Source organism: Microcebus murinus, chromosome 12 (genome assembly GCF_040939455.1).
Source record: "Microcebus murinus isolate Inina chromosome 12, M.murinus_Inina_mat1.0, whole genome shotgun sequence".
NCBI lineage: Eukaryota > Metazoa > Chordata > Mammalia > Primates > Cheirogaleidae > Microcebus > Microcebus murinus.
Window position 1 is genome coordinate 8,905,763 of NC_134115.1, and position 72,089 is coordinate 8,977,851.

General features: G+C 44.4%; 1 protein-coding gene, 1 long non-coding RNA gene and 1 other non-coding gene across 3 annotated transcripts; all 3 read right to left on the bottom strand.

Moving 5' to 3' along the window:
* Nucleotides 1-3,102: 3,102 nt before the first annotated feature.
* On the bottom strand, nucleotides 3,103-3,293 carry LOC142874604 (U2 spliceosomal RNA). The gene has a single exon (XR_012922279.1). It is a non-coding gene; the product is annotated as a U2 spliceosomal RNA (small nuclear RNA).
* A 6,065-nt stretch (nucleotides 3,294-9,358) lies between these two features.
* On the bottom strand, nucleotides 9,359-34,369 carry LOC105861583 (uncharacterized). Its single transcript, XM_012747172.3, has 11 exons — nucleotides 34,299-34,369; nucleotides 33,463-33,533; nucleotides 30,701-30,757; nucleotides 27,613-27,849; nucleotides 27,322-27,441; nucleotides 27,001-27,094; nucleotides 26,560-26,672; nucleotides 25,649-25,692; nucleotides 16,758-17,003; nucleotides 13,451-13,669; nucleotides 9,359-9,697 (listed from the first exon to the last, which is right to left on the bottom strand). The coding sequence occupies exons 1-11, from the start codon at nucleotides 34,321-34,323 to the stop codon at nucleotides 9,421-9,423; spliced, it is 1,503 nt and encodes a 500-aa protein (XP_012602626.3). The 5' UTR covers nucleotides 34,324-34,369; the 3' UTR covers nucleotides 9,359-9,420.
* A 2,025-nt stretch (nucleotides 34,370-36,394) lies between these two features.
* On the bottom strand, nucleotides 36,395-48,251 carry LOC105861580 (uncharacterized). Its single transcript, XR_012922171.1, has 3 exons — nucleotides 47,226-48,251; nucleotides 46,472-46,525; nucleotides 36,395-36,443 (listed from the first exon to the last, which is right to left on the bottom strand). It is a non-coding gene; the product is annotated as an uncharacterized LOC105861580 (long non-coding RNA).
* Between the last annotated feature and the right edge of the window lie 23,838 nt (nucleotides 48,252-72,089).

Sequence of the window (72,089 nt, forward strand, 5' to 3'; positions counted from 1 at the left end):
TTTTTTTGAGACAAAGTCTCACTTTGTTGCCCCAGCTAGAATGCTGTGGCATCAGCCTAGCTCACAGCAACCTCAAACTCCTGGGCTCAAGTGATCTTCCTGCCTCAGCCTCCCCAGTAGCTGGGACTACAAGCATGCACCACTATGCCCGGCTAATTTTTTCTATATGTTTTTAGTTGGCCAATTAATTTCTTTCTATTTATATTACAGACAGGGTCTCGCTCTTGCTCAGGCTGGTTTCGAACTCCTGACCTTGAGTAATCCTCCCGCCTCGACCTTCCAGAGTGCTAGGATTACAAGCCCCAAATTGCTTCTTACTTCAATCAGTATCTATAACTGGCTATGTGAACACTTGTACTTAATTATTTTAAAGTAAGTACTCTTGAATTCATTATTTTAATTAATATTTTACTAACTACTAGAATATATTAATGTTTATTAACATAAATAAAATGAAAACAATGTGACTTCACCTACTGACCTTGAGCGATCCACCCGCATCAACCTCCCAGAGTGCTAGGATTACAGGCATGAGCCACCAGGCGCCCAGCCCATTATTTCCTTAAATAAACTTTATGACTCTTTATTCTTCCCTTTGTCTTCTGCAAATGTCATAATATGTATTGGTTTCATGTGGTTTCACTTGATGGTGTCCACTTTTATTCTTTAATTCTCTATCCTTGATTGGATAATTTCAAATGACTTGTGTTTAAATTCACTATGTGTTTCTTTTGATTGATTGAGTCTGCTGTTGAAGATCCATATCATATTTTTTGATTCAGTCATTGTATTTTTCAGTTCTAGGATGTCTGTTTTTATTAGTTTATGTTTTACTGTTGAATATCCAATTATGTTGATGTATTATTTTCCTGATTTTGTTTGGTTTTGAGCCTGTGATCTCTTGAAGTTCACTGAGCTTATTTAAAATAAGTATTTTGAATTCTTGCTGAGGCAGCTTATAATTCTCCAATTCATAGTGGAAGTTTATTAGTTTCTTTGGGTGATCTTAAGTTTCCCTGATTCTTCCTGACCTTTGTATCCTTTCATTGGTGTCTCATATTTGAGAAAGTAGTCACTTCTTCCAGTGTTTAGAGATTGGCTTCAGCAGGGAAAAGCTTTCACCAATTAGTTCAGCCTTTGTTCTGTGAAAGTCAGATGACGGCATGTGTGGGTGGGTGGGGCATGCTGCTGGTGCTCTGATCTTGGTGGAGCCGCCGTTTGGGCTCCTGGCCAGGGTAGGATTTGTGGCTGGGCTCTGCAGATTTTCCGAGGTATGCTGGCTGGACTCTCTGGCTGGATGGGGCCACCGACTGGACTCCGCAGTTGGATGGGTCCAGTTGGAGGAGCTCCATGGTCAAGTAAGGTTGGTTTATATGTTTCCTCCATCTGAGCAAGGCCCTTAGAGAGGACCTTTGTTTGGTGAGACCACTGATGAAGGTGTAGGGCTACTGCTAAGATCTGCACACCATCACTGTGAGCCCCTGTCCCTTTTCCCCATTTCTAGCTGTCCCCAGGTGGTCTGGCCATGCCAATTCCCCAAGTGTTCCACATGAGGCAAGACAGAAGTAAGCCCTGAGGTAGTTCCCCCAAATCCTGGGAAAGTTGAACATCAGCCTCTGTCTCACTTTACCCTACTTGATAAATCAAGGGTCAAAGCGGTTGTGTAATCTGGGGGGACAGGCAACACAGGCAAAGTAAAACTGTTCCCTTTACCCTTTTTGATGCAGCTTTTGTGCTTCATTTGTGTTCTGCTACCCCCACATGGGCTCCCCAATTCTCAAAAAGGCACGCCCATCTATGGGTACTTACTAAGTTGGGTACTTACTAAGTGCTCTGTGAAAAAACTAGGGCTGGGGACCTCCTCCCCCAACTTATTAGTGATGGCACTCTCTCCTTCCCTTTGGAAGGAAATGTTTTCTAAATATGGAATTCTGGGCTTTGAAGGAAAATTTCAAAATTTTATGTAGTTTAGTCTATTCTTGCTTGCATAGTCCTTGATGAGAACTCTTCTTACCTTTGCTTCTCTTTGTGTAAGTTTTCGTTTTCCTTCAATACTTTCTGTTTGTCTTTAGTTTCCTGCAGTATGACTAAGATACTCTAAATGTGTTGTTTTTATTTATCCTGCTTTGTGTTCATAAAGCACAGGATATGAGGACCATATCCCTCAGCGAGTGACAGGGAGTATAGGAAAAGTGAACAGTTAACAAAGAGTATATGAGGAGATAATGTGGAAGGCCTGGAGGACAGGTCAGAGGACTGACAAACAGTACAACCTCTAACTTGATCCAATATGCACTTTTCACAACACGTTTACTATCATTGTGTTATACAACTCTCTGTGTATGAGTGTGTACTACACATACATGATGTCAGTAATGCAAATATCCTTTAAAGCGAGCTACACTGATGAAATCCACTGAAATCCCTATGTTTCATTTGTTTTCAGTAATTTGGTGATATTTTACTCTCCATCTGTTAAAAGGATTCTGAAATATCCTCTTAGCTTTTTTGCACTTGGTTCTACTGCATTTTTTAGTAACCACCCTATTGCACTGAAACCATCCTTGGAAAAATACAGAGTTGAAAATGGCGTAAATAAGTAATTTAGCTTTGTTCCAAATGAATGGGTGTGAAAATCTTAAGTGATAAATCTTTTCCAACTAGAAGAACCATTAAGACATTTTGGTCCCCAAATCACTTACTTAACATCCTGCAAACTGTCAACATATTCTTTGTTATTTTAAATGGATTATTAGCCAGGTCTAGTAGATTCAGTTGAGAGAGATCTAGAAATCAATGCTTTATACATTCTAAATAGTATCTAACCGAGCAATATATTTCTAAATTGGAATCTGTATGTGTGTACTTACGCAAGTTTCAATGAGTGATAATTATTGATAATTATTGATAATCCCTTTTATTTATTTATTTATTTTGAGACAGAGTCTCACTCTGTTGCCCAGACTAGAGTGAGTGTCGTGGCGTCAGCCTACCTCACAGCAACCTCAAACTCCTGGGCTCAAGCAATCCTGCTGCCTCAGCCTCTCGAGTGGCTGGGACTACAGGCATGCACCACCATACCTGGCTAATTTTTTTTTTTTTTTTTGGTGCACCGTTCCTGGAAGTACTGCAATACCAGGTCGATGCGTGGAGTGGACAGAGCAATCTCCTATTCCATCTCCCTGCTCCAAAAATCCATTTAATATATTGTCCTCGGATAGAGGACATATCAGATATTAAACTGATAAGAACAGATACTACACTTGATCTTAGCCAAAAGGCCGAGAAGCGATGGCTAATTTTTTCTATATATATTAGTTGGCCAATTAATTTATTTATATTTATATTAGAGACAGAATCTCACTCTTACTCAGGCTGGTTTTGAACTCCTGACCTCGAGCAATTCGCCTGCCTGGGCCTCCCAGAGTGCTAGGATTACAGGCGTGAGCCACCACACCCGGCTGATAATCCCTTTTCAATTATCTAATTTCCTTATAACTTAGGAAGGATTCATTTAACATTTTAAATGTCTGTAAAATATATCTCATATTTTCTTAATATTTCAGTTTCAATGTATAATTTTTCAATAACTACATTTAAAAGTTATTCTGAGCCTTGGCATTGCTAAATGAGATGGTTTCATTTTAGATGAGTAATGAATTGGCAAAGAAAATTGCTTAATTAACATTGGTTAATTGAATTACTATGGAAATAAACACTTGCACAAGGCTGGGTGCAATGGCTCATGCCTGTAATCCTAGCACTCTGGGAGGATGAGGTGGGAGGATCATTTGAGCTCAGGAGTTCAAGACCAGCCTGAGCGAGAGTGAGACCCAATCTCTACTAAAAAAATAGAAAGAAATTAGCTGGACAACTCTAGGGGACTGACATATATTTTCCTAGTTTAAGAATAAAGTTAGTGAGTAATGTATGTGTTCTGCCCAGAGTGTTTGAAAGTAATCTGTTCCGGACAAGGTCCTTATGATAAACAAGGCTGTTGCCTAGAGGCAAAACAAAGGACCTGAGTTGCAAGTAAGCAAGAGCTACTCCACCCCACAGCATTGGGGGTCTGGAGGCCACACGATAAACATATTGTTCCTGTGATTGCTGCATACACCCCATAAGATGGCTGGTTAGTCAATGATGGGTAAAACCCCTCAAAGGAGGGGAGACCTAAGCCATGCACAGCTGCCGGGGTTCAGCCGAAGATCTTTGGGGGTCACCCTAAGAGAAGCTAGGGATGAGAAATGCCCCCTGTGGCTCACTTTGCCCATCCTTGCTAATCTCGGTCCTTTATCTATGCCTAGTGCCTAGAGCAACCACCTTGAAATTCTGAGTCAGGGGATATCTGCTTCCCTAAGGCTATGTGTTCCGGAATTTATGGATATCCCTGCCACGCCTGGGTGGTTACGTACAAGAAACAAACTTTAATTTTTTAGAGTATAAAAATAAAACTGACCCGGTGTATTATTACTCGAGTCAACTGCACGTGTCTCTGCGTTTTTCTTTGTGTTCTGTGTTTGTGTTTTATGTTCTGTGTTCATCCTCCATCCTGTAAATGGGCCACGACAGACAACTAAACATATATAGAAAAAAATAGCCGGGCAAGGTGGTGCATGCCTGTAGTCCCAGCCACTTGGGAGGCTGAGGCAAGAGGATTGCCTGAGCCCAGAAGTTTGAGGTTGCTGTGAGCTAAGTTGACACCACAGCACTCTAGCCAGAGCAAGAGAGGGAGATTCTGTCTCAAAAAAAAGCAAACAAAAATAAACCACTTGCATGCACCTGAAAAAAACTTACATGAGAAAACCAGGAAAATAAATAAATAAATTTATTTAATAACAGCAAAAAGTGAACAACTTTTTAAAAAAAAAAAACATTCTCCTTAGCAGAGCTACTTCTTTTGTTGTTCAGAACAAGACACACAGACACTTCTTCACGGTCACTACACAGTTCACAAAATAATCTGTAATCCTGGGAAGCACTGCCCATGTCACCAGGAGCAGTAACAGCACCACTGCGGTGTGTGACCTTTCCCGTGACCTTGGCGCCCGTGTGGAGCATGAGACAAGCAATTGCTGAAGCACCTTCACCTTCCCAGCGTCCCACAGCCCCGCGCCTGCGCCTGCGCCTGCGCCTGCGCCTGCGCCTGCGCCTGCGCCTGCGCACTGACTCGTGCAGCCCCTGCTCCTTCTGCTGCTGAGGCGAAGGCTCTGGGAAACGACCTGCTTTCTAGGAATGTTAATTAAGGGTTTCGTGTAAGGAAGTTTATTCATATCCACTGTCAGTAACTTTGAAAATAACATTTGCTCTGTGACTCTTCATTTCTTATAAACTTAATAGATGCAAACAGGAAATCATCATCACCTGAGACGTGTCTGTACTCATAATGAAAATTTACTGGACTGCGGTGCATGATGAAGTTGTATTTGAACTCTTACCCCACCTCAAAATTCTTCTCTAACATGCAAATTACTTGGTGAAAAAGAAAAATACTTTTCTTGAATTTCTTTTCACTTTTGTATTAATAGTTACTCATACAGCTAATAAGATAATCTTCTCTAGTACTGTGTAGTTTGCCATATTTTACTTTAATTTTTACATTGGTTTTATCTAAGAAACAGTGATAAATTTTCCTTCTGATGCAAAAATGCCATCAGTATTTCAGTTACATTATTACTCTTTTCCAATCATTTCCTTATGTCTTGGAGGTACAATATGTACTTGACATCTTGGTATATTCTTTTGGAAAATACTTGCCTAATTTATGTTTCTACTCTGTTTTGGCAGAAGAAATATTGGGATAAAATCAATATTAAATATCTAACTGAACATTGTTTGGCACTTTAGCCTTATAGGTAACATTTTTGAGTAAGTGCTCAGTCTGCATGTGTATGTGTAAAATCACTGTAAACAGGACAGCTACAAATGCAGCTTGATAAAATGTGTTTACTAATGACTCAAATACCAGCAATAAAATTCCTGATGGCAGCACACTTTTCCAAAGTAATGAACAACTCTCAGTAAAGTGCCAAACAAAGCACCGTGTACTTTCTCCTTAATTTATATGGTAGATCCATTTGTGGAAAGTCAATGCGTAGCACCATCACATAAAAGCATCGTACTTAGCAGTAAACTCAGGGTAGACTCTTCATTTTCACTGAAACATCCAAGAGGAATCTGGGACACAGCACGGTTTTCTAGGGTATAGAAAGGTGTATTCTAGATTTGAAGGATTCTAGATGTGGTAGGATGACTAGATCCCAGTCCTTGCTCTCTAAATGCCCAGTAAATTTCCAGACTTCCCCCCAGAGGTGGAATGGCCTCCAGTGGGAACCACTGGTATCACACAATGCTCTTAGCAGCACCGGAACAATAGTGTCTCAACTGAAATAAAAGGAAACTGAGGCTCAGAATGAAAACCTGATGCCCTGTCACAGTTAGCCGGCTACTACGTGCGAGAGCCGGGATGGAAATTCGGGTCTGTGTGTGTCAGGGCCCAGCCCTTCCACGAGGCCATGCTGGTGCCAGTCTCACTTGACTGAGTGAATAGATGAATCAAAAAGTAATAACTGAATGAACGACTCATATTTGAACTCACGGGTCTTCTGCAGCCCCAACCTCCCCTTGCAGGGAAGAAAACTGAGGCCTGCACAGACTATTTGACTTTGCACTATGGGAGGACTTGTCTACACTCTGGCAATTTCACATTCCGAGGACCCAGCATGTTCTCCCAGGTGGACATGAAGCCACTGGAGGCAAAACCATGGCTGCTTTCACTGCGTGGGTCTTGACTGCTTCCTTGTATTTTGTGAACTGATAATGAATTGCAGTCATATTGCAGAACTGGGCTTTTTATTGGTTGTAAGGTTTGGAAAATTAAACAGGTTGAATTAATTTTGCTAGTTTGTGACCTTTTCCTGTTGAACAACTGCATTACTTCTATCAAACACAGTTTATCCTCAAACACTTTCACTATTGAAATGATACAGCTAAAAGTATAAATTAAATGAGTTTGATAGACAAATTGGGCAACTCAACACAAAACACCTAATTAACTCTGCAAAGTGATAAAATAACTGACAATAAGGTTTCATGCATAATGTGAGGAAATGACTTCACTGCATTTGAAACGAGCTAATTTTCAGAGACACATTTTGAAAGCAGTTTCTAATTGATAATGTATAAAAAATTATGATCACTAATTACTATTATTGCCCCATTTAGGAGAAAGCACCAAGCACTACATATTCTGCATATCTGTCTTATGTAATCCTTGTGAAGCACAAATATTTTTTCAATTTTACATCTGACAAAAGGGAGGCTGAGAAAGTAAAATAAATTGCAGGATCCAGAATCACAAACCCAGTAATGTCAGATGCAATAATCCCACCCAGGTATGTCTTGCTCCAAAGGCGACATCTTAAACTTACCCTGTCCTGTTTATCCATGGAATGTGCCCAGTGCACCCCACCATGTGTATTCAGTGCTAGCTAAGGAGGTTGGTTATGAGAAGCATTATGCATTTATGTAGCCCAAAAGTCCTGCATTAACCATGACTCTCAAACAAAGCTACACTAGGCCTTATTAGTTCTAATTTTATTGAGGCAACCATGCACATAATTTTAAAAAAAATACTAATAAAGATTCCAAATGGGAATCTTCTCATCTCTGCTTTTACTGAGGCATGAAGACAATAGATGAGTCCTTTCAAAAGTAAGGCCAAGATGAAAGAGTTGCAAAATTGGTGTGCTAGGAACCTCCCTTCTCACTGACCTTATCACTTGCAGCCTTTAAAGAGGCTGGGCTGTGATTTCCCCTCTTCCCAGGCCAGGTACACTGCAGGGCTTGCCTCTCCCTTCTAGCTGAATGATTTCTTGCAGTTGGTGCCTGACAGCATGTTACAAGTGCTGCAGGAAAGAAGCTGACAGCCAGGATGCCACATGCAGGAAATATTTAACTCAAGGATAAGTCATGAGGTGGAACAGCTCACACAGGAAGTAATTCAAAAATATGTTACTGCCTTAGTCTGTTCAGGCTGCTATAGCAAAATGCCTGAAACTGGGCAGGCATCTTCCATTCAGTCTTCAAAATTCAACCAGAGGTCATCTCCCCCAGGAAGTCTTCCCTGATGAACCTTCCCACTGAGAGTGAAATCACTTCCTGCAGTGTTTTCAGTTCATGCATGCCACATGGTAGCGTAGTGACACTTCCTTACTGGAGCTTCCTGAAAGCACAGCTATCATCTTGTCACTGTGCCCCAGCGTCAGCAGAAAGCCTGAGGAAGCAGATGCTCAGGGAGTGTTCTCCTACTGGAACAGATTAATGATCAACCAGCCACTGGGATTCTGACAGCCCAACATGAGACAAAGTCTTTCAAATAAAATGCTCAAGAAGAGCTGCCTGGCCCTGCATTTTTGTTTGAGGATTCTGCCCTTTGCCTTGGAGAATGGCTCTGTATAGTCAGAGAAGGACTGGGAACAAAGGCCTTCGGGTTTCTTACTTTGTCACTCAGTGTCCATTCTTTTCCTGAGGTAGCAATCCTTAAACTTTACTTTAGGGAAAGCAACTCTAGGTCCCTGGGCTACAGATGAAGCTGACTCCACCCCAGACTTTTCCCAGCGACTCTGGCCACCGACAGGTTGGGAGATGCCCAGAGCCAGCACACACAGATCAAGGAGACAAGCCTGGGCTTGGGCTTGGGCTTGAGCAGAGCCGTGTGCAGGAAGAAGTCAAGTCCGCCCATGCTGAGCTTGGATGTGGAACTCACACAGAGGAGGCAGAACTACGAGATGGACCCTAACCCCAGGCCAGGGTTTTTTAGTTGTATGAGCTAACTGATGCACTTTTTCTTTTAAGCCTGTTTGGACTGGATTTTCTGCCACCTGCAACACAGAATCCTAACAGATTGCAGTAGTTAAAGACATGCCGGGTTGATCCCAGTACGTGCATAGAGACATGCATATACGTGAACATATAATTTAAGGCACAGATGACAACTGTCTTTTGTGCTCTATTATCTTTCAGGGAAGGTCAGGGGACAACAAAATCTATCCCCCTGCCCAGCTGCTGACATTGTTTTGCCCAAATAAAGAGCTACGTTGAATGGATGCACCAGGAAAACAGGGTGAGAAGTGGAGGCGGGAATGGTTTGGTTCCTTCCCTGTGAACAGAAATGGTCCCAAGGACTGCGGAGACGGAAAGGACGTTACCCACAGAGCAAGAGGCTGCTCGCCGGTCCCTGTGCATCTGGACGGGCCAGATGGTGCAGGTGACACCTGCGAGGCACAGGAGCGTGCACAGAGGATCGGCGAAAATCTGACCCTCAATAAAGTTGACTTTTCCAAGTAAGAAAGGTAAATTGATATTTTCTTTATAAATTGTTAATTTCTTTGACACACGCATCTGAAAGTTGCACATTCTTTAACAAGCGTTTCGTGAAGTTCCATCAGCTGCCACGCAGCAGCAGAAGCGGGAGAACAGGGACCTTCTCGCCCGCACTGGTGGGGACGCAGGGACAGAGTGGCGGGATGGGACGGGAGAGGCAGGGGGGCAGTCAGGTGGGGCAGGTTGCAGGTCCTGCGGCTGCCCGAGTGCCGAAGTGTCACTGGACGTGCCCTCAGCGAGGGGGACTTCACCCGGGGGGCTTCCGCTGGGAATCCTGGCTGACAGGGCTCGTCTTCCCTCCTGAGGGAAAGTCCTGTGGAGATCAGGAAATAAAAGACTCTCACAAACATGGAATAGAAAAATTCACAACCACAATATATCTGTCACACACAGCGGAGAAAATCAGGTATAATCAATCCAGATCCAAGGGGTATTTCACAGGACTTAGGAGTAATAGGTAAGTTAAGTGGGAAAGGGTAGCAACAGAACAGTATATAATGACACAAAGCCTCCTAGAGTTTAAGGGAACAGTACATATATATTTTTAAGGACAAGGTTAATGCAGGGAAATTCTAGGACAGAGAATGGCTGACTGAAACTTTTCTCCTTTGCTTCCCTCTCAAATTAATTAGACACAGGGAACTGTGCCAATATGAAAGAAATAAAGGACACACAGGCATACTTGATGAACAGGCCACTAAGACGTTTTGGAAGCACACAAATGGTATAAATACAAAATTCCAGATGCTGAAAGCAACGTGGGGAAGGGCAGGAATGTCTTACTCCCTTTGCAGTATGCAAAGGCACACAGACACAAACAGGTGACCAAGGACACCACGAGACAGAAGGTGCTTAAAGTAAGATCACAGTGAGGAAGGACACTCTGTGGGCAACTGTAACAAAGCTTGGACTATATAATGCGCAGCACAAAATGAAGCAGCAGTGGGCACATGTCCGTTTCACAAGGAACGTGCACTTGTCCTCACGCAGCCTTGCAGTGTCTCCTTCACTGCCTAGTGGAGGGAACGCGATGTTGGGGTGCCCAGAGGTTGCCGTGGACATCAACAGCCAGTGTCTCTTGTTGGTGCCACCTTTCTAACCACCTTTCAGCTGGCCCGTCCTCTCCACTACTACTGCCAGGGTCTCAGTGCGGAGCCTCAGGCCTCATCTTCATGGGGCTCCCTGCCTCTGCCCCCACCTCCAGCCTATCCACTCAACTGCCAAGAACATCCTAAAATATAAACAGGACCTTGCAGCTCATCTGCTCATAACCTGTCTACAGCACACTGAGTCTTCAGGATCAAGTTCAGACTCCTAACCTTAGCCTGCAGTCATACTTGGGCATCTGCAGTCTGGACCCTGCCATTTCTCCAGCCCTTGCCTTCTGTCATTCCTCCAGGAACCTGACTTTCTGGTCTTCCTGATGACATGCGATGCCTTGGTAAAGCACCAGGTCGGAAAACACTTGCAGGACCTGTTCTCTATGCCTGAAGGGCTGGCATCTTCCATTCACTCTTCCAGATTCAAGGAGAGTGAATGAATATAATATATAGGTAGGAGAGAAGAAAGCAATAATCTGCTAAAGAACTGATCTGTGCTGGAAGGCAAACTTCTAATTGAAGACTCAGCCTTTTTGTTTGACTCTTGCTCCTTTGCCCCAGCTGGAGTGCGTAGCATCATCACTCACTGCAACTTCAAACTCCTGAGCCTTCTGCCTGAGCCCCCTGAATAGCAGGGACTACAGGCATGTGCCACCACACCTGGCTAATTTTTCTACTTTTGGTAGAGATGGGGTCTCACTCTTGCTCAGCCTGGTCTCAAACTCCTGGCCTCAAGCAACTGTCCTACCTTGGCCTCCCAAAGTGCTGGGATTACAGGCAGGAGGCACTGCACCTGGCTAACCACCCAGACTATTTTAACAAGAAACCTCTGTCTCCCATTTCAATTTAAATATGTGAAATAAATGTAATTAGGAAGTAAGAGAAAAGGATCCATGCCTGCACCTTCACTGAGTTTTCCAAGGGACCACACGTGTAGTGGCTTGAAGGGCCTCCTCTGGTCACAGACCTGCCTCTGCCTGACACCTTTGCTGTAGGACAACAAACATGTTCCTTCACCTCTCTGAACCTCATCTTCAGTGTCTTCTAGGAAATTGGGAATATCTACTCCACAGGGTGGACTGTGGAGAGGTACTAAGTGTATGTATGCATATTGTACTATATTATCAATATAGTTATTTTACATAAAAAATGTGTGTATATATTACAAATAAGTGAGTATGAGTGCATCTAAATATCTATAGACATCTCTCTACCTTAGCATGTAGTAAGCATTCAAATAATAACAGCTGATTTTTTATCAATGATAGTCTTAAGATGACCAAAAATGGAGCACAGAGGAGAAAGTTTAATAAACTCAAAGATTTTAATGACGTGCAAGGTTTTACTTAAAGAGCCCATTATGGGACAAAGTGCACGGACACAAAGCTGCCTTTCTGAACTGAGGCAAACCTGGACACTCCTCTGTGCTTGGGCTCAGAGGGGAAACGCCTGTCGATATTCAGCAGGGGAGGAAGGGAACAGCCACCTCAGTGGTACCTGGCTCCACCTTCCACCACCCAAGTTTCAGAGGCAGATTTCATTTTAGCCCTATTTCCTGGGGAAGGAGCCAGGGGACAAGGAGGACTGGGACAGGCCATGGGTGACCCTGAGAGGAAGGATTTATTGCAGGGGGTCAACAGACTTTCTGGATTGAACTCACTGTCTCTCTCACCACACAAACCCAGCCCCCAAATCAGCAAGGCCCTTTAGACCATTCTGTTCTGCCGACCTCGAATGGCGGGTCCTAGTAAAGGGGATGGGGCTGAGGAGAGAACAAGGTGACTGAAACCTTCTGACTCGCCTGACCTCCAGTTAATGCTAATGGATATCGGGAGTCCTCCCGTGTCTACCATTTGATACCCTAACCATAAACAGATGACACTATTTCATGTGACTCGCCTAAGTCATAGATGATTAATCTGGAGAAGGTAAGGAGACTGAAAAGTGACACTTGGCTTACAAGTTAATAATGGCAAGAGTGTGACACTGAGCAGGGTGCTAACAGACCATGGGGAGCACAGACAAACAGAGGAGGGGACCTCTGATTGTTGCAGACCTGAGAGCACTCCTGTGCTGTCCTAAGACACAGGTGACAGACAAAAGGGCCCCACCAAGCAAGCCTGCAGGAAACCTCAGACAGACTAACCCACGCCAGCCTTCATTTCAAAGAATGCCTTCAGGGTAGTCATGAAACTGCAGGGCTCTTGGGTTTCTGGGACTTGTTCCTGGATAAAGATGCCTTTCGCTATTTGGTTACCCTTGAAAGTGGTATCCTTCTTTTCCCTCTGGAAGCAACCAATATTTCTGTTTGCATCATGTCTATTAGATGATGGAAATGAAGTCAGAATTACCTTCGAGGACCCCTTAGAGTTTCCAAGGCCACCAATGGCAGCCTAACTAAATAACACATGAAGCATTTTATACATAACTTGATATTATTTTTTCTTTCTTATGCCCTGGATGTCCTAAGATGATATTATTTAGCTTTTGAGAATAAACCAGGGGTTTTATCTTGAAAACTATACCTTTGAAGTAAGTTATCCTGCTCTCAAGATAACTTGGAGAACAATTTCAAGGTTTTGACTTTAAGAAACTTAGTGCTCATTAATGACTATGAAGCGAGCAAAGAAACACGTCCCTCTCCTTATGTCCACAGATGCTGGGATGGAGGCAGAGCCCGCCCTGCTGGCTGCTGTGGGCACCAGTCCTTCGCTTGCACCAGAACTAAAGTTCTGCTAAACTGCAGTGACCCTGCCCTGCGCACAGATAAAAGACTGAGGTCTGTAATTTCTATTTTAATGGTTTTAACATATAAAGTTAGATATATATATATATAAACCAGAAAAACATGAGCTTAAAGCAGAATGAAAAATATCTGGCAGTGGCTTCATGCAACAGCAACAGCAAAAAACATTTTCCTTAAGCTCTTTATGTTCACTCCAAAACTAGCATCACCTGACACTTACCTCTTTCTGAACCTTCCCAGCAATTTACGGAAAAATCCTGGGCTCTGGGTCGGGGGTGATGGTGTTGCGTGAAGCAGGTTGGGAGAGGCAGGAGGGCTGTGGTTTGGTTGCTCCCCTTGCTGACCATGGAAAGTGGTGTTGAGATCAAGGTCGCTAGGGACATCAGGGCCACCTGGGGTGGCCACAGCAGTGTGAACCTTTTCGGAAGGAGCTGGAGATCTTGGATTTGGAACAGTGATGCAGAGATCAGAAAATTAGAGACTCTTACAGACATGACATATAAAAACTACAATCACAATATACTTTTTACGCACAGTGGAGAAAATCAGGTATAATCAATCCACATCCAAGGGGTATTTCACAGAACTTAGGAGTAATAGGTAAGTTAAATGGGAAAGGGTAGCAACAGAACAGTATATAATGACACAAAGCCTCCTAGACTTTAAGGGAACAGTATATATATATATATATATATATATATATATATATATATATATATATATAAAGGACAAGGTTAATGCAGGGAAATTCTAGGACAGAGAATGGCTGATTGAAACTTTTCCCCTTTGCTTCCCTTTCAAATTAGTTACACAAAGGGAACTGTGCCAATATGAAAGAAATAAAGAACACGCAAGCATACTTGATGAACAGGCCACTAAGACGTTTTGGAAGCACACAAATGGTATAAATACAAAATGCCAGATGCTGAAAGCAACGTGGGGAAGGGCAGGAATGTCTTACTCCCTTTGCAGTATGCAAAGGCACACAGACACAAACAGGTGACCAAGGACACCACGAGACAGGAGGTGCTTAAAGTAAGATCACAGTGAGGAAGGACACTCTGTGGGCGACTGTAACAAAGCTTGGACTATATAATGCGCAGCACAAAATGAAGCAGCAGTGGGCACATGTCCGTTTCACAAGGAACGTGCACTTGTCCTCACGCAGCCTTGCAGTGTCTCCTTCACTGCCTAGTGGAGGGAACGTGATGTTGGGGTGCCCAGAGGTTGCCGTGGACATCAACAGCCAGTGTCTCGGCCAACAGGTAGAAGGTGTGGTATAAACTGAGGCAGGGCTAGCTGCATGAGTGAACATTTCTGTTAGGCTGGGAGGGGGTTTGGGTTCCGGCAGAGGCGGAAACCGCAGAGCAACCTGCTGTGTAACGCACACACCTGCCTCCCCAAACCAGCTCATGTTTTTCAAAGAATAACACTCTCCTAAACTTGCTTTGCAGATTCGGGAGCAATTGCTAACCGGTAGCTGCTTTTTCCCAAACAGTCATCTTAAAAGTTTATTACCTTGAACGAAACAAAATAGCAGCTTACATGACGGAATATTTGTTTATGGGAGGGGGGTGGTGTCCTCCAAGCTTTGCATAAAGTGAAGCCTATTCTGAGAGATGTCCCAGTTCAAGACTAAGTGGCAAAGTGAGTGTATAACGTGAGCACACTGTGCTCTCAAACTGTTTCCAAAACACACAGACATGTTTTAAATGAACTATTATAATAAGGTTATGGGTATAGAAACTAGTGGTTAAATAACAGAGTATCCTATGTTGTTTTTAACTATATAGTTTAGAATCTTCTTACCCAAAGACCAGTTATAAAGAATCCTTTATGTAGACTCCTTTATACTTTAAGAGAATAGTCAAAATGCCTAAGGAGTCAAGAGATCCCCTTTTTTTTCAGGAAGGAAAAACTAATTAGAAAAATTTAACTGTTTATAGACACAGAAAGTGACAGAGAGGCTGGAAGTCTGCAGTCCCACTGCACAGACAGCTGCTGGACTAGACCACCCGCAGGAGTCTCCCCAGGACCACATTATTCCTGAATTCCATCCAGCTCAGTCATGGTGCCCTTAGAATTCCAAAGGCGTGGTTTCTTTCCTTCAAGGATAAGCAGGGATTCAGAATTCTGATCCTATTTTTCCAGTGTCTTTCACCAAAATCCTTCCAAAAGATTGGATCTTGGAAACCAGCAGGCTCTTCTTTGTCTCACTTCCCGTATGCAGACCAAGCATAATTCTTGTTGGTGTCGGCTTCTGAACAGCCTTTCAGCTGGCCCGTCCTCTCCTCTTCTACTGGGTCTCAGCAGAGCCTCAGGCCTCACCTTCACTGGGCTCCCGCCTCTACCCCCACCTCCAGTCTATCCACTCAACCGCCCAGAACTCCCTGAAAAATTAACTGGACTTTGTCACTCATCTGCTCCCACCTTTCTGCAGCATGCTGAGTCTTGAGGATCGAGTTCAGACTCCTCTGCCTGACGTGCAAGTCACACATCCTTGGACCCCTACCATCTCTCCAGGCTTTGCCTTCCATCATTTTTCCTGCAACTGGACTTGCTGGCCCTCCTGATGATGTGCAGTCCCTTGGTAAAGCACCAGGTCAGAAAACACTTGCAGGACCTGTGTTGTCCTATGCCTGAAGGGCTGGCATCTTCCATTCACTCTTCCAGATTCAAGCAGAGGTCACCTCCTCCATGAAGTCTTCCCGCATGCATCCCCCAATGAGAGTGCAATCACTTGTTGCTGTGGATTCAGTTCATGCACGCCACACTGTACCGTAGTGACGCTTCCTTCCTGGAGATCCCTCAAAGACAGCTATCATCTTGTCACTGTGCCCCAGTGTCAGCAGAAAGCCTGACAAAGCAGGGGCTCAGGAAATGTCCTCCTAACAGAACAGACTAGTTAAGCAACTAGCCAGTGGGATTCTGATCATCCCCACGGGGCTTTAAAATAAACTGCTCAAGAAGAGCTGCCTGGCCCTGCATTTTTGTTTGAGGATTCTGCCCTCTGCCCTGGAGAATGGCTCTGTATAGTCAGAGAAGGACTGGGAACAAAGGCTGTCGTTTCCTTCGCTTGCCACTCAGAGTCCATTCTTTTCCTGAGGCAGCAATCCTTACATTTTACTTTAGGGGAAGCAGCTCTATGTTCTCTGGGCCGCAGGTGATGTTCACTCCACCCCAGACTTTCCCAGCGACCCTGGCCACCGACAGGTTCAGAGATGCCCAGAGCCGGCACACAAGATCAAGGAGACAAGCCCAGGCTTGGGCCTGAGCAGAGCCGTGTGCAGGAAGAGGTCGGGTTGACGGTGCTGAGCTCAGTCGTGGAACCACCAAAGAGGAGGCTGAACTGGGAAATGAACCCTGACTCTAGGCCTGGACGTTTTTAGTTGCATGACCTAACAGATGACTTTTTTATTTAAGCCTGTTTGGACTGGATTTTCTGCCACCTGCAACAGAGAGTACTAACAATTCTCTTTATGCTCAATATGTTTACCTTAAAACAACTACCATCACTTGACACTTACCTCCTCAATTTTGTCATCGATTTCAGGAAACCACTTGGAGGTTTCCCTCCAAGGGAAAGGCTCCTGATGGCAGGGCAGTCAGGAAACAGTGGGGTTTGCTCCTCTTGTTGGTGCAGAGTGAACCCGTGCCAACTCGCTGGGTGTTGAGAGCTGAGTTGAGGTGCAGTGGCCATGGTGTTAGGAATGTTTTCTGCCACGATGTTAGGTATGTTTTCTGCTGCTGGTGGGGCTGGAGTAGAAACCGTGCTGCAGAGATCAGAAAATTAGAGACTCTTACAAACACAGCATATGAAAATTCACAGTCACAATATACCACTGATATGCAGTGGTGCAAATCAGTTATAATCAATCCAGATCCAAGGGGTATTTCACAGAACTTAGGAGTAATAGGTAAGATAAGGTAAAGGGTAGCAGAAGAATAGGATATAATGAGACAAAGCCTCTAGGAGTTTAAGGGTATAGTACATATATATTTTTAAGAACCAGGTTAATGCCAGGAAATTCTAGGACAGAGAATGGCTAGCTCTAGCTTTTCCCCTTTGCTTTCCTATCAAACTGCTTACACACAGGGAACCGTGCCGATAGGACAGAAATGAAGAAATGGTTCATCAACCATACCTGATGAACAGGCAACTGAAAAGTTTGTGAAGCACACAAATGGTATGAATATAAAATTCCACGTGCTGAAAGCAAGTAGGAAAAGGGGAGGAACTTCTTACAGCCTTTATATATGTAAGAGGGATGGTGTCCCTCTCACATAAGGCTATGCGTAAAATCATGCTTATTTTAAAAGATGTCTCAGTTCAAGTCTAAGTGGTAAAGTGAACATATGACATGAGCATACTGTGCTCTCAACAGTTTCCCAAAACACACTGACATCGTTTAAATGAACTGTTATAATAAAGTTATGGGTATAGATACTAATCATTATTTCACGCAGTACTCTATGTTGTTTTCACAATATAGTTTAGAATCTTCTTAGCCAAAGGAAATTTACAAAGAATCCTTTATAAAGACTCCTTTATCCTTTATAAAGAATAGTCAGAGGCCAGGCACGATGGCTCATGCCTGTAATCCTAGCATTCTGGGAGGCTAAGGCAGGAGTTCAGGAGTTTGAGGTCAGGAGTTCGAGACCAGCTTGAGTAAGAGTGAGACCCTGTCTCTACTAAAAATAGAAATAAATTAGCTGGACAACTAAAAAATATATAGAGAAAAAAATTAGCCAGGCATGGTGGCACATGCCTATGGTCCCAGCTACTCGGGAGGCTGCGGCAAGAGGATCACTTGAGCCCAGCAGTTTAAAGTTGCTGTGAGCTAGGCTGATGCCATGGCACTCTAGCCTGGGCACAACAGAGGAAGACTCTGTCTCAAAAAAAAAAAAAAAAAAGAATAGTCAGAGCTTTTAGAATAGTCAGAATGAACAGAGCCTTTTTGTTTTGTTTTGTTTTTCAAAAAGAAAAAACTTGATAGAAAAAAATTGAACTGTTTACAGACACAGAAAGAGTGACAGTGGCTGGAAGTCTGCAGTTCCACCTGGCACAGACAGCTACTGGACACAACTACCCACAGGAGTCTCACCAGGACAGTATTCCTCAATTCCAGCTCAGCCATCATGTCCTTGGAATTCCAAGGGTGTAGTTTCTTTCACTTAAGGATAAGCAGAGATTCAGAATTCTGATCTTATCCTTTTAGTGTCTTTCTGCAGAAATCCTTTCAAAGGACTGACACCTGGAAGGGAGCAGGTTCTTCCTTTCCCTCACTTCCCCTGTCCAGACCAGCCATGACATCTTGTTGGTGTCAGCTTCCTGACAGCCTTCAGCTGGCCCGTCCTCTCCACTTGTACTGCCAGGGTCTCAGAGCAGAGCCTCAGATCTCATCTTCACGGGGCTCCCTGCCTCTGCCCCCACCTCCAGTCTATCCAACTCAACTGCCCAGGACTTCCTAAAATATTAACTGGACTTTGTCACTCATCTGCTCACAACCTTCTAGAGCATCCTGAGTCTTCAGGATCAAGTTCAGACTCCCCACCCTGGCATGTAAGTCACACATCCTGGGCCCCTGCAGTCTAATCTCTGCCATCTCACCAGGCTTTGCCTTCCATGATGGCTCCAGAAACTTGACTTTCTGGCCCTCCTGGTGATGTGTGGTCCCTTGGTAAAGCACCAGGTCAGAAAACACTTGCTGAGGCTGCTTCTATGGCTAAAGGGCTGGTGTCTTTCCACTCTTCAAAATTCATCCAGAGGTGATTTCCTCCATGAAGTCTTCCTTGATGCACCCTCCCAATGAGAGTGAAATCACTTCTAGCTGTGATTCTAGTTCACACATGCCACATTGTATTGTAGGGACACTTCCTTCCTGGAGCTCCCTGCCAAAGCACAGCTATAGTCTTGTCAACGTGCCACCAGTGTCGGCAGAAAGCCTGACAGAGCAGGTGCTCAGTAAATGTTCTCCTGATAGAACAGATCAGTTAATAATGTAGCCACAGGGATTCCGATAGCCCCAGCATGAGGGAGACATGTCTTTGAAATAAATTGCTCAGGAAGAGCTGCTTGGCCCTGCATTTCTGTTTGAGAATTCTGCCCTCTGCCTGGAGAATGGCTCCATAGAGTCAGAGAAGGACTGGAAACAAACACCTTCAGTTTCCTTTGATTGCCACGCAGTATCCATTCTTTTCCTGTGGCAACAATCCTTAAATATTGCTGTAGGGAAAGCAACTCTAGGTCCCCCGGCTGCAGAAGTTGACTCCACCCCAGACTTTTCCCAGCGACCTGGGCCAGCAACAGGTTCAGAGAAGCCCAGAGCCAGCACACACAGACCATGGCGACAAGCGCGGGCTCCGGTTCCAGCAGAGCCGTGTGCAGGAAGATGCTGGGTGTGTAAGATACTGGGCTATAAAGACAATGGACACCTTCCAGTTTCTGTTTACTGCTTGTTTGCTAACTGCAAGGCATTATGAGTACATTATGGGATGCAGAGGAAAAAGACAAAGAATGCGGAAACCGGAGTCTCTCAGCTAGGACCCAGAACAGGTTAGAGCCTATCAGGGGCAGGATGAAGTAAGAATCACTGTGGGGGCGGATGCATGACCAGTGTGTAAACAACTGAGTTATAAAAAGGGGACTAACACACAAAGAAGGGTCCCTGCCCGGAGAAGAGGCCACTGCGCTGGCACTCTGGGGGCTTGGACCCTAGCTCGAGCTAGACAAAACTTCTTTTGATAATTACAGCCTCGGTGACTCTGTCTCTCTGTCCTGCGGCCTTGTGAATCTCGAATATAACAGGTGTAAACATGCAGAGCTCAGCGGTGGAACTACCACACAGGAGGCAGAACTCGTAGATGGACCCCAACTCTAGGCCTGGACTTTTTTAGTTGTATGACCTAACTGATGCCGTTTTCACGTTGGCCTGTTTGGACTGGGGTTTTCTGCCACCTGAAACAGAGTCCTCAGTGACTCAAGTAGGTGAAGAATGCCGGGTTGTTCCCAGCACATGCACACAGACTCACAGATGCATGTGTTCACATGATGTTAAGGTACAAACACAACTGACTTTTGTGCTCCACTGTCTCTCAGGGCAGGGCAGGGGTCAACAAAACGTACCCCCTGCCCACTGCCGACATTTTTTTGCCACGATAAGGAGCCCGGGTCAATGGACGCACCAAATACAACAGGAGGAGAAGGGGAGGGAGGAGTGGTGTGGCTTCTTCCCTGTGAGTGCAAAGGGTCCCAAAGACTCTGGGGAAAGAAAGGATTTTAGCCTCCCACGGAGCAAGAGGCTGCTCCGTCTGTCCCCAGGCAGCTCACTGCCAGATGGTGCAGGGAGACCTAGGAGGCACGCCAGCATGGCGAGGCGGGCACGGACAGATGTCCCACAGTGAAAACTGATCCTCATCAAAGAGACCTTTCTAAGTAGGAAATGTAAATCAACATTTTATTACAAATTATTAAATTTTTTGGCATACTAATTTTAAAGGCAAATATTTTTTCAGAAATATTATTCATGTTTCATCACAAGTTCTACATAGGAATTAGCAAAAGAGAGTTCTTTTTCTCACTTCTACAGTACGCCTACAACCTTGATGCAGAAAACAGTAAATGCAGCAAATATCCGCTGAATTTTAAGTCTGTATGATCAAACTCATAAAAATTCTAATTACAACAGACAGCCCTCCAATATCATGATGGGCTGCATATTCTAAAAGTTCATCAAGCTGGTTGTTATGGAAGTTTGAACAATGTGTTCCCCCGAGAAAAGTGTGCAAAATGACGGTTATATTCACAGTCTAGCACACAACAATCTATATAAGCAAAACAGTAGCTATGTTACATTTAAATCTTTTTTTTTTTTTTTTTTTTTTTTTTTGAGACAGAGTCTCGCTTTGTTGCCCAGGCTAGAGTGAGCGCCATGGCATCAGCCTAGCTCACAGCAACCTCAATCTCCTGGGCTCAAGCAATCCTTCTGCCTCAGCCTCCCGAGTAGCTGGGACTACAGACATGTGCCACAATGCCCGGCTAATTTTATATATATATATATTAGTTGGCCAATTAATTTCTTTCTATTATAGTAGAGACGAGGTCTCGCTCTTGCTCAGGCTGGTTTCCAACTCCTGACCTTGAGTGATCCGCCCGCCTCAGCCTCCCAGAGTGCTAGGATTATAGGCGTGAGCCACTTCGCCCGGCCACATTTAAATCTTAATTTAAAGAAATAGCAATGTTTTACTTAAAATTGAAGTTGCATTCTTATTAATCTTCTTAATTGTTTTGTATCGAGCAGTGATTATCTTTCTTAAAACTCTAACCCATTAAAGTTCCTAAAGGACAGGCACTGTGGATTGTTAGCTAGAATATCTAGTCCATATCAGACCACTCTGATACAAAATGTTTTGGCTGCCGATTAAAAGCATACTCAGTGGCTGGGCAAAAGCAGACTTAAAAATACAGTGCAAAAGACACACGTGTTAACTGTCATCAGCCCTTCTCTGCTCGATCTCTGTGGCTCAATGCAGCTCAAGTGGATACGTGAATAAGATAATAAAGCCCCTTGACAATTTTAAAATTTTGCCAGTGATATCCAATACTTTAAACTTCTTTGAAAAGATCCTGTTGTGTTTTATCCTAACACCATCACGTTACTTCCTTGGGAGGTCTTCAAATGAAGGGAATCTAAACAGCCTCATGCAGATATCTAAAAGCATATGAAAAAGTGGGGCGGAGCGTCCCTGCTGTGTAGGTGTTCAGCAGCATTATCTTGAGAGATTAGGTATACTTAGTGTAAGCTAAGAAAGCTCCTCACATTCTTGTCTGAGCAGTTTATATTAAGAATGAAAGCTGGAATTTATTGAGCACTGTCTGTCAGGCCTGTGCTCAGTGGTTTAAGACTCACTGTGAAACTACTCCATCTGGACAGAATCAAACCATTCAAGATGTAATCAAGCCTTCTAAAGCCTAAGCCTAGTTGATGTGCACTGTTAGTCTGATGGTTGGGACCAGGCCATGTTTGGAAACGGATAACAGAAGTAGAGCAGCAGCCTCACGAGGATTCCAGCAGAAAGTAGGCAGACCTTCAGCACGCCTGGGTTCAACATGAGCCTTACTCACAGTTCCACTCAGAGATCCCTGTGTCAAAGCAACCACTTGCCAAAAGCTATGCACCCTGCCCCCAGACCAAGGATCAGCTGTAGTTTTACCTCATCAATGGCTCATTTAAAGCACGTAGAGCCTTTGTTTCAAACCTTTGCACAGTTCTTATCAGCCATGACCCTTCTCATGTTAGAATTCCATATAAACACTCACATATGAAAGAAAAACGTCCAACATATATTGAAGGCTGAAAAATGGAAGTTATGTGCTTGTTTCAGAAATTAACATAGCACCCTGTAGCTCACTAGTATTTTTAATTAGTGAAGGGGTAAGATATATAGATCAGAGAGAAGAGAAAGCAATAATTTGCCTAAGAAGTAATCTGTTCAGAGAAGGCATACTGCATCCAACTGAGGACTCAAGCATCATTTTTTCGGAGACAGGTCTTGCTCTGTTGTTCCAGCTAAAATTTTGTGGCATCAGCCTAGCTCACAGCAACCTCAAACTCCTGGGCTCATGTGATCATCTCACCTCAGCCTCCGCAGTAGCTGGGACTATAGGCCTGCACCGCTATGCCCAGCTAACTGTTCTATTTCTGGTAGAGATGGGGTTTTGCTCTTTCTCAGGCTGGTCTTCAATTCCTGACCTCCAGCAATCCTCCAACCTTGGCCTCTCAAGTGCCATATTCACACGTGTGAGCCACCACACACAGCTACAAGCATTATTTTATTTTTTTTTTTTTTGAGACAGAGTCTCCCTTTGTTGTCCAGGCTAGAGTGAGTGCCATGGCGTCAGCCTAGCTCACAGCAACCTCAAACTCCTGGGCTCGAGCGATCCTTCTGCCTCAGCCTCCCGAGTAGCTGGGACTACAGGCATGCACCACCATGCCCGGCTAATTTTTTATATATATATCAATTGGCCAATTAATTTCTTTCTATTTATAGTAGAGACGGGGTCTCGCTCTTGCTCAGGCTGGTTTTGAACTCCTGACCTTGAGCAATCCGCCCGCCTCGGCCTCCCAAGAGCTAGGATTACAGGCGTGAGCCACAGCGCCCGGCCTACAAGCATTATTTTTAAAGGACAAAAACTTATCACTCGGAGTGCCTTCTCTGGAAGTAAAAATATGACCACTAGTAGTTCAGCCTTCAAACCCAATTACTTTCCACAGTGTTTCAATTCATTTTTCAGATAGAAAAAAAAGGAAAATCCAGACATTATTAAAGCTATGGGTACTATCATATACGTTTTGGCACTGAGACTCTATTCAGCTAAGATAAAGACCACACCTTCAGAAGCAAAGTATTTCACTCATTCACGGTAAGGGAACCAGCGAGGCCCAGGTCAGAACCTGGAGGCATCAGCTTCAGTAAGGGAGGTGTCTGCAGGGGGAGCACAGAAAGGAAATGACTCCAAAGAAATTAAAGAAGCCTTAAAAACTGTTTTCAAAGAGTGAAATGAGTAACTGTGAGAAAGGGGAATTAGAAGAGCACAGGCATAATGTGCAGTGCCTGGGGTGTGTGCACCCACAGACACAGGACGGGCACCAGAGGACAGCGCTGGTGTGCACACCTGGAAGAATCTGACTCTGCAACTCACAGTCACATATCCTGAAGTTCAGAAGGCGCTCGGTAGGGCAGTTCAACAATGTAGACGCTTTTGTAAAAATAAGAAAGGGCATGAAGTGACAGTTCTCTAGTCCTGTAGACTGAAATTTGTGGCATTAGAAAGTTCTAATTAAGTCTTCTACTGACATCTTCTAAGCCACTTTTGAACTAGAAGACATGATGGAGAACAGAACTATAATAAAAGAAAAGCTACCAGAGAATAAACTACTAATAAGAAATAACTACACAATCACTCCTGCAAACTATCTAGCCCAGTTGTGATACTCAATTAAGTTCTTAATAGTTTTTAGCCATAAAGAAAAAGATAATGTTAAAACATATAGGAGTCAGAAAAAAGAACACTGGGAATGTACATATTGCTAAAGTTCACGGAATAATAAACATAGTCTTACATAACAAGCTTTACTCCCCATAACAATTCAAACTGCAGTGGTCTGTGACATAGGGAAATGATAAATAGTTTGGTTTTAGGGAGGAAGGAGGAAAGAAGAATCTGTGCTTAGGCTGTCATGTTAGTGAGTGAGCAAACATTTCTTTTGACCAAAGAGAACAAATGGAAGGCTATGATTAAGGAAACAGAAACCTTACAATGCAATTTCAGGAAGTAAATGTCAGAAGGAAACAATTTTGGTTTTCAAAAACAATTTGAAATATTTTTTGGTTACAAAAACAATTTTGGTTTGCTTTCATGACCAAACTGTTCAAATCAGAAGGAGGATGCAAGCTGATTTTTATACATTTTTACTCCAGGACTCACTTGGACTTTAATCTCTTTATTTCTATCTTTGAATTTAGTTGATACGAGACTCTTCTGCAAACAAAGAAGGAAAATCCATGCCAGCCTAGGACACTGGCTTTATACAGAAAAACATATTTAACTACTCTCTACCTTTGTCCTTTTCTCCTCTCCTTCCCCCCAACTAACTCTACTTCTCAGGTTCTCCGAACCTATCTAATTCTACTTTACCGATTCTACTGATTTCCTATTTCATATCCTCAAGAAAGTCATCCGCATATAGTGTTGTCTTTATTGACAGATTACTACTAGTGTTTTAAATCATGTTCATTCTGTGTATGCTTGGCCCTCAACCAGAAAAAACATTCAGAAGATCTTAGACTCTCCATTTCTCTTGGATGCTCAAGTGTCTTTTTAAGGTAGAGACTGTGCTACTACGTGGCCACCTGGAGCCTTTGGCAAACTGCTGAGCACTCACTGTCTCTACCTTGCTCTCTACCTGTGGCTCCTGCCTCAGGTCCTCATCCTGCTCCCCCACTACCCCCAGCCTTTGCTCAAGTTATTAATGTGCACAGAATAATCTCTATTTCCCTATTCGCTGTTGTACAATGAACCATGGCTTACTACTGTCTGCCTCCTCTAGGAAACCGCCCTGGTTTAACTCCATCCTTTCAATCATCACACTCAGCGAGCCAGCCAGGAGGATGGTGCTGAGATAAGAATTTGGAACCCTAGTATCTTGCTAAAAATTAGCACTCAAATTTAACTTACCTTCAGAGAATACTTACTGTTATTATTTTGATTTTAAAAGTGGGAAATAAATAACATGCTTCCATTTATCTTGTGAAAAACAAATTTTCTTGCAAACAGGTAAAATTTTATACTTTTTTTTTTTTTCCATTCTGAATCACTGAGTATCTATCATCTGTAGTTCTTTCATTGCAAACGTACCTATTTTGTCTTCCTTCTGTTGTGACACCGGGTGTCGTGTTATTCTATAAAAAAGGGCATTTTTGTCTTAAACTATTTGGTAAGCACAGTACAGTGAGGAAAAAAAAAAACTCATCTACATAAACAGGAGTTTTCAGTCCTTAAATTAAACTATGCTAAAACATCCATAGTAATGGCCAAAAGATCAGAAAAGGGAGCAAGGACAGCAACCTCTGCCCTCTCTTCTGGTAGAAAAGAACATGAAAAACAGCTAAGATAGGGTGACTATGATAGCGGTTTATAATAATCAGTAAAGTAATAATTCACAGACTACTGAAATCAAAGTTGTTGAGATTACTGTTCGGCCTAACCTTAGCGAGAGGAAGACTGCTGCTTGAACTGGAATCATTAGCATGTAGCTAAAAGAAAATGAGAAAAACAACAAACCACAACACAAACCCAAATGGTTTATTAGGAAACTAAACTTCTCATAACACAGAGACCTCTCAGAAACAGTTCATTTGGAGAGATGTGGAATCACAGTGTTTAAAAATTACAACCACAAACTCAGGCAAAATTATTTTTTTTACTGCTGGAAAAAGTCACAAAAGGTTACTTATCTATGTTCTTCTTTCCAGGCTTTTTCAAATAACTCTAAGTGTTCTGTTTACTTATTGAGGGTGTTTATCTTGAAGTTCAAATATTGGCTTATAATGGTCATAGGAGTTAGATTTGGTATTTTCAGGTAAATTTAGAAAATGATATATCACATATGTTATACATATCATATATACATATCATACAAACATACATATACATATAAAATGAAATATGTTATACATATCTAAAAAATAAAAACTAAGGAACTAGTTTACATAAACTGATCATTGACATAAAGGGCATTTCAACTCTTCCTCTCTGATCACTCTTACCTCATCAGATGTTTCCTCTAGCAATCGATAGGTGGCATTTATTTCGTCCGGTTGTTGCTGTTGGAGTGACTTCTCAATATCTTCTTCCTCATACCCCATCCTCAGCAGAATCTCTAAACAAGAAGGGTAAAATACAGATTATGTGTTTTGTTTGGGTAAGAAATCATTCTGTTACAGGGTAAAACAATTTTCTTTATTTGACCTAAAAGATCACACATTTTCTAACACAAATGAGCACTTGCTTCTGAGTTACTGGGTGCTACTGTAGGAAACTACATTTAGTTAAGTTTCTAAATATGACAGAACAAATAAGCTGATTCATTACGAACGTGGGCTTAACACTCCGTTATTCACATCTTAGGCATATGCATGAATCCAAACAGAAATATGTTACTTATACAAGCACAGGCACACGTAAGCACGTAGGCACAGAGTAATTACCAATGCGTTTTTCATCTCGGGTGATAGCTTCTTCTACGTAGGGTGTCAACTTCTCCGTGTGTTCTAAGTTCACCCATTCGTCATCCATAATTTTCTGAAAAGGTGAACTGTTCATTAGAAGCATAAAATAAAATATTCCAATAGTCGCAATATTTAAGAACTTTATTTTCAACATTTCAGTAATTTAAATTTTTTTTACTGTCTCAACTCCTGCTTAAATGTCCCCGGCAAATGTTCAGTATGCCACACAAACCAAGATAAGTTCTAAAATTACTCTAAAAACTCTCCAAAGTTGTTACTTATTTCCACGTATGTGATTACCTGGAGCGAGCGTCTCCCCTGTGGGTTCACCACAAGTAAGCCCTTCAGGAGGTTCTTGCATTCTTTGGAGATACAGGAGGGGACGCTGTATTTTCCCGTTCTCACCTTCCTTATTAGCTCCTGTGGGCAAGGAGAGAGGAAAGAAAACTAGTGAGTCAACTTTAGGTTAAAAAACAACAGAAAACCCACTGAAACCCCTAAACTGATAGAACATTAAAAACATAAGCCCATATAGTTTTATAAAACTCCTTCCAGTTTTGTATATTACATGGATACAACCGCTTCCTATACCTTGGGACTGTCCCCAGTGAATGGCACAGTGCCGGTCACAAACACATAAAGCACCACCCCTAGGCTCCAAACGTCGGCAGTAGGGCCGTGATATTTCTTCCCTTCCAGTATCTCTGGGGCCATATATAACGTAGTCCCACAACAAGTCTGAAGTGGAGTGCCCATCGTGAATTGCGCACTTAATCCAAAATCCGTAATTTTGATATTGTCCCTGGTGTCTAATAAGAGATTCTCCGGCTAGAGAGAAAACATCAAAACAGAAATAAAATTTAACCAAAATACAATTAGAACTATGCAAGATTAGACATTTCATAAAGAAGCTTTTTGTAATGATATAAAGTTAGTATCTCCTAATTAATGAAATGAGAAAACATATTTTTCTAGACGAAAAATACAGGAGACAAATTTGAACTCCTAATTTTATCACATTAACAATCAATAACAGACATGAAGTGCTAGAATAATCATCATTAATTCATATACTAATTTAAGTATAACTGTCCCAAGATAAAGAAAGGTTTTGACAGGTTTTTTTGTTTGTTTTGTAGAGACAGGGTCTTGTTCTGTCACTGAGGCTAGAGTGCAATGGTACAATCACAGCTCACTGCAACGTCAGCCTCCTGGGCTCCAGCAACCTTCCTGCCTCAGCCTGCTGCATAGCTGGGACTACATGCATGTGCCACCATGCCTGGCTAATTTTTAATTTTATGTTTCTTACAGAGATAGGTTTCACTATGTTGTCCAGGCTGGTCTTGAACTCCTGGCCTCAAGCAGTCCTCTTGCCTGTGCCTCCCCAAGTGCTGGGATTATGGGCCACCATGCCTGGCCCTTTGACAGATTTTTAAATTAAAAATAATCAGGGCTTTTTAAAAAAAGAAAATGCGTACTTGCTTGAAGTGGATAGTTACATTTTACAAAAATTGCTACATAGCTGTAAAATGGCTATTAATGGGGAAGGAAGAATCCCAAACCCATTCAAGAGACAAATCACAGCCACTTCCATTTATTTCAACAAGTATTTACTATGTAGCTACTACACAACAGATGCTATATTAGTGTCTGGACACATAATAAACAAGACAGACAGGGCCCTGCCCTCGGGAGCCCACACTTTAGAAGGGGGAGGCAGAAAGACTCGCAGCTGCCCTGAGACCAAGTGTAGCCGAGGAGCGGCCGGGGCCTGGCGCTGAAGGGAGGGACTGCTTCCCAGAGGCGGCCATGTCGGAGCTCCAGAAGGTGCCGCTGGTCCTAACGCTCGTGTTGACGAGAGCTGTTTCAGGCGTAGCAGAGAGTCCAGAACGCACAGGCGAGCGGGAGTGTGTGGAGGGAGATTCAGCCAGAGAAGGCTGGGAGGACGCTCAGGGCTGAATCACAAAGGGCTGCACTCAACTAGTTTGGGTTTCCATCCTAAGGGCAATGGGAAGCCCCTGAAGAGTTGTTTATGCAGAGAAATAAGAATCTCACTTGTAGTTTTAGAAAAGTCCATTCTGGGCGCAATGTGGGAAACACACGTGAGAAGAAGAGACAGGGAAAGTTGGAAGCAGAGAACAGGCAGGAAACTAGTGCTATTGTGGAGAAAAATCTAACCTGCCATTCTGCTTCTGTAAACTCCGCTCGCTCAACCCTACTCCCTCCCCTCGCTGGCGCCACTCTGTAACTTCCCAGCCGTTAGTCCTTGGAAATTATTGACGAAGATTAGAAGTTCCCGACATTAGCTCATCTGGTACATGTTTGTGCAAGGTCAAAGCCCATGGAACTTCCCCCCACCCTGTGATCCCTAGCCACCTGCGTGTGGTTTCTGCCTATAAAAATCCTAAGGAAAAAAGGGCCGGGGCGGCAGCTTCCCTAGCTGTTTGCCCCTGCGCTGCGCTGGAAATCCACCTCATGCTATTGCATCAAGTCTCTGGACTCTGAGTCTTTTTGAGCGGCCGTCTCTCCCCCACACGGGCTGTACATTTCTGCGGCCCAACACTATAATCAAGTATGAGATGATGGCGTCTGGCCTGGGACGGTTAAGAGACAGGAAAGCGAGTGAGGGTAAGAGATATTTAGAGAACAGCAGTAAAAGGACCTGGTGACTGAGTGGATGGCAAAGCAGAGGGACACCTGAGGGACAGCAGTCACCAGAATGAGCAGTGAAGGTTCATGTTCAGGAAGGAAGAGTTTGGGCTTTGAACTCGCTGTACCGAGTGTCTGAGGGACACTCCGGTGAAGACAGACACCCTTCTGTCGGCTAGCCCTGGACCCTGGGAGAGCCCCGGCTGCAAGAAGGGACTTGGGGGTCCTCAGCACACAGGTGCCCCTGCAGCTAAGGGAGGAACAGGACCCCACCGAGGGCGGGCAGGAGAGGGACGAGCAAGTCAACGCTGCCATGTAAGGCGAGCAGGGTGAGGACCCGGCTAAGACACGGGTGCAGAATGTCTGGAGAGTAGGCCGTGACTGGAAGGGGCCGAGGGTGGAGAGGACTCGTGGGGAGAGACCTGTGGACATGCGCGGGCAGCGCTGCTGCTGAGAAGAGCGGGGCGAGTGGAGGCGACAGGGAGCGGGACGAGGCGGGACGCGCGGCCGTCGAGGGCCTTCCCTGTGGCCGAGACGGGGACGCGGTGCGGCTGTCCGCACATCCAGGTTCTGCCGAGACTGGGGGGTTTCTGCCCGCTGTTTCCGTTTTCTCTGTGGAGTAGGAAACCTCATCCCATGCGGGGGAGGCCGTGAAAGAGTCTCACAGGCGCTGCTGTTAACAGGAGACGACGCCACCTGGAGAAGCAGAGAAGAACTCCAGGTGGCCCCGAGGCCCCTGTCCAGGCGTGACCACGCACCTCCGGAGGAAGGACCCCGCATCTCTTGGCTGTGTGGTGACTGTCCTCCACAGACAACCACCAGCACCTTAACTGAAATGTGAATCCTTCTCATGGACCTCACTTTTATTTATTTCTGATGCTCTACCAGAACTTGACTGAAAGGATCCAATTATTATGAGACTGACTTTTCCCTTATTATGTTTAATGACAAAATCTAATGTGCTCCGCACTTGTGATGAGAGAACTGAACACGTGCGGGCAGAGCGCACACTTAGGACACCTCTACGCACCTTCAGATCCCTGTGCACCACCGACATCCTGTGGCAGTAATCCACCGCCGAGACCACCTGGACAAGGAGACACGGAAGGGTCAGTTCTCACAGCTGCAGATGCGTGATTAACATGAAATAACTTCGTACTGTTCACACGTGCAAAATGCTCAGTGAGCACCTCAGTGTGTGGATTTCTAAAAGCAATTTTCTTGTGCTTTCAACTTTTCAATCTGGAGAAATTCAGGGGTGAGGGCAAGAAGAGATAGGTGAGGCTGTCATTCCTGTTCTCTCCAGTTCTAACTGCGAATTTCTTCTTGGACTCTTCCTGCTGACATTCCACTTGTTTTTGAGCGTAACGCCGGGATCCAACCAACCGCCTGCATCTGGGGGCCCTGGCTGCCCCCAGGCCCAGGGCCAGATGGCTCTGGTGCAGCCTTCCCACGACTGTGTAACCAACTCAGAACCAAAGTATGCATAGTTAGTGGACTTACTTCACCCTCTGAGGCTCAGGTTCCTCTTCCTTAAAATGGAGGCGTGCGTGTTGTGCTGCGGTGCGCTAGGAAGAGTGCCACGCGCACTGTTGACAGGGACCCCACTTCCTGCACACAGTGTGCGTTAGTGGAGCTGCCATTATTCCTGTGGTCAGCACGTTAACTACATTGTCTTACTGCCATTTCACATCTACTGGTAACTTTTTAAAACAGTCTCTTTTTCTAATGTTAAAGTTTTATATGCTCATTATAGAAATTTTAGGAAACATAGAAAAGTATATACAAATATATCAGACTCTCACTCTGTTGCCCAGGCTAGAGTGCCGTGGCATCAGCCTAGCTCACAGCAACCTCAAACTCCTGGGCTCAGGCGATCCTTCTGCCTCAGCCTCCCGAGTAGCTGGGACTACAAGCATGTGGCACCATGCCTGGCTAATTTTTCTATATATTTTTAGTTGGCCAATTAATTTCTTTCTATTTTTAGTAGAGACAGAGTCTCGCTCTTGCTCAGGCTGGTCTCGAACTCCTGACCTTAAGCGATCTGCCCGCCTCGGCCTCCCAGAGTGCTAGGATTACAGGCGTGAACCACTGCGCCCAGCCCAATGGATTTTAATTCAAAGTACCATTAGGATTTCTTAAGCTTTTTTTTTTTTTTTTTTTTTTTTTGAGACAGAGTCTCACTTTGTTGCCCAGGCTAGAGTGAGTGCCGTGGCGTCAGCCTAGCTCACAGCAACCTCAAACTCCTGGGCTCGAGTGATCCTTCTGCCTCAGCCTCCCGGGTAGCTGGGACTACAGGCATGCGCCACCATGCCCGGCTAATTTTTTATATATATATCAGTTGGCCAATTAATTTCTTTGTATTTATAGTAGAGACGGGGTCTCACTCTTGCTCAGGCTGGTTTTGAACTCCTGACCTTGAGCAATCCGCCCGCCTCGGCCTCCCAAGAGCTAGGATTACAGGCGTGAGCCACAGCGCCCGGCCTTAAGCTTTTAAATTTAAGCAAAAACAGAAGTTAAGAAACTTAGAAATGAATCCTAAGCAAATCAAAGGAGGCACTGTTAAGAGAAACCTTGAACATCAGCTAAAAACACCTTTCCAAATGCGAAACTTTAAGTTTCCTATCTGTCATGACAAACTTATACGTGAAGAAAACAAAATTGAAAGGTTCTGAGAGAAATAAGGCCCTACTGCCATTTCAATGTGGACCTTGTAACTAGGAGCTGACAAAGTTCATTAAAAAGCAGGAAAGCACTTGCTCCTTTCCTCCATTCAATCAGCAGTTGGCAAATCAGGGCCTATATGGGCCACATCTGGACCATCCCAGTTTTTGTAAATAAAGCTTTATTGGAATACAGTCATGTTCATTCATTTAGTGTTGTCTACAGTTGCTTCTATGCTGTAACAGGAGAGCTACATAGTTGCAACAGAGACTGTATGGACCACAAAACCTAAAATGCTCATGCCTGTAATCCTAGCACTCTGGGAGGCCAAGGCAGGCAGATTGCTCGAGGTCAAGAGTTCAAAACCAGCCTGAGTGAGACCCTACTAAAGTCTCTACTTTAAATAATCTCTACTAAAAATAGAGTCTCTACTAAGAATAGAAAGAAATTAATTGACCAACTAAAAATATATAAACAAAAAATTAGCTGGGCATGGTGGCGCATGCCTGTAGTCCCAGCTACTTGGGAGGCTGAGGCAGGAGGATTGCTTGAGCCCAGGAGATTGAGGTTGCTGTGAGTTAGGCTGATGCCATGGCACTCACTCTAGCCTGAGCAACAAAGTGAGACTCTATCTCAAAAAAAAAAAAAAAAGAAAAGAAAAGAAAACAAAAAACCTGTGTCCTTAAAGAGCAACGTAAAGACAAGCAAAGAGGAAAATCACTAATTAACAGATTCAGTTCTATTTAGTCTTGGGTTATATGTAAGACAAAACTCATAAATTTTGGGATTCTGCCATTCTTCTTGCTGAAAACATTGAAATGGCTTTAATTAATGTAATCATAGATATTATATCTATAGCTCTAGATTTTTAAGGCTCAATAGTCAAAAGTGAAAGTTAAGAGTGAGATTAATGTTGACTTCACAAAGCCAGGAATAGGACCCATGGCGACCTCTCTAGCACAGTACCTTAGGTACGAAGGGCACCTAATATGATTTTTCCAGCTGAATGGCCAATGTCTGCCACCCAGTGAGCCTTCTAAGCACTTACGGAGGCTAACACTTTTTGCTTCAGGGTCTAAGCATGATAACTTTATTAAATTAACAAACTAAAGATGCAATGATTCCTACCTGGCGAAACTTCTCCCTGGCCTCTTCCTCATGCATTCTCCCCACCTCTTGTAAATAATCATATACATCGCCTACAATTGAGAGAAATAAAGGTAAGCAGAAGTCCCACTCTGAGCATTAATTTTCCCATCAATTGATAATGTGTCACTTTTAGCAATGCTCTCATTATTAAACATAGGAATGAAGTCAGACAGAAATATGTAGAGTTTAAGCTGGTCTTAAGTTTAGCCATAGGCAAGTAAGTTCACCACTAAAATCTTTAAACTGGAGAAAAGCCTTAGAAAGGAGGAAATTCTGAAACAGGCCACGACATGGATGAACCTTGAAGACCTTATGCTGAGTGGAATGCGCCAGTCCCAAAAGGACAAATACTGCAGTCCCTACATGAGGCACCTGGAGCAGCCAGACTCACACAGGCAGACAGAATGGTGGTTGCCAGGAGCTGGGGAGGGGACATGAGGGGTTAGTGGTTAGCTTTGGTAAGATGAAAAAGTTCTGGAGATGGATGGTGGTGAGGGCTGCAAAGCAATGTGAACATACTTAAAGCCACTGAACTGTACACTCGAATGGTTACAATGGTAAATTTTATGTGATGTGTATTTTCCCACAATAAAAAATCCAGGGTCTTGGCTTTTATCAGTTAACAAAGCTAATAGTGAAACACTTAATGGCAACCCATAGAATTGCTAAGAGTCAGCTTTTTTGACTCTCATCCTAGTATATTATGACTCTGGATGTTAAATGAAACCTTAACAATTATATGGGAAGTATGGTTCTGTATTCTTTTACAAAGGAATAAAGAAAAAAAACAATACATAATGTATAGATGCTCTTACCATGACTGGCGTATTCCATCACCATGTAGATGGTGGTCGTGGTGTTTATCACTTCATATAGTTGCACTGGGGGAGGGGAGAGGATACAGGAGAAAAAGAAACCAATGTCTGGATGCACAAGCCATGCACATATAAACTGTGACTCTCAAAAGCAACTCTTTCCCTGTTCAAGATTTTAATAGCTGGCCCTCTCAAAAATGGTATTGGGGAATTTTAGCAAATATTATAACAATTTTCATAAAAGCATGGAATTCCATAACAATGAAGATCATTTCTGGGTACTCAGTGAGACTTCAGTATGCGTTCAGCAGTGGAGCAAGGGCTATCTGTGCTTGCTTCTTCCTCTGTCGTTGCTGTCAGTGCCCTTTATTTGCTTCTTGGCTACCTGCCCTCTCACCAGCTCACTCTCTGCACCTTTGGAAAAGCAGTCTCATTTCTCAAAACCTGCAGCAATCGCTCAGCTCTACTAACTCCTACAACTGCACATCCATTCACTTGTCGTTATGGCTTTAAGGATATAATTCCACTTCAGCCCTTTGATGCTTGGGAAACTTAGCACAACTCCCAAAGAACAAGCTTCCTTTGTTACTATTCTGAAGCCAGAGAGGAAAGACATAGAAATGATTATACTGCTATTAACTGGGAAAAAACAAAACAAAACAACTTTTCCTAAGGAATGATTTTCAGCAAGTCAGTGTGATTTTGCTATAGCCGTCCCTTGTTACAGATAGAACTATTTCTCTTGCTGCTAATTCATAAAACTAACACATCAATTAGAAAGATACACATTTTTAAATGCAACTGAAGCAAATCTGTGAAGCTATCAAGTCACCACTGTGCCTATCTACTTGATTGTGTTAATACTTACTTTAAAATGAAATTTACAGAAAAAGGCAAGGGACACACTAGTCTTTTATATTTCAGGTGATTTTCTGATGCTTTCATGGAGTGAGTATTAGGCCAAACAAGTGCCTCACATAGTAGTCAAAAAATGTTTGACGAACTCATGAATAAAACCATCAGACCGTTCCTTAGACTCTGATATGTTCAAATTGCCAAGAAAAACCATGTAAGAAAGTTAAGGCATATGTGCCTGCTGAACAGCAGAAAATTAAAACCTTTCTCACACTCAAATGCACATTAAATAACTTAAATACAGCCTTATGAGGGGGGAAGAGGGGAAGGTAACATACATAATGTTAACATTTGTACCCCCATAATATGCTGAAATAAAATAATAAAAATAAATAAAAGATTAAAAAAGAGTCTTATGATATACATGAGATCAAAAGTTTTCATTGTATATATATAGTGTGGGGTCAGTATTCAGTAATTTGCATATGTTCATTTTGTTCTTATAATTACTAGGAGGGGGGAGGTACTTCCTCATCTTTAAACCGACCTCATAGCACCTAACACAGAGGGCACATGAAATGAATCTTTGCTTTGTAAAAGAATTTCTGTCAAAATCCCTTTCCATAGCAAGTATCCCACCTTAAATATGATTCAGTGTACCAGTATTTTCTCTGGAACGTAGTCACAGCACAAAGTATTATACCCTTGAAAATATTAATTCCTTCTTTTTTCTTTTTTTTAGAAAAAGAGAGAGAGACATTTATTTTAAGGAGTTGGCTCATGAAATCGTGGGGGCTAGCAAGTCCAAAATATGCAAGTCAGGCTGGAGACAGGAAAAAACTGATGTTGCAGCCTTGAGTTAGAAGACAGTCTTGGAGGCAGAATTCCTGAAAATATTAATTCTGACTTCCTATAATTCCCTTCTCTCCACTAATGAAATACAATTATATTTTCTAATACGTTAAAGAATCAGAAAATTATAGTTATTATGATTAAAGATGTTTCTTACTGCACTAAAGCTTTAAATTCAAATGTTTAATACCTAAGCTTTTAAACCTCTCTTCAGTTATTTCAAAAAGCTAATACAAATGATCAAAAGTTTGGATATGTACTATTCCCCTACCTGGGGTAGGGGAAGGGAAGGAGTCTCTTTCTACCATTTCTTGAATACATATTTAGCTTTATGACATGCTTTCAACAATGCATTTAGACCCAAAAATATTCTAAATAGCAGAAAGTACCTATATGTGGATGGTGCAACATCGTCATAATTTTGATCTCTCGGTAGATCTAAAAAACAAAACAATCCCCCAATATAAGTTATTAAATGTTATATTCCACCATTGCAATATAAATGTAAATTGTCTCTTAGGTAATAAATGTATTACTAATGTTTATTATTCCATACCTATAAGACTAATACAAAAGTCTAGAGTCATTCTGAAGTAGCTTTATAAGTTATTATCAATTACTTGCATTTATGAAAAACAGCAGAGGTCTCAAAGAGGGAGGGCACCACATCCTGACTTTCACTTTGCTATCTTGAAAACATAAGATTAGACCCAGGCAAGCCTAATTTTCTTATGATTAAATTTAGTCTGATTCACTATCTACTCAGGGGTCCCAATTCTGTATGGTCCCAGTGAATTATCCCATGAGCATATTAGATTTATAATTCCAAATAATTCTATGAGAATATTTGGAACAAAACCACCTTGGGAAAGCTCTCTAGAGATGACAGGTAATTTAGCACGGAGGCTGTGATAGTCTGTTACATTAACGACCCTAATGAGTCACCCCTCACAGGTCCATGCTTCTGTGGAGTGCCTCTTCCATACTGACAGGAGGTGTGGCCATGCGGCATGCTTGGGCCAACAGGGTGCTAGCAAATCCAAAGCAAGCAGAGGCTGGGTAAGAGGTTAGGCATGGCGGGGCTTGCTCTCTTGAGCAGTGTAAAGACGCTGGTCAAGCCTCTGTGAGGATGAAGGGTGGTATGTAGGCAGAGAGACCGGCTGTCCCGATTTCATCCAGCCCCCGCTGACCCACCAGCTGAATGCAGCCACACAAGTGGACCCTGGTGAGACCTTACGAAGAATCGCCCTGCCAAGGCCAGCAGAGCGGCCAGCAGAGTAAGGAGAGACATCGAATTGTTGCTGTATATTCACGTATTATAAATTCAGAGAAGGGTCATATTATCATGGCCTGGGTTAATATGACCTTGAAAAACTATAGGATTATACAGGCCCACCTTATTCAACTCCCTTGCAAACAAGAGGACGCCAGGATAAGAAAGAAAAAGATCTTCCAAGGCCCTGCTCTCTTTCTATGGGGAATCTGACCAGAACCTGGTCGACCCGGGATACTAGCACCCACCCAGCAGGCAAGGGCTGGGAAAAGCCTCGAGAGAGGAGGAGCAGGTGGCCACGTGGGAAGGAAGCTGGTGGGAGCTCACAGGACTCTTGCTGCACTTGTCCCTATCCACTGGGTCTCACCTAGAATTCAATCAGCAGCTCAGGGGAGGTGGGCATGGGTGGGATTTGACAGACCGAAGCTGTGAACCTGAGCTCAGAACTGAAAAGCATGGAATCGGATGAATAGCCTTTCCTGTCTGAAATACTGGCTCGTTTTTAAAGGCAGGAGCCTTTTATCTCCAACATAAATACTCCCCTTGCTGTTGTGGTCGCTCCCACATTTTGTGTTCCGAGATGACAAGACGGCCACCCACATCCCTGATGACCATTCAGGCTTGAGTTCTTTCTAGCTTCCCTCTGTCAAGCTACCACAAAAATCCTGTTTTCCAATCCACTATAGTTGAGTTGGTAGTTTTAATTTGAATCTCCCAATTACTTCCACAACTGCTAAATTAGAAAATCTCCAATTTAGACACCATATCAATATAGCTCAGGATACTGCACTTAGAGTGACACCCCAACCATGGCCATGGCAACCCTGCACCCTGTAGCCTCTACTTACCCTCCAGCACCAGCTCTGGTCACCCCAACTCCTTTCAGTTACTAGAACACATTAATACTAAGTTCTTTTAAGTCTCTTCTCCCTTTTCATCCTTGAAGTCTCAGGCAGAATCTCTGGAAACTTATATATCTAGGTCTCCTTTGTTTTCCATCATAGCCGTCTGTTCACTTCTCCCCTAGAATGCCCTTCAAGTTGTGATGACATCTTTGTGCACCTTTTGCCATCACCCTGCCATGCACAGGGAGCGTGCCTGCCTCCCTTCACTGCACCTAAAGCCAACCTGGCACACAGCAGGGACGCCTCTGTCTGACAGACGCCTGCATGACAGCAGTCCCTGCCGAGAAGTGTGGTTTGCGCAGCCTCCTCCGCACCCCAGTGACCACACTGCTTGTGAAACCTACACACCAAAATGCTCGTCACAGAGTCATCGTGATTCTGAAGGCCGAAGAGCAGGTCAAATGAAGGCAATCATTTAAAATCCCACTAGCAGTGCAGTGGAACGGAACCAAAGTGAATTAGAGCCAAAGAGCAGGGAAAAGATGGGCTCTGATAGGAATTTAAGGGAGGGAACACTCACTTCTGTCGCAGACAGCAGGCACTGGGGAGGCACTAGACTTATGCAGGACTGAAAAAAACGATGTCCACAGTTGAAAATGCCGTACAAGTGCTCTGCATATGTGAGCAAGGGTGGGGAGGTGCAACCAATTAAGGTATTTAAGGAAGACGAGGACCAAGTGACCCACTCTGGCCAGCGCAGTGTGTCCAAGTGTGGACTCTAGGCCGCCTGCAACAGACTCTCCACGGCGCCTGTGCAAACGGCAGGTCCAGGGTCCCACCTGTCACTGGATATGAAATGAGGCCTCAGAATCCTACTTTTCACAAGAAGCTCAGGTGTGGTGGTTTTAAAGTATGTCCATAAATTCCTCCCCTCAAAAGGCAGAACTTAACATCCCTTTCTTCGAGTGTGGGCCGGACTTAGTGGCCTGCTCCAATCGACAGCGTACGACAGAAGCGACAGCAGGGACTTCAGGGACTGACCAGACCCTAGCAGGCACTGCAGCTCCCTCCTTGCTCTGACAAGTCACTTGCTCCAGTGTCATAAAGACATTCAAGCACCTTCACGGACAGGCCCACGTGGCCACGCAGCGAGGCCTGTGCCCACAGCCGGCGAGGACCTGCGGTCCCAGTGACAGCCACGTGAGTGCCCCTGGACAGCGGGCGTGCCAGCCCGGGCAGGTCTTTGGATGACTGTAGCCGCGGCCGGCACCCGGCCGAAGCCCCTGCAGAGAGCAGAGCCTGAGTCAGAACTGCCCGGCCACGTCACTCCCAAATGCCTGACTCAGAAACGGAGAGATGGAAAGTGTTTTTTTCTGGAAGTTCTGGAGGAAGATTTTTAAGCAGCAGTAGATAGCACAGCACACACCACACTGAAGTTTGCAAAGTCCTGAGTCACAGCAGAGGTCACACCGGGAACACACCAGGAAAACACAAAGGACAGAGGACGGGGCCAGACAGAGAGGGCGAGTAGAAGCTCACTCCCGTGGGCAGAAAGAGAAGCCAAAGACTCCCCAGTGGAGCAGCGTCAGGATGTCGCCAAGATGGCTTTCCGCATCCACCTCACTATCAGAATTGCGTATTAGGCAGAAACTGGCCACGCTGGGGCGCGAACGCTGTGCGATGTGAGGCGAGGGGGACGGGGAAGAAGCAGTTGCCAGTTACCAAGTGCTGGCTGTGTCTGACGCACAGACCAGTGGCTCCACGTCTGTGACCTTATTTGACTTAATCATCACAATTCCAGCAGGCGAATATGATCCTCTGCAATTTACAGAGAAGGAAGACTGGGGCAGGTGAAGCAGCTCCTTCGAACCCCAGCTAGTCTGCGCTGGAGCCGGGATTCCAGCTCTGAGACGTCCGGCTTCAAAGTCATGCTCATCTCAGGATTCCACACTGCTACCTTACAAATTCCCTGCTAAAACAATCAACAACTTTTAAGCTGCTGATACAGAAAAGTCCAGAGTAACACGTGGGCACTGGCATAGAACTTTTTAAAAAGTTGACAGTTTGCACAAATTGATATAAAAGCGCCAGAGATTTCATAATCTGGGAACCACATGGCCAAAGATAGTCAAATCTGGCAGGAATAATTTATTGAAAGGAAAACATGAGCTTTAAGGAAAGTCCCGTAAGGACCATACAACATATTTTTAAAGTTTTAATTATAAAAGGACATTCGAGTAAGAGCAATTCAACTGATTTCTACAATTTTTTTTTTTTTTTGAAACAGGGTCTTGCTCTGTCACTCAGGCTAAAGAGCAGTGGTGCAATCACAGCTCACTGTAACCTCAGACTCCTGGGCGAAAGCGATCCACCCACCTCAGCTGTCATTACAGGCTTGAGCCACTGCACCCAGCCTCTACTATCTTAATTCACCTTATTTCTCCATATTCCCTTCTCGATCTTAGATATATACTAAAAAATCAAACACAGACATGTCAGAGAGTAAAGAAATATGTCCCAATAGCGAGGACCTGGAGTGTGCAGGTATTATCTTTGGAAAAAGACAATGTTACCAATCAATAGGAAAATAAAATGAGTACGAGAGAGTGCATGGGGGATTACAGACATAAAACTGATCGAAATCCTCATGATCAAAGTGCTTAGGCTGCCTTCTCCAGATGCACAGGTGTGGGGTGGAACAGGCCAGGCAGTCAAGTCCTCGTGCCTGCTCTGCCTCACCTGCCACCACACCTCTGCTGAACAGAGAACGCATCCAAGAAGTTCATGTGGAAAGTATTGTCAAGAAAATGCTTTTGGGCTGGGTGTGGTGGCTCACATCTGTAATCCTAGCACTCTGGGAGGTTGAGGCAGGCAGATTCCTCAAGGTCAGGAGTTCGAAACCAGCCTGAGCGAGAACCCGTCTCTACTAAAAATAGAAAGAAATTAATTGACCAACTAAAAATATATATATATACAAAATATTAGCCAAGCATGATGCTGCATGCCTGTAGGCCCAGCTACTCGGGAGGCTGAGGCAGGAGGATCGCTTGAGTCCAGGAAATTGAGGTTGCTGTGAGCTAGGCTGATGCCATGGCACTCACTCTAGCCTGGACAACAAAGTGAGGCTCTGTCTCCAAAAAAAAAATAAAAGAAGAAGAAGAAAAGAAAGAAAATGTCTTTGTGTAAAAAGGGAAAAATAAAGCCAGGTGTGGTGGCTCATGCTCGTAGTCCCAGTATTCGGGGAGGCTGAAGTGGGAGGATCACATGAAGCCAGGAGTTCAAGACCAGCCTGGGGAGCACAGCAAGGCTCTGCTCTGTCTCTTAAAAAAATCAGCCTGATGTGGTGGCACATGCCACTTGGGAGCCTGAGGTGGCAGGATCTTTTGAGCCCAGGGGTTTAAGGGTGCAGCGAGCTATGATCACCCACTGCACTCTAGCCCGAGTGGCAGAGCAAGACCCTGTCTCAGAAAACCAACCAACCAACAAACAAAAAACTCCAAAACAACAACAACAAAACAACAAAAAAGGAAGAATTTGTGTGTTTGCTTCTCAATACATAGAGTATCTCTGGAAGGACACAGAAACTGATGCCACCGGTTGCCACAAGAGCAGGAAAGTTTTTTGCCTGAACAGGGAATTCCTACGAAAGAAAAGACAGCTGACAGTTGCCACAGTTGCACCACTTCCTCTCGACAAGAAGGGAATTTACCGTTTCTTCCCATCACACAGGTTGAAGGGGGAAAGGGGGCGCAAGGCAAACGGCTTCCCGGCAGGGGCGCGTGGCAAGTGGGGCGCACGTGAGAGCCACCGCAGCAAGGTTCAAGGGAAGACGGTGGGGAGAGAGATTCTCATCACTGCCTTGAACCACCCTGACTTTAAAATAAAGACTGGGACAGGAAAGATAATACATGACAGGGGAATGGGGTAATCAATAGCACTATGAAGACCACTGGTCGAACACTAGCCAAAAGCAGTGGCCTCTCCCCCCTACCCAGGAGGAGGCACATACAGACGTGGGGAGATACTAGGCGTGTGGCTACACTGCAGCTTATTTGACCAGAATTGTACTAATGTCATGCAGGTTACTGCTAGACATTTTGGCTATTGGAAACATCCTTGTACATTATTTGTATACTTATGCAAATTACGGTGGGTCTAGGGTGGGATGGGGTGATCCCAGCACACAGCCCTGGTGAGAATGACACCTAGACTTCCTTTAATTACCCCCCAGATTCTCAATTCCTCTCCTCTTTCAAAAGGTAACCTACTTTAAAGATGACTCATTTTACAGTGTTCTGCGTCTCAGAGACGCTTCCACTGCCACTGCCCAACACCTCCCCTCTCTGGAACTCTTGCCTGAGAGGCCTCAACACCCAGCAGACATTCCGCCCTGGGCCATGCACCGGATCACCACCTCCCAGCCTCGACACACGGAGCCAGGACCTCTAGGGAGGAAGTACTACGAAGGAAATGTGCTTTAAAAAACAAAGAGACCTCCACAAATAATTCTAATGCACAGCTAAGGTTGAAAACTACTGATTCAAGCAGGCTAAAGCAACGGTGCTCTATATAACCCAGGGTGGCTGCAGCAAAAGTAATTGCACTACAGACCACAGGAAAAGCATGAACTGCTTCTCTCTGCCTTCAAATTATAAGGTTCCCTGATTTGTCCCATAACTATCCTTCCTTCCCTGGAATGTCAAAAAGGCCATTAATGCTACAGAGCTCTAAGCACTAACTGGCTCCCAAACTAATACCAGCTTCAAAGAGAGAGCAGCTTTCCTCTTCCTGGCGGGCGTCTCGTGCTCTAGGGGCGCTGGGCACAAGCGCTAACCCTACACCATCCGATTTGAAAGCAGAAACAAAAAAGGCTTCTAAAATATTAAGAGAAATCATGGAAATAACTTCCAGAAATGGAACTGAATTCTTCTAGTTTTCTCTATTATCTGGCTACAACCCTACAATGAAAACCACTTTCCTAAAAGCCCTTTAAGCAGAAGCTGAGAACGTGATGTAAATTTCAAGGGACAAGCCTCATGCCTGATGCATGGGCCGCATAAAGAGTTCACCAGAATGCCCGACGCCACAACATACACGAAGCTGCTGACTTCATGCTTGGAAAAGCTTTTCCCAAAACCATCAGAACAAGACTCCCCATCACAATAAGACTCTCACCCCTCTTCATTTTTCCTTATTTATGCCGACCTCTTTCACCTGGCAGGATAATGCTGCAGAGAAAATTCCACAATTGGGAGCTTCTGTGGGTAACTTGCGCTCCCTGGTTTAGTTTAACCTGGTCATGGAATGCTAGATTATCCACTACCTGAAGAGAGAAGAATCTGTGCAGTTGATGACACTTCTTCCTGTACCTCGACAAATACATCAGGTGTTGCAGAGCAGACTACCTGGTTAACAAGGGTAGACTCCACATCTGGCTATTTGATTTTAGTTGGTTTGGTTCATGGAGACTCTACCTAAGGAACATACTCCAAACTCTTGGTATTTTCCTCCTGACATCATAATAGTCTTAAAAGGGGCCCTTTTCTGGCTAGAACAATAAAACGTCAAAGAAACGCAAGATAATGTGAACATCCTAACCTGTTAGTGCCATGCTGAGACTGGAAACCCGAAATGATCGTAACTGAGAGCAGTGCTGACGCCTGGGTGTCAGTTACACTCCCCCAGGGGAGAGCTTGATCAAAATGGGAGAATTATTAAATAAAAATTACAGGAGGCCACTGTTTTAGACTAAGCTACTGCATAAGGCCCCAAAAGACCAGACTAATAAGCAAAGTAGAGTCACTAATGCTAAGGCTTCACATCTTCAATTCTAAACTAACTTATCTGATCTTCCAAGAAGTCAGGAGAGATAACAGCCAATTTCCCAAACAGGCCAGTTTTATGGGCACGATAATATCAATCTACAAATATGCAGTCAACCCAGGTTTACTTATGTACATTTAGTAAAAGTACATGACCCAATGCACAAGCCTCCTATTGTTAAATTGACACTATTTTAACGTGTATGTTCAAACGCTGCCTGAATTAGCCAGTCCACCTTTTTGGTAGTGGCAGTAAAAACAGATTACATATTGCTCATGGCAGAAAGTGAATGTTAGCTTCTGTGGCTTCAGGGCTTTCAATCACTAGCTGAGAAGTGTTTCCAAGGCAAGTGTGATACAATTGTGAATGATCTGAGAAGAAAACAGGCTGTAAGAATAACTATTCCAAGTGGGGCTGCCAAAGTTGCCTATGCTCTTGACCTTGTTGCCAGTCTTCCATGGAAAAAGAACTCCGTGAAAAAGGATCTGTAACAAATGTACAAGGAATGCATCTAATTTATATTATGAGAGAAGAATATGAACTTACACAGTTTTAAACAATGCTGAAATAAACTGAAACTATTATACTTATCAGGTTATTTAACTTGGAATGGATCTGGCTTTCGCATAAGTCTTCTGGGGAGATAGTTCGTACTTCAACTCTACCACAAACAAATCTTAACATTGTAATTATTAGATTATTATAAGCCAAATTATAAGTCAAACAATGCTGATGCAAATATGCAAAATCACACTATCAGGCTAACCAGACAATCTACCATGAACTAAATTGATGACAATGACACAAACAGCAATTTGTCGTCATCATCATTATAAAAGAATAGCAGCAATTAAAAACTACAAGCAAAAATAATGGAAAAAAGCAAGCAAGCAAGCAAGAAGTAAGGGAAAATTGCAGCCAACTTGACACATTACTAGGATAAAATTTTTCCTGGAAAATGGCTAGAATTCCAATTATATCTAGGTACATATGGATAGTAGAAGATTTGTAACATTGTAGAATACTGAATTAGAGTCCTCAGTAAGCTTCTTTATAAATTAATTTTAGTTCTGAATACCAAATTTGAGTAACTACTAACTTATTTATTAGTACCAAGTCCTTAGATAAATGAAGAAATGAAGGTTTGAGGAAATGGACTGGAATTTTTAGATCTTTGTTCTTCAGAACAAAGGACTGGAATTTTTAGATCTGTTCTGGGACCACCTGGAGAAGGCTTAAGGCCTAGTATGGGCTGCAGGTCACAAAGAAGCACTTGTTTAAACACATTTTCAGAGAAAGTCTATTCCCTTCCCACCTCCCACACATATAACAGGGACAAGGTTTCAGAACTATCAGGATAGAAATAACCATTAGGAATATATTAATAATGTACATAGAGAATTACTCTTATCAAAATATCTTACAACTGTACAGTGCTTTGCAGTTTACAAAGCTCTTTATAGGCATTATTTCATAAATACATCCATCATGAGAAGATAAAATTACCTCCATTCTAAAGATAAGAAACCCAAGATCCAGAAAAGTTCAGTGCCTTGCTCAAGGTCAAGTTAGACACTCAGCTAAGTGGCTTAAATTAAGGGACTTAATTTATATATAATATAAATAATGTAATTTGCTGTGATGATCACGTTTATAAAAAAAAATAATAATGTAATTAATTATATTAATATATATTATATATGATTAACATAATTTAGGACATCCTGTTACTAGTTCATGATCTCCAAGCTACTATCGGCCAAATCTAGAAATCAAATGAAGCATACAAAAAGGCTTTGCAAAACTAAAAAAAAACTAGAAGGATTTTATTATGAAGATCATTCATTATTTACAGATGCAGCAGTGAATTACCTAGGCCCGGGCCCTCCCTAAGCAATGCAATCTCTACTGGGGTCCAGGCATTAGGACTTTCAAAATCTGCCCGAGGCAGAAATCTTCTGATCTAAGGTAAATCATACAAATAGCAAGAGAGCTTTAGAAACATGCTTTTTCACTCTTATTCAGTTCTACTTTTATATTGTTCTTTTATACTAATTAGTCATCACATCTTAATTGGACATGTCATGTCAAGAGGTTAAGAAGCCAAAGTGCTGACTTGAAAGATTTCAGTCTTAACTATAAGGAAGGCACACAAATCTGCACAATACCAACAATGTGAAATACCATATTATTTTGTAAAACTCTATTTTGTCAAAATTTAGAATATTCAATTAAAAACTACAGCTTTGTACATATATAATAAATCAATTAAAAATACATAGAAAGTACAGCCTTTAGTTTGTGCTATTAAGAACATTTAAAAATCATAATCTTCAATTGAAGATGACTCAACTATTTTTATCAAATACTACATTTAAGTTGTATTCATTTGAGGAATAGGAAGGTTTAGAGCACTAAACATAATAAATAAAAGTAATATTATGATTGAGGTACTTAAGAGAAAAATTAGATGGCAATTAGCACTGAAAATCATTTAAAAATACTGAATACTGTCCCAATCTTACCATTTTGAGACTTTCTGGAGTACATTTGGTCTTATCAAGTACTTTAATGGCCACCTAGAAAAAAATAATAAATGTTTAAGAATTTTAAGAATTTAGTAATCATGGACTAACATATGGCATTGTTAAAAAGCAAGCAAGCATACAAACTTGAAAATGTGAAACTTAGTTGGTTATAATAACTAATTGAAACTTTATAAAGATGTACAACTGAAAATTTTAGCTTCATAAAAAAAGTGGCTTCATAACATTTTATATTTATAGACAAGAGTGGAATTATCTCCTTCAAAGTAAAAAAAAGAAAACAGATATATAATGAAAAGATTTTAAAAAGATACATAATTTAGCAAATCTTTTCTTCACTATGTACTGACATTTTAATTGTAGCTGACTCTATGATCCTAGGGCAGGAACTATGGCTCTTATAGGTTTACATAGCCCAGAATGCTCCCAGAGTGTGTCTCACAGTGAGCTTAATAAATACATATTAAAAAAAAAAAACCAAACAAACAGAAAAGCCCTTTAGGCAGTTAGGCAAGGAGAGGGACCAATCTGGGGCTCACCGAGGGGAATAAGTACAGAGGCAACAAAGGGCCACCTGGCAGCCTCGGGTTCAGAAACGGGTGGGATACCAGCCCTGTTCAGAAACGGGTGGGATACCAGCAGACAACACCAGCGCCAGGAGACGGGGAGAAAGAACCGCAGCTTCTGTTTATGTGCATCTTTATCTTAAGAAACAAGAACCAGTTTTACTGACATTTACCAAGTAGACCTGTTCCCACATCCCCACCTGGTCGGCTTGTCACTGGTTGGACAGAAACACTTCCTATGGAGGGTGGGAATCCAGAATGAGCGGAGGGTGGAGTGACGAGAGAGGGAACATGAGCGGAGAGGGGCGTCGCCAGGACCAGGAAACACAAGTCACACCAGCTCTGGGCCTGAAGTTCGCGCCGCCAATGAGCAGAGAGGCGGGCGGCGGCGCCTGCGTGCGTATGCACGGCGCATGCGCGGTGACGCGCTGAGGGAGCGTCCGCAGCCCAAACGGAAAGGGCCTTGGACGTCCTCTGTGCGTGGTTTGCACGCTTTTTGGCCCTTTTTACGCTCCTAAAGATTACTGAGGACCCCAAATGTGGGTTATATTAATGGATATTTACCATATTACAAATGAAAACTCAGAAATTATAAAGTATTTGATAATTCATTTCAAAATAACAATAAACCTATCACACGTTAACATAAGTAATTTATTTGTATGAAATTTTCATCTGTGCTTCTGCATTCAGTCTGCTGTGATGATCACACATCATGTAGCCCCTGGAAAACTATACACTTGCAAAAGAGAGAATGAAAAAAGCTAACGTTTCAATAGTATTACAAAAATGGTTTGACTTTGCAGGCCCCTTGAAAGGGCCTCAGAAAACCTCCAGGTGTCCCCCTGCCTTATTTGAGAAAGGCCACACTATGCATATTAACACTGTGCTTCTAAAAACTGCTTAACCGGGTTCGAAGTCTCCACGTGCCCTAGTCATTTATTCCCTACGAACTACAGACAGGAAGCGCTGCGGCTCCCGCCCGGAGTGGAAGGGCCACCACCTCAACCCCAGGGGGGCAAATCAGAACTGGGGAAGGAGTGAAGAGTAAATGAATGTGTGTTTCAATGGAAGTAAAGGAGCGGAAGACAATAGTGGCTGCTGAAACAGACAAACACTGATTACCTTTGCACATCTCAACTGGAGAAGAGAAGCCGGATTCATTTATAGCCCTAGCACACTACCTGGCACGCAGGAGCACTCAGCAGACGTTTGCTGCACCCATCTGAGGCCTCAACGCCATGATCACAGATGGAAACAGGGCAGTGAAGAAATGGGGCTTCTGGTGTTTTCACAGAACAATGTAATCTTAAAAATTACATAAATCGAAGGCAAATGAATTAATTGCCTTCAAACTTTACTTTCATTGCTAATTTTATGTGGTACTTTTGGATCCCCCAATTCCAAAGAAACCTGTTAGATACTCTGTTCTTTTCTGGCCTCCATCATATTTTCCTCCTCCTCCTCCTCCTCCTCCTCCTAGCCGAATCTGTCAAACAGGCTGCCTTTCCTGTTCTTCCCTCTGGTCTTCTGAGAACTGCTCTCTATTCTCATGACTGCCCTTGATCACCACTTTCTTCTGGTTCTGCTCAATATCCTCCTTCTATTCTAAGGATTTTCTTCTGATCCTGTGTTTACACATTTTCAGCTTCATGTACTGCTATTCCAGTAGCATCTGAAGCAAAAATAGGAGCTCAAATACGTTCCATTCAGCTTAATCGAACCGTAGAAAACAGTCATTTTATCAAAAACAACAGTGTCCCCAGAGTGAAGCATCATCCAAGGTGACATGTGTATGTGCAGCGATGAAGCCTGAGGGGCAAGTTCCTAATCCCCTCCTCCTCCCACTGCCTGCTGGAAAGACTCCACCAAAATAACCCGGGCCCAGAGCTGGGGCCTTGGAGTTCAGACAGAGCTGAGACCCCAAGGTCACCAAAGAGGCGGGAGCTGTCAGTGTCGCTGGTTGCTCTGCCTCAGAAGGTGGAGGCTGGAGCAGACCCTCCCCCCCATTCTGGTGGCCGTGGAGTCGGGTGAAGGGGACACAGCAAATGCCAAGGGGGGTCGCCAGGTGAGGAGAGGGGAGTGCCACTGCACCTCTGTGCAAAGTTCTGGGAAATTCCATTTACAGTCGCCCTGATGCCAGAAGCAAAGTGGAAAATTACAAAATAGAGGTAAGGACAGCTCGGACACAGCAAGGGCTTCCCCAACAAGCCTCAACCGAAAGGGCCCGACAAACTCACAGCAAACACCCACTGGAAAAAAGTCCTTATCTGCCACTTTCTGTCCATTCACTACCAGTCAAAAGAGCCTGACACCCTGCTCCTTAAAGGTGTTAAAGCATCCACACCCACTAGCCCAGCGAGCAGAAACGATCCCAAATCCCTTAGGGGGACACAGCAGCCTGAAGGATGGAGCGTCAGTCAGCTCCCGCGGCCGGAACACAACACCAGACACTGGTTTCCTCACAGTTGTGGAGGCGGCAAGTGCAAGATCAGCCCCATGAGTGGTTCTGGCGACGGCGTTCCTCCCGGCGTGCTCGCTGTCCTCACACAGTGGAGAGAGCGAGCTCTCGGTGTCTCTCCACGTGAGGACACTGATCCCATCAGTCAGGGCTCACGCCGAGACCTCGCTGAACTGTGACCTTACCGTCAAGTAACACAGTCTTGCCGGAGGTTAAGGCTTCAACTTACAAATTTGGGAGGATACATTTCAATCCAAAGCAAATGCAGACCAAGCCAAACAACTACAACAGTTGGCTACAAAACAAAATGTCAACATGGAAGAAGGTTACAAGTGAGAAGCAGATACAAAATAATACACTGTATGATTCCATTAGTATAATGTTTAAAAAAACAGACAAAACTAATCCATGGCATTGGACATCAGCACAGCGGTTCCTTGGGGGAGGGGATGAGAAAGGGGCAGCAGGGAGAGGCTGGGTCAGAGCATACTTTTTGCCCTGGGTCATGGTTATGCAAACACGTTTACTCTGTGGTAATTCATCAAGCTGTAGATTTATGATCAGAGAACTTTTTATGCATGTTACATTTCAATAAAAAGACTTTTTGGGTTTTAAATGTCAACAGTGACTTTTACAAAACCACAATAAAAAGTCAACAGACAATGCCTAAAACTGAAAAATAAATAAGAACACAAGCATGTTATAAAGACATGAAAGTAAAACCTAAATAATCAGTATAGAAGACACAGTGGCCATCTGGGGACACTAGGAAATGGGGGGAGGGCAGGGCATCAGGGGGGTGGTGAGAATGGGGGTCTAGGGAACTATTGTTTGTAACAAGCCTTGGCTCTTTAAACTGTGTAATATATAGGGGCTGTCTGGAAAGTATCCAGCCATGTAGGATGTTCTTATGTTAACAATGGCTGGATACTTTCCCCCTCAGCCTCGTATAACTTGAATAACAATAACTAAATGCAAAGGTTTTTGTAACCACAATGAGAATGTTTGGTTAAGGATGGCAGACTGATCACATGCATTTCTCTCTTCTCCCACCTGATGAGCCAATTGAAAAATAAACACAAAATGACAATACTGGCAAAGAGAATGGAAGAGGTGCCAACAGCAGACAAGTGACTCGAAAATTTCTGGGAAATAAAAATCTTATGATGGTATAGTGGCACACACAGCAGGGCACAGGAAGACAAGCCTAGAATGTGCAAAGGAAGAAACTTCACTGTCCAGAGAAAATGACCCTGTGTTGTGTATGTGGAAGGCCCCAACGTAAAGGCCAGCTCTCATCTCAGCCACCATGACCAGTGCCTTCCATATGCCCTACCCCACGGACAGGGAGCTCTCGATCTGCTTCTCGGGGCTCCACTCTAACAACATTAGCAGGGAATCAAAGATCTTCAGACCAATGAGGAAAGCCTGTGGTTTTTCCTAGCACTGTTGTCCATGCATGTGTTGTTAAGGGAAAACACCAGATATAATTAAGCCTCTTCTTCCAAAAAAAAGGGATACAGTCAATTCCTATCATTCATGGTGATATTCTGCAAAGTCACTGTGATCATCACATTAGTAAATAATGTACCATTGCTCCTAGAGGACAATACAGGGTTAGGTGCCTTCAAGTCTCTGGTCAAAACGTTTTCATCAACTAATCAATACACAAGTTTGTTTTATGAGTGTATCTGTTGGAGCACACCTTCTGTCACATGTATTAGTGGTTACACCAAACTCATTGCCAACAGCTCTGTAACTCACACTCAACTGAAGCATTTTCTCTGTAAGACACATCATAGCCTTGCACTTAGGAAGACTAGATAGTGCTTCAGCACCATGGGGCCATCTTAAATAGTGAAATCCTCAACAGAAAGCACAAAAACGCAAACAAACAAAACAACAACAACAAAAACCCAAACAAACCAGGTGGCATTAAACAGACCACAAAAGGGACATTTGTTTAGACTTTGAGGGCTGAAACAAGAAAGCAAAGTGTTGCCTTGCTGAACTCAGCTGAAGATGTGCCCACACATTCAAAAATGACTGCCAGGCTGGGCGCGGTGGCTCCTGCCTATAATCCTAGCACTCTGGGAGGCCGAAGCGGGTGGATCGTTTGAGCTCAGGAGTTTGAGACCAGCCTCAGCAAAAGCAAGACCCTGTCTCTACTAAAAATAGAAAGAAATTAATTGGCCAACTAAAAATATATAGAAAAAAAATAGCTGGGCATGGTGACGCATGCCTGTAGTCCCAGCTACTCAGGGGGCTGAGGCAGTAGGATTGCTGGACCCCAGGAGTTTGAGGTTGCAGTGAGCTAGGCTGACCCCACAGCACTCTAGCCTGGGCAACAAAGTGAGACTCTGTCTCACAAAACAACAACAACAACAACAACAAAAAAAAACAGCTACAAGAATAAAAACACCAGGGCATGGCCATGACACTAAATAAGAGATCAGAGAAACAAAATGACATATACGCGACTGGAGTGTGTGGTAAAGCAGGTATCTTCGATCAGTGGGGAAAGAACTGAGGGTTCCTAACAAGTGCTCATCCACATGAAAAAAAAGGTGAGGTCCCCACACTTCATACCAACCTCTCCAAATACCCACCAAATGGGTTAAATGTTCAAATGTGAGCCATAGGAGGAGTATTAGAAAATAACACAGCATTTTTTTAAAATTGTGGAACAAACTAAAACTTTCTCATCAAGACATGAAACACAGGCCGGGCGCGGTGGCTCACGCCTGTAATCCTAGCTCTCTGGGAGGCCGAGGCGGGCGGATTGCTCAAGGTCAGGAGTTCAAAACCAGCCTGAGCAAGAGCGAGACCCCGTCTCTACTATAAATAGAAAGAAACTAATTGGCCAACTGATATATATATATATAAAAATTAGCCGGGCATGGTGGCGCATGCCTGTAGTCCCAGCTACTCGGGAGGCTGAGACAGAAGGATCGCTCGAGCCCAGGAGTTTGAGGTTGCTGTGAGCTAGGCTGACGCCACGGCACTCACTCTAGCCTGGGCAACAAAGCAAGACTCTGTCTCAAAAAAAAAAAAAAAAAAAAAAAAAAAGACATGAAACACAAATGTAATCAAGAAAAAAGATGAAAAAAATTTACTACATAAAACTTAAAGCTTCTTTTAAAAAAGATAAAATAAACAGTAACAATAATCTAGGGGAAATGTTCCTAACCTATACAACAGACAGATGACTGAAAGATAAAGAGTTTAAATCACTAAGATAAAAAAAATGTACATATACGACAAATACAAGCAAGACACTCATTTTAAAAAGAAAATACGAATGGCAAAAATATATGAAAATATCATAAATATAAGTAGGTATCAGGGAAAAGTAGCTTTTGTTCTTTCACATCAGTTTTTGCCCATCAGTGATTTGGTTGGAATGTCTGCTCCCAAACTCAGGTTGAAATTTAATTGCCATGGAAACAGTATTAAGGGGTGAGACCTTCAAGAGGTGATTAAGCCAGGAGGGCTCTGCCCTCTTTTCTCCGGTTCTCTCTCCTCCTCTTCCCCTCCCTGTCTCCAGGCTTCCTCCCTTTGTCCTTCCAGCATGTCAGGACGCAGCGAGAAGGCCCTCGTCAGAGGCCTCCCAGCCTCCTTGACTGTGAGAAATAAATTTCTTTTCTGTATCAATTATGGGGTCTCTGGTTTTGGTTACAGCAGCAAAAACAGACTAAAACAATCAGACAAAAATTACCTACAATGTGGCAATGGTGTGGGAAAACGGACATTCTCATTCATTTTGGTAGGATAATAAAGTAGGTGCATCCCTTTTTTTCAAAACTGATTTAGCAGTATCTATGACAATGTCAAATGTTCACCCGCTTTGACCAAGGACTTCCATTTCTAGGAACTTACCCTACACAAACATTCTTAACAACAGCACACAAAGTTATACAAAGGAATGTTCACTGCAGATCTGTTTCTAACAACACAAAAATGAGAAACCACCCCAGTGCCCACTGACAGCTAATAAACCAAGGCACCACCATGCGCTGGAAGACCACGCTGTCAGTAAACTGAGTCACGGTGGATCTCGGAGTGCTCAGACCCAGATACGGTCAACTCACATTACCAAGTTTAAAACCAAACTTACCATTATGCTCCATTACAGTCCCTTTTTTGTTAAAATAAACAAAAAGTTAATGTCTATACAAAAAACTCTGAGAATATATACCAAATTGCTGAAAGTGATTTCTTTGAAGAAAAAGATTTCAAGGAACTTTTACTTTCTGCATAATAGATTTCTGTAATATTTATATATGATTTGGGGTCATACCCACAATAGAAAAAAAGCAGGAGTAAAATGGTTTTGCTCACAGCTTTTTAGAAAACTGCGAAAACTTAAATTAAGCCACTCTCTGCTAGTCATATTCAAGCGCTTCTGGAGAGAGAAGCCACTAGAATTAAACACACCAGTCAGACTCCAGCCACTGTAAGGAAAAGGGGGGTCTGTCCCTGCCCCCCTGCTCTGCTGGCTGCCGCTGCGCCCGCAGAAGGAAACTGGCCAGTGACCACCTGGGACTGCTGGGAAGTAAACTCGGAGGTTTGGTTCCTCATCTCAAGAAAGTTTTGACTGAAGAAACACAGGGACAGCTCTACCCACCCTGTTGTTTAGATACCAAAAGCAGTCCAAGCGACTCAACCACAAGGAGTCCTAACTAAAAATCCAATGGTATTTCGTCACTAAAATTGAGGTGAATTGTGAAGAGGCAAAGTTCTGGTTCCAGTCTTTACCTAAGATTCCACTTAGCGTCGACCCACGCTTCCCACCTTCCCCAAGTCCCGGCTCGCACAGAAAACAAGACTGTCTGTAGGCTGTGCTGCTGCACACGGCTGCTCGCTGGCAGAAGGCCGGCCGGGGCTCCTGCTCCAGCAGCCCCAAGCCAGGGGGCCGTGGGCATCCACGCCATGGCACTTCCGTCACAGCGTCTCGGCACATCCACCAGGAGGGTCTGGCACAGGGAGAGCATTTCTTTTAAAAGCTTCCTTCAAAAGTATTATCACATTCATTCAACAAGTATTTATTAAGTGCCTAAGAGGTGCTGAGCACCATGTGCAGTACTTCCGCCCAGCCCTGCAGGCTAGGGGCAGCCCAGCAGACTAGACGGGGAGAGAGACAACTCAGTGATTCCAGCACAGTGTAACTGGTGTCAGACAAGGGCCGAGTCAGGATTTTGCCCCGTCCCGTGCCTGAGGAGAGAGGTCTGTCAAGGACTACTCCCCAGAGTGACCCCCTTGGAAGGGTGAGGAGCATTTCAGGCAGAGGGAAAGACCTAAATGCAGGAAACTATTTAGGTGCAAAGACCTAAATGCAGGAAACTATGTCAAAGCAGCAAAGCAGACTTCACACCACACAGGAAGAATGTGAGCAGGAGTTAATTTCATGGTTTTAATGGGTGTATGTTCATAAATAAGGAGTAAGTTTGAGCAAAAAGCCCGTATGACAGAGGCTAGGAAAGTGCATGCCGCCTTCTTGCACTCTGCCATCAAACACAGCTACGAGAAAAGTATTTAGAGAGAGAAGAAAACTCTTGAGGAAAAATCTGTAAGTATACACAATACAATGCACCTGCAAGTACCGTGAGCACATACACATAAGTGCATACTTGAAGTTCAAGGCAATTTTTGCTGTGGTGGCAGACATGTACTACTGAAAAAGAATAAAACACTACCCATTCTTAAAGTTGAAGACTACTCAAACACTCATGCACATTTAAAGTAATGGGAAAACAAAAGCACTCCCAGACAATATGTGTTCTATGTTCTTTTAAAAAAGTTTCATTAGCTTAGAAATAAGCCCCAATATACACATTCTTCCTCTCTCTCTCACATGCAGTTAAACAGGGCAAGTGTTGTAACAGAGATAAGCATAATTCGCATTTACCTCTCTTGCTGTCAGCAAGTGCCTGGCCATCCGCACGGCCCCGTAAGCCCCCTCACCCAGGCTTTGCAGGAACCTGTAGTTGCCGATGACGTTGCAGACAGGCTCTTCGCTTCCATAGCAACCGCTGGTGTGCGAGGTGAATATCGGGTCGTCCCCGTCTCCGGGAGACGCGTCCTGCAACACAGCACACGCAAAGACACGGGATCAAAGACCACATCGAGCTCGCCAAGTTTTAAGCGCCTATAGTTGAAAAACAACACTGCTTTAATGTTAATCCTAAATTATCTAGCACTTGAAAGGAATTTAACCACATGACACGAATTTGCGAGGAATGTCGAGAGACGAATATCAAGTGTTGAAGTTCAAGGGGGTGTTCAGAAAGCGGCTAGCCGCGTTGGGTGTGTGGCGTCAGACACAACAGGGGCGAAAGGACTGCCCCCAGGCCGCCGCGCCCAGCTCTTCCACCTGCAGCAAGCGCACCGCACAGCGGACCCGCACGGGGCTGGAAAGCAGCAGAGCAGCTGTCACCGTTCCCAGACCAGGAGGCGGCTGCAGACCTTGAGAGAGATCCTAAAATATCTGGATTCCCAAAGTCTTTCCACATTATGCTGCTAACAGTTCAAAACAATGTGCTCAAAGAAGCAGCCGGACTGTGTGGCCCTTGAGATACCTGTTGAATGGACGAATAAAGCACTCGATAAGCGCAGTGAAGGCCAAGCAAAGCACACACGCCGAGGCCCTCTGCACGCTGCGGGGAGGGGTGTGCCCCCGCGGACACGCGCGCATTCCACACGCACACACGCGCTCCCGCCCCCGCCCCGCGTGCTGCAAGCGTGGACGTCCCACTCCAGCCCTGCGGCGGCTGCTCCCGCTGGAGGGAGGGAGGGAGGCTTCTCCACGTGCACACGCCCTGCTGTCGCTGCCTGCACACTCTTCTCCTTGCCAGCTGTCCGTCCAGAACCATGCCCTCCCCTCGCTCACTTTCTATACCTACAGGGCAAAACAAGCCTCATGCAGTTGGCGAACTTAACAAACCACTTTGCAATGCTGTTCATGTTCAACGATCAAAGCATCGTTGTTGTCAATGTGTTTTGAGACAGGTTCTCACTCCGTGGCCCAGGCTGGAGTGCAGCGGCTTCCCCACAGCCCACTGCAGCCTCCTACTCCCCGCCTCAAGGGATCCTCCCTCTCGGCCTCCCACAGTGCTCAGATGACAGGAGTGAGCCGCCACGCCCGGCCTCGGCTCCCATTTTTAACTTCTAAGCCTGGACTCTTCCCATCACACGTCCCTGTAAGAAAGCAGCCTACTCTTATAAAAACGAGAAAGAAGATAATCTCACTGGCATGAACTATAGATGGGAGAAGCTGAGGACACAGGGAAGGAAATGATAAATCAGTAGTCAAAGTTCATATAAGGTGAAGAATAAATTAAAAAAAGAAATGATAAATAGAGGACCATACGAGACCACTAATGCTAATGACGACTAACATTTACGTATTACTTAGTATGTGTCAGGGATTATTCTAAATGCTTTACCCATTTGTCTCATTTAATCACTCAGTAATTCAACCAGTATTTACTGGCCACCTGCAATAAATCACTTGCATGTTCTAGGTATTTGCAATACTATCAGGAACACAACACATATTCCTGTTCTCATAAAGCTTTTAGTATTGCATGGAAAATTGACAAAACACAATAAACAGTAAGAAATACATAGGCCGGGCACCGTGGCTCACGCCTGTAATCCTAGCACTCAGGGAGGCCAAGGTGAGGGAATCCTTAGAGCTCAGGAGTTCGAGACCAGCCTGAGCAAGAGCGAGACCCCGTTTCTACGAAAAATAGATAAAAATTAATTGGAGAGCTAAAAATATATAGAAAAAATTAGCCAGGTATGGTGGCCCATGCCTGTAGTCCCAGCCACTTGGGAGGTTGAGACAGATGGATTGCTTGACCCCAGGAGTCTGAGGTTGCTGTGAGCTAGGCTGATGCCATGGCACTCTAGCCCGGGCAACAAAGTGAAACTCTGTCTCAAAAAACAAAAAACCCACAAAAAAACGTGACCCAAAGTATCTGACACACCTCCCATTAGGAAGGTGGGCCCCTTCCCTTGAATCTGGCTAGACTTCTGACTGCTTCAGCCAGGACAGAATGGAAGAACTAACGTGACATGATTACTGAAGCCATTAATAGGCCACGAAAGGCGGGACTAGCTTTTGCCTTGTTTGAGGAGACCCTGAATCACCACGGAAGAAGTGCAACCACACGAGGCCTCCTGCGCAGCCGCTCTGACCACGCTGAGCCAGTCTTCCAACCAGACCTGCCGAGGGGCCAGACACGTCAGCAAAGGAATGGTCTGTGATGTAGGTCCTCCAGCCCAGCTGCTCCAATCCCCGTCCTTTCCATCCCTCCTGGAACTGAGGTCCCAGACATAGGGGACAAAACAGCCCTGTTTGAATTCTGGACAAACAATCTGTGAGCACAGCAACACGGTTGTTGTTTTACACTCAGTTGTGCAGTGGTTTGTTCCACTGAATAATAAGTAGAGCTATGTAATAAGCAGGAAATAAATTTTAAGAACCTGAATTAAGTTACCAGATATGGGGGAAATTGCTGGAATACTTTACCATAGTATGAAGAAGGTTGTTTATAACTGAGTATCTCAAACGTGTTTATATCAATCTTTTCCTGATGACTTTAAAGATATAAAGGCTTCTTAATCGACTCCTTTATTAAAGCAAATACACGCCTGCAGCTGGCAGTGGCAGGCTTAGATTGATAAGGACTAGCAAAAGGACAGGCAGGGGCTAGGAAAGGGAGGACGGGCAGGAGCTAGGAAAGGGAGGAAAGAGGTACAAACAATAATGTGAAAAGATGCTGTCAAAACAGCCACAAATGCCTTCAATAACAACAGCCACTGCCACAGTAGGAATATCCCTCTGGACACTGAACTGTGAGCCAAGAGGTCTGCTCCTCTCCACGATTCCTATTCTAGAATCTGCTGTGTAGTCAACGCAGTCATAAAGCTACTGACTTCATAACCAATGCTGTGTAGTCAACGCAGTCATAAAGCTACTGACTTCATAACCAATGGGGTTAAGGTGAACCTTGCTCACATTTCACATTAAATCCTACCAATACACATTTTCATGTAAATTGTCCATGACACAAAACCCACAATACTTAGACCCCATCCAAAAGCAGTTGCCTAACTGTTAACAAGAAATACAGATAAAACAAACCCCTGCTGTTGGAACTTCGCCTTTGAACCCCAAGATCCCACAGAAACAATGCCTGAATAGTCTCCATAAGAGGACATAGGACTAGCCATGGCTGAGCAGCTAATGGGCCTAGAGGACAGAGTTAAAGAACTCTAACTTGAAAAAAAAGTTGGACTCCAACAATAACAACAACAAAAAGTCCTTTCTTCCACCCTCCCCATTGCTGTGTGCAGTCAGGTGCATGTGGGCAGCACAGGTCCCTTATTACTATCTGCAAACCAACTCCAGTGCCCCGTGCCTTAACCTCTCGTGTACAATAGGACATTGGAGTCTCCCAGCTAGGTAGTTTGTTTTCTCCTTTGGGTTTAATTTGAAATTTAAATTGGATGTGAGTCAATCCTCTTTGAAAGTGAAGATAAAAGATATTAGTAATTTGGCTAAGTGTGGTAGCTCATGTCTATGATCCTAGCACTCTGGGAGGTCAAGGTGGGGGGATCGTTTGAGCTCAGGAGTTTGAGACCAGCCTGAGCAATTCGAGACCCCATCTCTACTAAAATAGAAAGAAATTTATTGGCCAACTAATATATATAGAAAAAATTAGCCGGGCATGGTGGCGCATGCCTGTAGTCCCAGTTACTCGGGAGGCTGAGGCAGGAGGATAGCTTGAGCCCAGGAGTTTGAGGTTGCTGTGAGCTAGGCTGATGCCACAGCACTCACTCTAGCCTGGGCAACAAAGTGAGACTGTGTCTCAAAAAAAAAAAAAACCCACAAAAAAACGGGACCCAAAGTGTCTGACACACCTCCCATTAGGAAGGTGGGCCCCTTCCCTTGAATCTGGGTAGGCTTCTGACTGCCCTAGCCAGGACAGGATGGAAGAAGTAACGTGACATGATTTCTAAAGCCATTAATAGGCCACGAAAGGCGGGACTAGCTTTTGCCTTGTTTGAGGAGACCCTGAATCACCACGGAAGAAGTGCAACCACACGAGGCCTCCTGCGCAGCCGCTCTGACCATGCTGAGCCAGTCTTCTAACCAGACCTGCTGAGGGCCAGACATGTTAGTAAAGGAATGGTCTGTGATGTAGGTCCTGCAGCCCAGCTGCTCCAATCCCCCTGTCCTTTCCATCACGCTTAAAACTAAGGTCCCAGACATAGGGGATAAGACAGTACTGTTTGAATTCTGGGCGCACAATCTGTGAGCACAGCAACATGGTTGTTGTTTTACACTCAGTTGTGCAGTGGTTTGTTCCACTGAATAATAAGTAGCGCTATAATAAGCAGGAAATAAATGTTAAGAACCTGAACTAAATTACCAGATATGGGGGGAAATGCTGGAATACGTTACCATGGTATGAAGAAGGTTGTTTATAACTGAGTATCTCAGATGTGTTTATATCAATCTTCTCTTGATGACTTTAGAAAATATAAAGGCTTCTTAATCGACTCCTTTATTAAAGCTAATACACGCCTGCAGCTGGCAGTGGCAGGCCTAGGAAAGGGAGGATGGGCAGGGTAGGATAGGGAGGATTGGCAGGTGTAGGATAGGGAAGATGTGTAAGTCTACAAAAGGGAGGACAGGTAAGGGCTAGGAAAGGGAGGACAGGTAGGGGCTAGGAAAGGGAGGATGGGCAGGAAATAGGAAATAAATCAGCCAAAGTTGAAAAACAAAAAAAGGGTAGACAAACAGTGGCTAGGAAAAAAAGAAGCAAAAGCTATAAAAATAGGACAATGGGCAGGGGCTAGGAAAGGGAGGAGAGGCAGGGGCTAGGTTAAAAACAAACGAAAGTTAAAAATCAAGGAGGATGGGCTGGGGCTAGGAAAGAAATAAGCAAAAGTTAAAAATCAAAAAAAGGCAGGACAGACAGGGGCTAGGAAAAGAAACAAGCAAAAGCTATCACAAATGGAGGATGGGTAGGGACTAGGGAAGGTAGGAGAGGCAGGGGCTAGGAAAGAAGCCAAAGTTAGAAAAGAAAAAACGGGAGGACAGGTAGGGGCTAGGAAAGGGAGATTGGCAGGGTCTAGGGTAGGGAGGACAGGCAGAGGCTAGGAAAGACTAAGCGAAAGTTAAAAGTCAAAAACAGGTAGGACAGACAGGGGCTAGGAAAAGAAACAAGCGAAAGCTATAACAAAAGGAGGTTGGGTAGGGACTAGGAAAGATAGGAGAGACAGGGGCTAGGAAAGAAGCCAACGTTAAAAAACAAAAAAAAAAAGAGGACAGACAGGGGCTAGGGGGAAAAAAAAAACAAGCAAAAGCTATAACAAAGGGAGGATGGACAAGGGCTAGGAAAGGGAGGATGGGCAGGGACAAGGATAAAAACAAGCAAAAGCTAAAAAATAGGGGAGGACGGGCAGGGACTAGGAAAGGGAGGACAGGCAGGGGTTAGGCAAGGGAGGATGGGCAGGAGCTAGGAGAGGGAGGAAAGAGGTACAAAAAATAATGTGAAAAGATGCTGTCAAAACAGCCACAAATGCCTTCAATAACAACAGCCACTGCCACAGTAGGAATATCCCTCTGGACACTGAACTGTAAGCCAAGAGGTCTGCTCCTCTCCACGATTCCTATTCTAGAATCTGCTGTGTAGTCAACGCAGTCATAAAGCTACTGACTTCATAACCAATGCTGTGTAGTCAACGCCGTCATAAAGCCTCTGACTTCATAACCAATGCTGTGTAGTCAACGCCGTCATAAAGCTACTGACTTCATAACCAATGGGGTTAAGGTGAACCTTGCTCAGATTTCACATTAAATCCTACCAATGCACATTTTCATGTAAATTGTCCATGACACAAAACCCACAATACTTAGGCCCCATCCAAAAGCAGCTGCCTAACTGTTAACAAGAAATACAGACAAAATAAACCCCTGCTGTTGGAGCTTCACCTTTGAACCCCAAGATCCCACAGAAACAATGCCTGAATAGTCTACATAAGAGGATATAGGACTAGCCATGGCTGAGCAGCTCATGGGCCTAGAGGACAGAGTTAAAGAACTCTAACTTGAAAAAAAAGTTGGACTGCAACAAGAACAACAACAAAAAGTCCTTTCTTCCACCCTCCCCATTGCTGTGTGCAGTCAGGTGCATGTGGGCAGCACAGGTCCCTTATTACTATCTGCAAACCAACTCCAGTGCCCCATGCTTTAACTTCTCGTGTACGATAGGACATTGAAGACTCCCAGCTAGGTAGTTTTCTCCTTCGGGTTTAATTTGAAATTTAAATTGAATGTGAGTCAATCCTCTTTGAAAGTGAAGATAAAAGATACTAGTAATTTGGCCAGGTGTGGTGGCTCATGTCTGTGATCCTAGCACTCTGGGATGCCACGGTGGGGGATCGTTTGAGCTCAGGAGTTTGAGACCAGCCTGAGCAATTCGAGACCCCATCTCTACTAAAATAGAAAGAAATGTATTGGCCAACTAAAAATATGGAGAAAAAGTTAGTCTGGTATGGTGGCGCATGCTAGTAGTCCCAGCTACTCGGGAGGCTGAGGCAGAAGGATCGCTTGAGCCCAGGAGTTTGAGGTTGCTATGAGCTAGGCTCACGCTGCGGCACTCACTCTAGCCTGGGTAACAAAGTGAAACTGTCTCAATAACATAAAGGAAACCACAAAAAAACGTGATTCAAGGTGTCGGACACACCTCCCATTAGGAAGGTGGGCCCCTTCCCTTGAATCTGGGTAGGCTTCTGACTGCTTCAGCCAGGACAGAATGGCAGAAGTAACATGACATGATTTCTAAAGCCATTAATAGGCCACGAAAGGCGGGACTAGCTTTTGCCTTGTTTGAGGAGACCCTGAATCACCACGGAAGAAGTGCAACCACACGAGGCCTCCTGCGCAGCCGCTCTGACCACGCTGAGCCAGTCTTCCAACCAGACCTGCCGGGGGCCAGACACGTCAGCAAAGGAATGGTCTGTGATGTAGGTCCTCCAGCCCAGCTGCTCCAATCCCCGTCCTTTCCATCCCTCCTGTGGTGAACTGAGGTCCCAGACATAGGGGACAATACAGCCCTGTTTGATTTTAGACACGCAATCTGTGAGCACAGCAACATGGTTGTTGTTTTACACTCAGTTGTGCAGTGGTTTGTTCCACAGCAATAATAAGTAGAGCTATGTAATAAGCAGGAAATAAATGTTAAGAACCTGAACTAAATTACCAGATATGGGGGAAAATGCTGGAATACGTTACCATGGTATGAAGAAGGTTGTTTATAACTGAGTATCTCAGATGTGTTTATATCAATCTTCTCTTGATGACTTTAGAAAATATAAAGGCTCCTTAATCGACTCCTTTATTAAAGCTAATACACGCCTGCAGCTGGCAGTGGCAGGCCTAGGATGATAAGGGCTAGGAAAGGGAGGACGGGCAGGGGCTAGGCAAGGGAGGACAGGCAAGGGCTAGGAAAGGGAGGACAGGCAGGGCTAGGCAAGGGAGGACAGGCAGGGGGCTAGGCAAGGGAGGACAAGCAGGGACTAGGAAAGGGAGGACAGGCAGGAGCTAGGAAATGGAGGACAGGCAGGGAGGGACTAGGAAAGGGAAGACAGGCAGGAGCTGGGCAAGGGAGGACAGGCAGGGGCTAGGAAAGGGAGGATGGGCAGGGACTAGGCAAGGGAGGACGGGCAGGAGCTAGGCAAGGGAGGATGGGCAAGGTCTCCGTGAGGGAGGACAGGCAAGTTCTAGGAAATGAATCAGCCAAAGTTGAAAAACAAAAAAAAAAGGAGGAAAAACAGGGACTAGACACAAAACAAGCAAAAGCTATTTAAAAAGAAGGATGGGCTTGGACTAGGAAAGGTAGGAGAGGCAGGGTCTAGGACAAAAACAAGGAAAAGCTACAAATAGGAGGATGGGCAGGGGCTAGGAAAGGGAGGAGAGGCAGGGGCTAGGATAAAAACAAGCAAAAGTTTAAAAAAAGGAGGATGGGCAGGGGCTAGGAAAGAAATAAGTAAAAGTTAAAAATCAAAAAAAGGCAGGACAGACAGGGGCTAGGAAAAGAAACAAGCCAAAGCTATCACAAAAGGAGGTTGGGTAGGGACTAGGGAAGGTAGGAGAGGCAGGGGCTAGGAAAGAAGCCAAAGTTAAAAAAGAAAAAACGGGAGGACAGGTAGGGGCTAGGAAAGGGAGATTGGGCAGGGTCTAGGGAAGGGAGGACAGGCAGAGGCTAGGAAAGACTAAGCGAAAGTTAAAAGTCAAAAACAGGTAGGACAGACAGGGGCTAGGAAAAGAAACAAGCGAAAGCTATAACAAAAGGAGGTTGGGTAGGGACTAGGAAAGATAGGAGAGACAGGGGCTAGGAAAGAAGCCAAAGTTAAAAAACAAAAAAAAAGGGAGGACAGGCAGGTGCTAGGAAAGAAATAAGCAAAAAAACAAAAAAAGGGAGGACAGAAAGGGGCTAGGGAAAAAAAATAAAAAACAAGCAAAAGCTATAACAAAGGGAGGATGGGCAGGGGCTAGGAAAGGGAGTATGGACAGGGATGTGGATAAAAACAAGCAAAAGCTAAAAAAAATAGGGGAGGACGGGCAGGGACTAGGAAAGGGAGGACAGGCAGGGGTTAGGCAAGGGAGGATGGGCAGGAGCTAGGAAAGGGAGGAAAGAGGTACAAACAAAAATGTGAAAAGATGCTGTCAAAACAGCCACAAATGCCTTCAATAACAACAGCCACTGCCACAGTAGGAATATCCCTCTGGACACTGAACTGTAAGCCAAGAGGTCTGCTCCTCTCCACGATTCCTATTCTAGAATCTGCTGTGTAGTCAACGCAGTCATAAAGCTACTGACTTCATAACCAATGCTGTGTAGTCAACGCAGTCATAAAGCTACTGACTTCATAATCAATGGGGTTAAGGTGAACCTTGCTCAGATTTCACATTAAATCCTACCAATGCACATTTTCATGTAAATTGTCCATGACACAAAACCCACAATACTTAGGCCCCATCCGAGAGCTGCTGCCTAACTGTTAACAAGAAATACAGACAAAACAAACCCCTGCTCTTGGAGCTTCGCCTTTGAACCCCAAGATCCCACAGAAACAATGCCTGAATAGTCTACATAAGAGGACATAGGACTAGCCATGGCTGAGCAGCTCAGGGGCCTAGAGGACAGAGTTAAAGAACTCTAACTTGAAAAAAAAAGTTGGACTCCAACAATAACAACAACAAAAAGTCCTTTCTTCCACCCTCCCCATTGCTGTGTGCAGTCAGGTGCATGTGGGCAGCACAGGTCCCTTATTACTATCTGCAAACCAACTCCAGTGCCCCATGCTTTAACTTCTCGTGTACAATAGGACATTGGAGTCTCCCAGTTAGGTAGTTTGTTTTCTCCTTTGGGTTTAATTTGAAATTTAAATTGGATGTGAGTCAATACTCTTTGAAGGGAAGATAAAAGATACTAGTAATTTGGCCAGGTGTGGTGGCTCACGTCTGTGATCGTAGCACTCTGGGAAGCCAAGGTGGGGGATCGTTTGAGCTCAGGAGTTTGAGACCAGCCTGAGCAATTCGAGACCCCATCTCTACTAAAATAGAAAGAAATTTATTAGCCAACTAAAAATATGAAGAAAAAATTATTCTGGTATGGTGGCCCAAGCATGTAGTCCCAGCTATTGGGAAGGCTGAGGCAGAAGGATCGCTTGAGCCCAGGAGTTTGAGGTTGCTGTGAGCTAGGCTGACGCCACAGCACTCACTCTAGCCTGGACAACAAAGTGAAACTCTGTCTCAATAACAAATAAAGAAAACCACCAAAAAACGTGATCCAAGGTGTCGGACACACCTCCCATTAGGAAGGTGGGCCCCTTCCCTTGAATCTGGGTAGGCTTCTGACTGCTTCAGCCAGGACAGAATGGCAGAAGTAACGTGACATGATTTCTGAAGCTATTAATAGGCCACTAAAGGCAGGACTAGCTTTTGCCTTGTTTGAGGAGACCCTGAATCACCACGGAAGAAGTGCAACCACACGAGGCCTCCTGCGCAGCCGCTCTGACCACGCTGAGCCAGTCTTCCAACCAGACCTGCCGAGGGGCCAGACACGTCAGCAAAGGAATGGTCTGTGATGTAGGTCCTCCAGCCCAGCTGCTCCAATCCCCGTCCTTTCCGTCCCCCCTGGAACTGAGGTCCCAGACATAGGGGACAAAACAGCCCTGTTTGATTTTAGACACACAATCTGTGAGCACAGCAACATGGTTGTTGTTTTACACTCAGTTGTGCAGTGGTTTGTTCCACAGCAATAATAAGTAGCGCTATAATAAGCAGGAAATAAATGTTAAGAACCCGAATTAAGTTACCAGATATGGGGGAAAATGCTGGAATACGTTACCATGGTATGAAGAAGGTTGTTTATAACTGAGTATCTCAGATGTGTTTATATCAATCTTCTCTTGATGACTTTAGAAAATATAAAGGCTCCTTAATCGACTCCTTTAATAGAGCCAATACACGCCTGCAGCTGGCAGTGGCAGGCTTAGGATGATAAGGGCTAGGAAAGGGAGGACGGGCAGGGGCTAGGCAAGGGAGGACAGGTAGGGGCTAGGCAAGGGAGGACAGGTAGGGGCTAGAAAACGGGGGAGAGGTAAGGGCTAGGAAAGGGAGGATGGGCAGGGGCTAGGCAAGGGAGGACGGGCAGGAGCTAGGCAAGGGAGGATGGGCAGGGACTAGGAAAGGGAGGACAGGCAGGGGCTAGAAAACGGGGGAGAGGTAAGGGCTAGGAAAGGGAGGATGGGCAGGGGCTAGGCAAGGGAGGACGGGCAGGAGCTAGGCAAGGGAGGATAGGCAAGGTCTCCGCGAGGGAGGACAGGCAAGTTCTAGGAAATAAATCAGCCAAAGTTGAAAAACAAAGAAAGGGAGGACAAACAGGGGCTAGGGGAAAAAACAAGCAAAAGCTATTTAAAAAGGAAGATGGGCAGGGGCTAGGGAAGGGAGGAGAGGCAGAGGCTAGGACAAAAACAAGAAAAAGCTATAAAAATAGGAGGATGGGCAGGGGCTAGGAAAGGGAGGAGAGGCAGGGGCTAGGATAAAACAAACAAAAGTTTAAAAAAAGGAGGATGGGCAGGGGCTAGGAAAGGGAGGAGAGGCAGGGGCTAGGATAAAACAAGCAAAAGTTTAAAAAAACGAGGATGGGCAGGGGCTAGGAAAGAAATAAGCAAAAGTTAAAAATCAAAAAAAGGCAGGACAGACAGGGGCTAGGAAAAGAAACAAGCAAAAGCTATCACAAATGGAGGTTGGGTAGGGACTAGGGAAGGTAGGAGAGGCAGGGGCTAGGAAAGAAGCCAAAGTTAAAAAAGAAAAAACAGGAGGACAGGTAGGGGCTAGGAAAGGGAGATTGGGCAGGGTCTAGGGAAGGGAGGACAGGCAGAGGCTAGGAAAGACTAAGCGAAAGTTAAAAGTCAAAAACAGGTAGGACAGGGGCTAGGAAAAGAAACAAGCGAAAGCTATAACAAAAGGAGGTTGGGTAGGGACTAGGGAAGGTAGGAGAGGCAGGGGCTAGGAAAGAAGCCAAAGTTAAAAAAGAAAAAACAGGAGGACAGGTAGGGGCTAGGAAAGGGAGATTGGGCAGGGTCTAGGGAAGGGAGGACAGGCAGAGGCTAGGAAAGACTAAGCGAAAGTTAAAAGTCAAAAACAGGTAGGACAGGGGCTAGGAAAAGAAACAAGCGAAAGCTATAACAAAAGGAGGTTGGGTAGGGACTAGGAAAGATAGGAGAGACAGGGGCTAGGAAAGAAGCCAAAGTTAAAAAACAAAAAAAAGGGAGGACAGGCAGGTGCTAGGAAAGAAATAAGCAAAAAAACAAACAAAAAAAAGGAGGACAGAAAGGGGCTAGGAAAAAATAAAAAACAAGCAAAAGCTATAACAAAGGGAGGATGGGCAGGGGCTAGGAAAGGGAGTATGGACAGGGATGTGGATAAAAACAAGCAAAAGCTAAAAAAATAGGGGAGGACGGGCAGGGACTAGGAAAGGGAGGACAGGCAGGGGTTAGGCAAGGGAGGATGGGCAGGAGCTAGGAGAGGGAGGAAAGAGGTACAAACAAAAATGTGAAAAGATGCTGTCAAAACAGCCACAAATGCCTTCAATAACAACAGCCACTGCCACAGTAGGAATATCCCTCTGGACACTGAACTGTAAGCCAAGAGGTCTGCTCCTCTCCACGATTCCTATTCTAGAATCTGTTGTGTAGTCAACGCAGTCATAAAGCTACTGACTTCATAACCAATGCTGTGTAGTCAACGCAGTCATAAAGCTACTGACTTCATAACCAATGGGGTTAAGGTGAACCTTGCTCACATTTCACTTTAAATCCTACCAATATGCATTTTCATGTAAATTGTGCATGACACAAAACCCACAATACTTAGGCCCCATCCAAAAGCAGTTGCCCAACTACTAACAAGAAATACAGACAAAACAAACCCCTGCTGTTGGAACTTCGCCTTTGAACCCCAAGATCCCACAGAAACAATGCCTGAATAGTCTCCATAAGAGGACATAGGACTAGCCATGGCTGAGCAGCTCAGGGGCCTAGAGGACAGAGTTAAAGAACTCTAACTTGAAAAAAAAGTTGGACTCCAACAACAACAACAACAACAACAAAAAGTGCTTTCTTCCACCCTCCCCATTGCTGTGTGCAGTCAGGTGCATGTGGGCAGCACAGGTCCCTTATTACTATCTGCAAACCAACTCCAGTGCCCCGTGCTTTAACCTCTCGTGTACAACAGGACATTGGAGTCTCCCAGCTAGGTAGTTTGTTTTCTCCTTTGGGTTTAATTTGAAATTTAAATTGGATGTGAGTCAATCCTCTTTGAAAGTGAAGATAAAAGATACTAGTAATTTGGCCAGGTGTGGTGGCTCATGTCTGTGATCATAGCACTCTGGGAGGCCGAGGTGGGAGGATCGTTTGAGCTCAAAGTTCCTAGCAGCCTGAGCAACACTGATCCACCATTCCTACTAAAGATAGTAAAATGTAGCCGGGCGTGGAGGTGCATGTCTGTAGTCCCAGTTATTGGGCCGGCTGCACAGCAGGATTTCTTGAGCCCAGGAGCTGGAGGTTACAGTGAGCTGTAAGGATGCCACTGCAATCCAGTGGGGATGACACAGTGAGACTGTCTGTCTTCGGAATAGAAATACAAAGAACAACAAAAGACTAACCCACCTCCCCTCCAAAACAGTAAATTTTTAGAGAAGTAAGAAGACAAGGGAAAAGGACTTTGAGTCTCTATGGGTGGCCTCTTGGGGCAAGGCAAACAGCTGGCAGATAAAGCCCAGTTAGTACGTTTGTTAATAGCGATTCCTCTGGTATCATCTCCAGGCCGAGCAGGTCTAGAGCCGCCCTCACTGGGACCCTTGGCTGCCTGGTAGACAGGGCGGCGGGGCCCCTTCTGTTTTTATAAATCTCCCCTGCTTTCAGGCAACAGACGGAGGGCAGAGAGCTCTCCTGCGTCTGCTGCTTCTTCACTGTCCACAGCTCGACAACCCTTCAGACCGTGGGAGGCACTTTCTGGCCCCCACACTAGGCAGCATCCAGACGGCCCTGCTCTGCCTCTGCCCCTGGCCTGCACAGCCGTGGCCGTGGTGACAGGTCACGGGGTGCAGAGTACATATGAGTTACTGACGTAGACAGACAGCAGTTAGGCATGGCCGTTGTCTAGAGCACTCGTGTCTCCCTCCAGTCCTTGTCCTCTCTCCCTTCTCTGCCTCTCTGCCTCTCTCCTCCTGTCCCTCTCCCCTGGAGTCCATGCTGGGCCCTGTCCTCTAGTCCCAAGACCCCCCTACTTACCTGCCTGCTGACCCTCAGCCCTGTCCTAGTCAGGTTGATGCTCTTGCCTGCTTCTTCTGTGGCACTTTTGCTAATAATATTCCAGCTACCTACAACATGGTCACTATTTTTCTCTGTTCATCCAGATCATTCCGGTTCTACTAAAGTCCCTCAGATCTGTGAAACCTTTTCCCATGCCAATCTGTACTGTTCTTTTTTCAAACTTGATCAGTTGTCCCGCATACTTGACCATCTCAAAAGGTCAATCGGCCTGTTTAAATTGAAAATAAGTAGCATAGCGCTACATTTTGTTTTAACCGCTCAAATGCCAATAATGTAAAATGACTTTGTGAGAATTTCGGGTAGCCTTCTAAACGCCACAATATACACACACAGTTCACATGGCTGCCGGCTGTCCCTATTCATGTCCCTCGGGCCTCGTGAGCTGAGAAGCAAGGCCCCTTCAACCCAAGAGGACGATTCATCCAGCTCGGGACGCACGCCCCCCCGCAGACTGGCGCCCCCCGCAGACTGGCTCCTTCCTTTGAACAAATGACTGGGGCCAAGGGAAGGGGCACTAGGTTTGGCCCAGTCTCGGTAACCCTGGTGCCGCGTGGTTAGACACTGTGACTGACGTCCCCCAGACTGACAGCGAGCAGGTCGCCCCCGCAGTAGGGGGCGAAAGTCAGCAGGCAGAGTGGGCAAGTGGGTGGGAGAAAAGCAGTTCCTCACAGGAAGGAAGGCATAACAGACAGAATCAGCAACCGTCCCCCAAAACAAAGATTCTCCTCAGTTTGGGTCCGTCCCCTTGGTGTAGAGAAAACAAAAAAGCTTTAGAAACTATAAAATTGAGAACTGAACTCTTAGCCAGTGGTAACTGCTAGAGGACAGCCTCATGTGAATATACTGATTTTCCTTAATTACACCTTCTTTCATTTGAGTGTCTGAACACATTTTATGATGACCAGATGGCACGGAACATCTAAGATGATAGTGTTGTTCTCCGTCTTTCAAAGAGGAGTGCACTGAGTCTTGGAGGAATGAAAAACCAAACCCAACCAACCCAGCCGTTTCTGATAACATTCACAGGTCCGTTGTCTGGGGAAAGTAAAGGCTTTTCAGTCTGCGTCTTATCCTGTCCACAATGGAGACTTCCAAATTTCAAAATGTCAGAGGAATTTTTTTTAATTGGAAGATGACATTAGGGTATGCAGTAGCTGTGGTCCGAATGTGTGTTTCCCCTAAATTTATGTCGAAACCCGCCAATGTGGGGGGTTCAAGTGGGGCCTGTGGGGGTGATTAGGTCATGAGGGTGGGGCCCTCACGAATGGGACTGGAGTCCTTATAAAGGGGCCCCAGAGAGCTGCCTTGTCCCCTTCCACCATGTGAGGACAAAGCAAGAAGGTGCCATCCGTGGAACAGAAGGCTGCCCTCACCAGACAGACAATCTGCTGGCACCTTGACCGTGGACTCCCCAGCCTCCAGAAATGAGAAATAAATTTGTTGTTTATAAGCCACCCAGTCTAGGGTGTTTCGTTATAGCAGCCCAAGAATAAGATGGCAGATCTATTTGTTTTCTTTTCCCAGTGTCTTCAATGAAAACTCTTCACATCTTTTCAGGAATAAAGCAGAAGGAATGTTGTTCAAATGGAACGAATACACCCACATAAGGAGCAATAAACAATCTACTTTCAAATCTAGATTTCCCCGCCAATGTTTCCCATGCCCATCAGCCACAGATCTCCACTCGAGTCTGCTTCTGAAGGAGCCTGTTCCCACGCGCTGCGGCTGACCAGACAGCGACTGGAGGATCACGGCCCCTGGGAGGAGGGTGCCGCAAGCATTCTCCCCTTGTTTCCTTTGGCCAACAAGTTTCTGACCCATAGAGCAATTTAAAAAATTGCCTTCTAAGCCCTGTACCTAACTTTGGTGTTTCTTTGCAACATGTTCTTTGAAAACAATTATTCATAGATATTTTCACAGTTAAAAAATTTAAAAATGTGTTGAGTGAAAAATCTCACTTTCACCCCATTGTCTTTTTAGTTCTCACCCTACTGTACCGAATAATAACCCCTTTGATCAGATGTATACAAATAGTATAGACTTTTAATGTAAATGTGAACAAATATGAACATATATTCTCATTTTACCCTCTTTAAAACAAGAGCAAGGCCAGGTGTAGTGCATCACACCTGTAATCCCAGCACTTTGGGAGGCCAAGACAAGAGGATCACTTGAAGCCAGGAGTTTGAGACCACCCTGGGCAACATGGTGACACACTGTCTCTACAAAAAAGAAAATAAATTACCCAAGTGTGGTGGTGTACACCTGCAGTCCTAGCTACCTGGGAGGCTGAGGCTGAAGGATCCCTTGAGCCCAGGAGTTCGAGGTTGCAGTGAGTTCTGATCCTGCCGCTAATTCCAGCCTGGGTGACGGAGTGAGAGCCTGTCTTGAATGGAAAAAATAAACACCAAAAAATCAAACACCAAACAAACAAGAGGCAGTACTGTTCTGAATCTTTCTTTCTTTTACTTAGCATTGTGTCTCAAAGATCTTTCATGTTGGTAAATAGACAGCTTCCTAGTTCTTTTATTACACTTGCATAGTCTTCCATCAAGTGGATAGACTGTATTTATTTAACCAATGATCTATTAACTTACATGTAGATTGGTTTCCATCTCTTACTCTTAACAAATAATGCTGCAGTGTT

Coding starts and splice junctions, on each gene's coding strand:
- LOC105861583 (XM_012747172.3), bottom strand. CDS start 34,323: ATGGTGATGGAATACGCCAGTCATG. Junction 27,442..27,612: donor TCACTGGGGACAGTCCCAAG/GTATAGGAAGCG, acceptor CCTTGCCCACAG/GAGCTAATAAGGAAGGTGAG. Junction 17,004..25,648: donor ACAGAAGGAAGACAAAATAG/GTACGTTTGCAA, acceptor TGATCTCTGCAG/CACGGTTTCTACTCCAGCCC.